Source organism: Henckelia pumila, chromosome 1, assembly GCF_033568475.1.
Source record: "Henckelia pumila isolate YLH828 chromosome 1, ASM3356847v2, whole genome shotgun sequence".
NCBI lineage: Eukaryota > Viridiplantae > Streptophyta > Magnoliopsida > Lamiales > Gesneriaceae > Henckelia > Henckelia pumila.
In genome coordinates, this window is record NC_133120.1 from 156,483,100 (window position 1) to 156,544,047 (window position 60,948).

A 60,948-nucleotide genomic window follows, 5' to 3' on the forward strand; every position below is an offset into this window, starting at 1 on the left:
AAACAAAGATTGTTTACAAAAAGAGACTCTCAAAGCCCTTAGCCACAAGTTGGCTAGCGGGACATCAACTCTTTCAATCTCCCACTTTCCCTAAAGCCAACTAGTCATACTACGTAGTCCCATTGCTTCGCGATGTTTGTCAAATAATGGTCCTGGCAAGGGCTTAGTAAGTGGATCAGCGATATTGTCTGCAGAGGCCACTCTCTCGACAGTGATGTCTCATCTTTCCACGATCTCCCGGATGATGTGGTATTTCCTCAGTATGTGTTTGGATCTTTGATGAGACCTTGGTTCCTTTGCCTGAGCAACGGCACCCGTGTTGTCACAGTACACCGGGACTGGACCAACAGCTTCAGGAATAACGCCCAACTCTTGGAAGAAATTTCTCATCCAAACTGCCTCTTTAGCAGCAGCTGATGCCGCAATGTATTCTGCCTCAGTGGTGGAATCCGCTGTGGTGTCCTGCTTGGAACTCTTCCAAGAGACAGCACCACCATTGAGCATGAACACAAATCCAGAGGTTGACTTCGAGTCATCCACGTCACTTTGGAAGCTAGAGTCGGTATAGCCTTCCAATTTCAGATTTCTTCCTCCATAAACCATGAATACATTCTTAGTTCTTCTCAAGTACTTAAGAATATCCTTCACGGCTTTCCAATGCATTTGACCGGGATTGGCTTGATATCTGATCGTGACACTCAGAGCAAATGCCACATCCGGTCTGGTAGATATCATCCCGTATATGATACTCCCTATGGCTGACGCGTATGGTATGTGTGTCATTTTCTCTATCTCTTTGTCAGTCTTGGGACACATAGACTTGGATAGAGAGACTTCCTGACACATAGGTAGATGTCCTCTCTTGGACTCATCCATTGAAAACCTTTTCAATATAGTGTCGATGTAGGTAGCTTGAGTAAGTCCTATCATTCTCTTAGATCTATCTCTATAGATCTATATCCCTAGAATATAGGACGTCTCACCCAAATCCTTCATCGAGAATCTACCTGACAACCATATCTTTGTTGACTGCAACATCCCTACATCATTCCCAATTAGTAAGATGTCATCAACATAAAGTACTAAGAATGTCACAGCATCCTTAACTACTTTCTTGTACACGCACGGTTCCTTCGGGTTCTTGATGAAACCAAAGTCCTTTATTGTTTCATCAAATTTCTGGCCCACTTATATTACATATGACAATTCATATTGGGCCATAAACAATGCCCATTAATAAAACACAACAACAATAATAAAACCAAATGTAAACAACCTAACATACACCTATAATATTGGTCATGGAAATCGATCATCCTTATCCAATAATTTTAATTCCAAATTAATTCATTGGATAACATGCAATGACAATAAAATTTAAATAGATAAAATCATATTTCATACATAAAATCATATTTTACATATAAAATCTAATTTTATACATAAAATCATATTTTATTATCAATTGTACCAAAATTAATAATTAAAGATTTAATTTATTGGATTAAATTTATAAATTTCCAAAATTCAAAATTTATCCAAAAATTAATTTTCTTAAAAATTTTGGGCTCAAACAATTTTGACCCATTGCCTCGTGGACCAACTGAAACAATTTTCAATCAAGCCAAAAACTGGGCCCGATAACAATTAACGGGCTGAAATTCAAAATTTAAAAAAAATAAAATTTTAATTTTTCTGGGCTGCCCAGGACGATCCCGGGCAGTCCCCGACAATCGGGCCGGGAGCCCAGCCCTTTGCTGGGCCGCTGGGCGCGGCCCAGCTGCGCGCAGGGCAGCGGCCGCCCGCTGCCTTTTCGGGCAGCGGGCAGCCCCCTGGAAACTTAAAATTTTTTTTGTTTTTTTTATCATATCTGTTCTATCTCATCGTAGAAACTTCTGATAGACTTTCTAGTGCAGTCTATCAGAGGGATTAAACTTCTGTTCGTGGACCTGATTGAAGAATTGTTCGTTCATCAGTTCCTGGGATATACAACAAGAGCAGATTAATCTGTTGGTGTCCATAATCTCGCTTCGAGATTTTAAGGTAAAATTTACATTGTTTAAATTTTATGTTATCAATTTTAATCGTAGGAATTTGATACCTATGATATGGAATTGTTCCATATAAAATTTTAAAACTTCCGCTGCAACGGTATCATTTTCTTTTTCGATCCGGAGAACGACTGTGTATCTTGACTTTAAAAGATGCAGAAATGGTTTCTGTGCACATTGGTAAAATTGGTTTATCAATCTGAGTCACGATGAATTTTATATTAATTTCTGAACATGCGGGCTTTGCTTGTCAGGCTTGAACTTATGACTAATGGGCCCTAAGCTGTTAGCAGCGCACATTATAAATAAGTTATTGAAGTGTAGAAATTAGAAAACACAAGGTCATAATTTTGAAAACCTAGAGAGCTTTCTCTCAAGGAATTCGGCCGCCCCCTCTTTCCTCTACTGTGTTTGAAAATCAGTCTGTGAATTTTTGAATTTGCAGTCTGATTTAACAAAATGCACGGATGCAAATACAACAATTAAATAAGCTTCCAATATTTTTATATCTTGGATCTTCATAATTCATCTGGCCCACCATCTTCCAATCTTGATCTTCCACTATCAAATATTTTAAAATAAAATATCCATGGCAAATAGGGATACATCTCATGGGGTGGGAACAGGCCATAAACCAAGTTTACTTTATAATTTGATAATTATTGCAAACCATTCAACACAAAATATCCTAGGGGATCGGTTAACTCATGCCCGGAAATGCAACGAAAATTTAATTTTTTATCAAAATAAGACCAAGAACTTGTGTAGCATTCAAAAATCAAACATCCATAGGGTGTTTAAAGAGTTTTACCTATCAATCTCAAAGATTGATTTATGGCTCCAACCAAGTTATGAATAACTTAGCTCTTGAAATGGTAGACACTATCTACAAGCTTCCAAGATCACACCTTGCTCAAATGGGTTCAAAACTTCAAGAACACACCTTGATCGAAATAGCTCCTCCTTCAAATTACGTCCACGACTAGACAATCTAGATCCAATCTAAATATGCACTAAAATATTTAGAGCATTTTTAATTGAGATGTTTCTTTCCTTTTCTCCCAAAATGAAAGACAAAAAACTTGGATAATATTTTCGTTGTGGTTGACGACCACTATGTGGTTTTAGTGGAGGAATATATATAATCTAATTATCATGGTCAAAGATAAACAATAAAATTAATTCATGCATGGAAAATTGTATCCAATTTTTCAACCTTTCATATTCTCTCTCACATAATATATATATATATATATATATATATATATATATATATATATATATATATATATATGTCAAAATTATATATATACATGTCCCTTGAAAAATCCTTTAGGGAGGGTTGTATATTCTAAATAATTAATGTCAAACTTATATATATACATGTCCCTTGAACTTAATATTTAATTAATTATTAAAACTCAAACACAATTAAGTTTAATCAATTAATTAAATCCAACTTGAACTCATTCAAGCCCACTAGTAAAATAATTATTCAACACTATTTTTATTCTGAGCTCTACTAGACTCAATAGTATTTAATTAATCCAACACTTGAATTAATTTAATTATTTAGAATATACAAAGTCTACTAGTGAAAAATTAATTCAACGCTTGAATTAATTTAATTAAGTTCAAATAATAGTTTTGAAAATCACCATTTTCAAAAACTAATTATTTATTCAAGTCAACTTTTAATCTTGGAACACATTCACAAATTAAAAGTTAGTTTCCCTTTTATTCTTCATTATAAGTCATACTTCTAATTTATTTTACTTATAAACTCCTTTAAAAGTTGTTCAACACATTGAACTAATTTTTAATCTCAACGGGATCTAAAATGCTAGTACTTGTGTGACCCTCAATGGTTCATTGATACAACTAGAAGTGGGTTCACATCTCCATGTGATTCGGGATCAACAAGTCCCTTATATGAGCATACCCTATATAGCTCCATTCTTATTAATCAACTCCTTAATAATAAGAACGTCAAAAAACTCAAGTCTGATAATACCCAACCGGTCATATTAAACGTCTAGCAGCATTGCTTACATGACTCCCTAGGTATCAAATGATAGTTCCTGCAAGAACCAATCAATTATGGTTAGCATACAGTACGGTCTCTTCAACTCATATATCCCGATCGATTCGACAACCATTGGTTTATCGAGAGTTTTCAATGAATCGATAATTATGTGTCATGCCGTAGTTGCATCGAAGGTGTAATTCAAGAAACCCCTTCCTTAATTACCACCTACTCTGATAAGAGATTTCAAGCTACATATGCATGAGAACACATAGGATATCCATACCCGTAGGTAAGCGGTGAATCCCCGGCTACAATGCATCGACTCCTATATGTTTTATCACAACACCCAACATTGCCACCTGATTACCCCAGATGAATCGGTAAACAAGTCAAAGTGAAGCACTAGCATATAGAGTCTCCATGTTGTCCCTGGTCATAAGGACTAATGGTATACAACCATAAACTAGGACTATTCCACTCGATAAGTGAGAACCACTTGAAAAATACTTTAGGGAGGGTTGTTCAGTGCACTCTACAAGGAGCACATATTTGCATGCTTGGACATCATCATGTCCCCTACCAATGAAACATGGTATTCACATTGCAAATACTAGTCTCAAGCTCGAGCGGACTTTATCCTTCTTTGTGGCGGCTGAATCGACTAGGAACGGTTTAGAATATACAGTATTCCAAATATGAGTTTCATGATAGTCATCACATGACCATCTCATATTCTTTCTACTATTTGTATAATCAAGGGCTTTATCTATTCAGCTAGCATGAGTATACAGATAAAGATGTGTCAAATTAAATAATTCAAATATTATTAAAATAAAGATTGTCATACAAGAGTTCTTTCAAGGACCATCGACCAACACATTGGATCGACGGGCACCTACTCTAACACTCTCCATATATGACAAATCCTTATCTAACTGAACCTCCATCAGATTCAACACATGAGACTCATCCGCGACATACTATCTCAGCAAGGATACGTGGAACATATCGTGGATGCTGGAAAGATAGGGCGACAAAGCCAAACAGTAGTATGCATCTCCAACCTTCTCGAGAATCTCAGATGACCCTATGAACCTTGGCGATAACTTGCCCTTCAACCCTATTCTCATCACCTTCCGAAAATTTGAAACTTTCAATAAACGTGCTCATCAGGCTGAAATTGTAGAAGTCTACGCTGCTTGTTGGCATAACTGGCCTGCCAATCTTGGGCAAATATAATTCTTTGTCTGATCAACTCTAATTTTTTGGTGATCTGCTGGACTAACTCTGGTCCCTCAACCCGATGCTCTCCAACCTCATCCCAAAACAACGGTGTGCGACAACGACTCCCATACAAGGCCTCAAAAGGTTCTATGCCAATACTGCAATAGTAGCTGTTATTATACGCAAACTAGATTAAAGGAAAACGATCCTACTAGGGTGGCCCAAAATCCATCACAGAAGCTCTGAGCATGTCCTCAAGGGTACGAATCGTCCGCTTGGACTGACCATCGGTCTCAGGATGATAAGTTGTACTCAAACTTAGAGAATTACCCAAGGCATGCTGAAAACTACCCCAAAACGTGGAGGCAAACCTCGGATCTCTGTGCTGACGATTCTCAACGAAATACCATGCAGACGTACAATATCCTAAACATACAGTCGCGCCATCCGATCAAGTGTGAATTCTCGGTTGTATGGAACAAAGTGTGCAGACTTAGAAAACCGGTACACAACAACCCAAATCGCATCACTGTTTCTGGATGAAAACGGTGAGTGGGTGACAAAGTCCATCGACACGTACTACCACTTCCACTCAAGAATCTCTAAGCTTTGAAGCAACCTTACGGGTCGTCTGAACTCTGCTTTGACTTGCTGACAAACAAGACCTCGCGACACAAAATGGTATATGATGCGCTTCATACCTTTCCACCAGAACCTCGTTCGTAGATCCTTTTACATCTTCATACTTCCTGGGTGTACAGAGAATATACTATGATGAGCCTGCGACAAGATCTCGTCTCTCAACGTGAAGTCATCAGGAACCACCACACTTCCTGAAAGACACAACAAACCATCTTTCTAAAGGTGGAATCCAGATGTATTGTCTCCAAGAGCTAACCAAACTAACATCTGAGTCCTCAGATCTATGCATCGTGCTTCCCTGATGAAGGTGTACAAAGTTGGTTCCGCAAGCACTAACGAAACTCGAATCCCTTGTTTTTCCTTCTTATGGCGGAAAGTAAATCCCAAGGAACAACACTCCTGCACCACTCAAGAAACTGCACTGGCACGAAATGAACTCACATACACTTTGTGACAAAGTACATTTGAAACGACTCGATCCTACTACTACAATTTTTTTTAATACATAAATATTGAAACTTAGAAAATAAACTTACACAAATTATTTTACAATAAATTTCATAATTCTGCATGCAAATAATTATCTTAAAAAAATAAACATAAATCCATGCATAAAAAAATACCACCACTCGAACTCTCATAAAATCTTTAACATAAAATCCATAAATTCATAAATAAATTATAATACTTGTGCGGAAAATATAGTTTTCTTCAAGACCACTGAAAACATAAACTGAGCATAGGTCACGGGCTAGTCAACTGTCGGAATCTCATACGTCCTCACCGCCAGTCGGGGCAATATTCTCTACATCAGTGTCCTCCTGCTCACCTGCACCATTTAAGTCTAGTGAGCCTAGAGGCTCAACACGTTCTATCTCATAATAAAACATGATTAAAATAATGCATCACACAACACATGCACGATACATAATAAATAATATATATACATGCATGTCATAAAATACATAACTCATGATCATCTCATAACATAGCATACATATTCATATCATAATCATCAAGCTTCATAATAAGGGCATATCATCATTTAAAACTCTGAAGATTTATATTCATGTTGTGTGACTGTATAAGTGATTGATCAATCAAAGAACCAACGTACGTGGCGGTGGGATCTCCACCTCTTGGCCCCTTCACCAGGCTGACCCCGGATCCGTAGGCAAATCATCATAACATATGGAAAGGCAATCGGGCCCCAGTATCCCGACTCTCAGTCCCGTACTCTATGGAAAGGGCTCCGGGCCTAGGTATCTCATCCCCAATCCCGTATTTGTCACACATTCATTTAGTCTTCCTTAAAATATTTGTATGCCCAACATCATACATATACATAAAATATCATGAACATCATAAAAATTATTCATGATCTTATTTTTCGTAAAATGTTGTCCGTCAATATATATTTAATTAATTAATATAAATATAAAATAATATTTTGTCATACTTAAAATATTCATGCAATAATTAAATATATATTTACGGACCTTGCATATATATATATATATATATATATATATATATATATATATATATATATATATTTTATGGATTGGTTCAGGTTGCTGACTCCTTGATTTAAGCTCATAAAAATTCTAGACTGGATCAATAACTGAACTAGGCCCATTAACAACTTAATTTGGCCCAATAATTCATCTTAAGTCCATTAACTTACATTTAAACCCAAATAATTTATTCAAACCCATTAAGACATGTATGGCCCAATATCGAAGCTCAAGCCCATTAATCACCTAAACTGGCCCAATGGGCCCAAACGTCCCAAAACTGGCCCAATATCTTTCACGAACTATAGGCCCATAAAATTTAATAGATTTCTTTAAATAATTATTAAGCCCAAAATATTATCCCAAGTAGCACAACTAAATTTCTTAATTCAACTTAGGCCCAATTTAACGCTTAATCTAATAATAAATCCAAAAATAAAAATACCCGAGCCCGGCTAACACGACTGGACCCAGACCCAAACACATGACCAGTGACCCCTCGGACCCGACCCAGACCACCCAGCCCTAGCCCAGCCCGAAATAAACCCAAAATTTCAGAACTTAACCCAAGCAGTTTTATGCTCACGACCAGCTCTGAGCAGCTGTACTAATTCCTTTCGTTCTCCTTGCTCCAGACACCTTTGGCCATGAAACCAATGCCCATACTTAACCAACATCCAGAGGGTTCCAACCCAACAAATTTTACCTCAAACCAAGCCCTGTAGAACGAGACCGAACCATTACAACCCAACCTGTTTTTTTGCTCGCGCGCAGAACACTAATCCCATCTTCAGGCTATTCGGCTGCCAAGCGGCCGGAGGACCACATGGAGGACCTTTCCAAAGGTCTTGGGGTTCTAAGAAACCAAAACCCAGAACCTAAATCGATCTATGGACTGAGAACGATCCCCTACACTGAAACTGCTCAACCTGCGCGCCATGATGCATGTTTCTGTTCCTATTCCGTTTCCATCCTATTCCTTGTTCATTCACTTATCCAACTCAACCATAGGGATCCTAAGACACCTATTAGTCATGATCCAACAAACCTTGAACGATCCAAGCAAGAAAAACGTGAGGAAAAACTTGAAGAGAGCAAGAAAACGAGTCTGCTCAATATAATCATGCAAATTTCATATCTAAGCCATATCAAACATACATGGTTAAATATTTCATGATGAAAGCAGAATAATTGAGCTTAAATGATGAGAAAAGAAGAGAATTCAAACATGCCTTTGTGAATATTTCAATCAAAATACGATACCGATGCGAATAGGTTCTCCGGGACGAACGGAACTTAAAACCTTGCTTGAACCTTCCAAAAGATCGTGTATGGTATGTGTTATGCTGTGAAGAAGAAAGTGTCGGCAGCTAAATGGAAAGGAAGGAAGAAGAAAAGAGATGGTGGATGGAATGATTCATGTGGTCTGATATAAAAGAAAATGAGATGGCCCAAATTAAACATATTGAATGCATGGTAGATAGTTGTCTCCTAGCCTTCACGTGCATGGGTTGTGTATTATTGGGTTCAATCATAGCATTTGTTTAGTGATTTTTTTTAAATGGTCTCCTTAATATTAATATGCTTACTATTCGTCCAAAAAGGTACTTAAATTTTAAAGGTGTACTAAAATCTCTTAAAATGAACTTAGTAGGTGAAAAATAGTTTTTCAATAATATGTACTAATCAAACAACTATTTTCTATAAATTAAGTCTTTAAATTAATTATTTTTCCTAATTATGCATGAAAAATCACGTAGAAATATTTCGGACGTTACAGCATCAGCAGCCGGATTTGAAAAACCTGGATGGTACTTGATCTCACAGTCGTAATCTTTCAACAGATCCATCCATCGGTGTTGCCTCATGTTCAACTCCGTCTGAGTGAACAGATAATTCAAACTCTTGTGATCCAAGAATATCGCAAACCGCTCGTCGTACAGATAATGTCGCCAAACTTTAGAACAAAGACAATGGCTGCAAGCTCTAAATCATGTACGAGATAATTATCCTCGTGCATCTTCAAATGTGTAGAGGCGTAGGCAATCACATGTCCATTCTGAGTCAATACACACCCTAAGCCTTGAAGAGAGGCATCGGTGTAGACTATAAAGCCACCATAACCAGACGGCAAGGCTAACACAAGAGCTGTCGTCAAACGGCGTTGCAACTCGCGAAAACTCAACTCAAAGTCTGTAGACCAGATAAAAAGAACATCTTTTCTCGTCAGCTGAGTCAATAGTCTAGCTATCTGCGAGAAATTCTCGATGAAACGACGGTAGTATCCTGCTAGACCTAAGAAGCTACGAATCTCAGAGGCTGACGCCAGCCCCGACCAATTAAAAATTGCCTCTGTATTGATAGGATCAAATGAAACTCCATCTCTAGAGATCACATGACCAAAGAAGACAACTCGATTAATCAAAAACTCACACTTGCTGAGTTTAGCGTACAACTGTCTTTCTCGCAAAATCTGTAGGACTATCCTGAGATGATGAACGAGCTCGTCAATGCTGTGCGAGTAGATCAAAATGTCATCAATGAACACCACCACAAACTTATACAAGTAGTCACGGAAAACCCTGTTCATCAAAACCATGAAGGCTGCAGGAGCATTCGTCAGTCCAAAAGGAATCACTAAAAACTCATAGTGACCATACCTCATATGAAATGTTGTCTTCTGAATATAATCATCTCTTACCCACAATTGATGATATCCGGAGCTTAGGTCAATCTTGGAGTACACAAAATTCCCCTAAATCTGATCAAACAGATCATCTATGCATGATAGAGGATGCTTGTTCTTGATTGCCACCTGATTATTCTGCCTGTAGTCAATGCAAAGATGCAACGAACCGTCTTTCTTCTTGAAAAACAGAACTGGGCTCCCCAAGGTGAAACACTCGGTTGGATATAACCCTTGTCAAGCAGATCCTATAGTTGCTGCTTCAACTCTCTCATGTTTGATGGTGCCAGAAGATAAGGCGCTCGAGAAATCGATGTTGTCTCTGGTATCAACTTAATCCCAAACTCTAACTCGTGAACATGAGGTAATCCTAGAATCTCGTCAGGAAATAAATCCGGAAACTCACGGACTACTGGTATATCTTGAACATCCGGTACCTCTGAGGATGTGAAATGTCATAGATAAGGTAACCTTCCCCGCAAAACTCTAAAGCACGAGAGGCTCTCAGAGCAGATACAATTGTTGTGAAAAATACTCGCAAGCGTACGAGTGTCAAGCTTTATTAAAGTGATAAATCAAGTATCGTTCCAACAAAGAGTAAATTGAAAATATTCAATACTTGTAATTAAAATAGTCTTAATTTTATTTAGAAAATTAAGCTTTAGAGATTTGCTGATAAATTAAATAAATAATGAAGTTTGTGCGCACACACAATCCTTAAGAGATTATCAATCAAAGAGAAATAATCTAGAGGTTTTGATTTCACCTGGTCTCGACAATATTCATTCCTAATTAATCGATTTTCATGAGTTTCTTTCAATTAATAACCAAGAACACATAGATAATTCTATTTCCCTCTCCCGAGTGTCAAACAGAGTGTATCAACCACATATCAATTTTAATATCCATATTGAGAATCTACTTGTACCGATATGTGTAAAACAATGTTCTTTCTAGGCTCTATTAAAGTTATAAACTCTCTCGAGATAAATAAATAATTAATAGTGTGAATTCTATCGATCCTATTCGAAATCCCCTCTCCCGAGTGCCGGATTCTAAATAAATATGACAAATCAATTTATGGCCAGTAAATTGAAAAGACTTTCAAAACTAGAATCACAAATAATTTAGAAGAATTCAATTCAATAAAATCAAAAATTCATAAACATGTCTTGACCAAGTTCCATCGTCCCTCTAGACTCTAAAAATTTAGTTCATAATCAAAAATAGTTGAAACCAATTCATATTCATGAAACTAGACATCAAATCAATAATATAAATTCAAGAGAAAGAAAACAAATCCAAATATTTGATCTTCCGTGTCCGGACGATCTATCTTCGTCTTTGTTCTTTGATGCTCTTCCAACTTGTGCAGAATTTTCTCTTCCAAAGTCTCCAAAATCTTCTCTCGATCGATCCTTGATGTGTTTCTCTCTATGCGGCGGCTTCTTCCTCAATTATGTGCAAAAGAATTCCTTTTATATGTGCTTCAAATCCAATAAATAAATTCCCTCGAAAGTCCGAAGGTTTCCTTCCCGAAAAACAAAAAAAAAAAAAAAAAACTGAATTTCGCGATAGCGCGCCCGCGCCTGAAGAGAGGGGCGCCCACGCATGTGATTCTGTCTCCTGGATGCTCAAAATTTCTTACCGGCGCGCCCGCGCATGATTCTCTGGTATGAAAATCTGCATCGCGCGACAATTTTCAAAAAATCATATCTCACAATTTAACCGTCGGATTGAGCTGAAATTATGACAAAAACTTCAAAACATCCTAAACTTTATTATGAATAGTGAAGAATGGATTTTGATTCTTGAATAATTCCCAGTAATTTTCTGAAGTTGACACTCCATAATGCATCCTTTCGCTTCTTCTTGCTACTTTTGCGTCAATCCTTGCAACTCACAAAAACAACAACTAATACACATAATATCCACTCGATACATCACAAAAGTCAAGCCAAATTATATATAAATTAAGTGCATAAATTGCACTTATCAAATTCCTCCAAACTTAGACTTTTGCTAGTCCCAAGCAAAACAATAATGAGCAATATAGTCGGCCTCCGAATTTTTACATTTCAAGATTAAATACACATGTAGGCTAATTTTCTCAAGAGTTCTCGTGTGTCTGTGATTTTCCAATCTCATATACCCACCCAACTTTCGCTAAAATCATGCAATACGTAAGCTTCAAAGATTCATTAATCCCGCCCTCAAGTTTCAAGACACTCTCCACCAAGTTCAACTTCTAATTGCATAGATCAACATGACTTTTTCGGTTAACATTAGGCTCAAGTATAATCAGCAGGATATAAGCATCCATATGTATATCAATGTAAACAAGGACTCAGAATTCAAAGCAAAGGGAATTGAATATTTTCAATTTGTGTAGGATGATGAGTAGCTAAAATTTTTTATTTGCATTGCCAGACATTAGTCTTGGTTTTCTTCTACTCCATACATCTCCATCTTTATGCCTTGTATTTGGACTAAAATTTCAATCCAATTTTTTCTCTTTTCAAGGCCTCCCCTCACCTTACTTTCTCCGCCATTACTTTTTTTTGAAATTTTTAGCTACTCAATTTGTTTTGGATTTTTCATGATTTATATGACTAACAAATGAATAATGGCTAAAAAGGTACAACGAATTCAAAAATGCCTAAATCACTTCTGTGCTCTTAAAAATCTACTTCAGTTTCAAGTAAAAATCACAAGAGTTAAGAATCAAATCCTCTAATCCACATCACAAATCCACATAATTTTTCTCTAATTACTAGGAATATCGAAAATCATGGCATTCGTGAATGTAAGTGAGAACTCAAGATTAAATATCGCTAACATGAACTTTTCAACACAAAAAATTAATTTTATCATAGGCCAACACACGTACACATCATTTATTCAACTCAAACTTCAGAATTTTTTAAACACCCCCCAAACTTAAACTGTGGATTGTCCTCAATGTATAAGATTAAATTAAAACAAGGACACGTACCTTGGGCACCGAGCGTCAGTACTCGACACCATCTTAATCACTCAAAGCTCTTCATGCTGGGGTGTCTATTAAACTCTCATTGCTTCACCTTTCTACCTACACAACTCAAAATTATTATTGATGTCTAGTCTCATCATGCACAAAAGATAAATAAGAAAAAAAACAACTAAAAAAATAAAATAAAGCAAATAAAAATAATATCTTGGGTTGCCTCCCAAGAAGCACTTAGTTTATAATCCATAGCCCGACTATATGCTCATTCTAACCCGGTTCCACTTTGTTGGAGGTCATTCCCTTTTCCTTTACCCTCCAAATATATTCTACAACCTGCTTGATCTTTGGTTTCTTTTTCTTCTTTTTTAAATTTGGTGCTTGCTCCTTTGATGATTCAACTGCAATATCATCTCTATGACAGCACTCCCACTTCACAACCGGCTCAATCAAGCACAATTCCTCGATGGGTAGATTAGGTGCTTTCATAAATATGTTGAAAATTACTCTCTCGCCGTACACACTCATCGACAATTCGCCGTTCTTGACATCTATTTTGGCATAAGCAGTAGACAAAAACGGTCTTTCAAAAATCAGTGGAGCACCATGATCCGCTTCTATGTCCAAGATCACAAAATCGCCGAAAATATAAATTTTTCCAATTTTACTAGAACATCTTCAACAATACCCAGTGGATATGTAATGCTCCTATCCGACAACTGCAATGAGATCTTGGTCGATTTCATCTCTCCCAACTCCAAGGCCCTGTAAATAGACAATGGCATTAAATTAATACTGGCTCCTAAATCACATAGTGCAGTAGTAAAATGAGAACCACCAATAGAACAAGAAATAGTAAAACTCCCTGGATCTTTCAGCTTTTGTGGCATTTTCTTTTGAAGCACCGCACTGCACTCTTCAGTTAGATTCACCACCTCGTTCTCTAGCAGCCTCTTTTTTTTGGACATCACCTCCTTGATGAACTTTTCATAGTTAGGCATTTGCTCCAAAGCATCAGCAAAAGGGATGTTGATATGAATTTTCTTGAAAATCTTCACGAACTTGGAGAACTTCTCATCCAAGGCCTTCTTCTTGAACCTCTGCGGATATGGAAGTAGTGGTTTATACATCGGTTTCTCTTCAAGTTCACTCTTTTTCTCAATAGTGTTCTCATCAACCACCTTCTTCTTCTCTACTTCAACTGCAGGTTCTTGGACTCCAACTTCTTTTCCATTCATCAACTCTATGGCTTTGTGGTATTCTATGGGATTCACCTCAGTATTTCTTGGGAACTGACCGCGGTTATTATCTTTCAAAGCATTCGCCAGCTGCCCAATACTAGTTTTCATAGATTGCAGCACAACGCCCATATTGACCATATGTGTCTCCAAGCTGTCATGGCGAGACTCAATCCTCGCCATCCTCTTACCAGATTCCTGCACAAAGATACTAACAACATCCTCCAAAGAAGGCTTACCCTCACCCTTATTTGTAATGAACCCCGGAGGATTCAACACATTATTATTGTTAGCATAAGAAAAAATTTCATGATTCTTCAAACCTGGGTTATAAGTATTTGGAATAGGATTACCTCTGTAGCCTCCATAACCTCTTTGATTAATGTAATGCACTTGTTCAGGATGATGAGATTCGTCCATAGCACCCGGCACACCTGCTGATTCTGCAACATTCACTTTATTCAATGCGGCCACTTGTGTAGTCAGTGCAGATAATTGAGCAGTAATAGATATGAGATGATCCACTGCATACACTCCAACAGGTTTCTTGACTCTCATACGCTAAGATGGCCATTGAAAAATGTTGATCGTCATCTGTTCCAACATATCATAGGCCTGTACAGGGTCTTTAGCAAATATGGTACCTCCAGAAGCAGAGTCCACAGACATCCTTGTGGGCGCATTCAGCACATTATAGAACAACTCGATTTTCTCCCAATCTGCAAAATTGTGGTTAGGACAACGTCTAAGTAAATCTTTGTACCTTTCCCATGCTTCGTAGAGCTGTTCAGAATCCATCTGCCTAAAAGTGCTGATTTCTATCTTCAGTTGGGTGGACTAGGCAGGTGGAAAATATTTTGCCAGGAACTTGACTGTCATCTCTTCCCAAGTAGTGATGCTTCCTAGTGGCAGTGATTGGAGCCAGATCCGTGCCTGATTCCTGAGAGAAAAAGAAAACAAGCATAAACGTATAATATCCTCAGACACACCATTCATTTTTACCGTGTCGGTTATCTCCAAGAAAATCCGCAGGTGTAGATGAGGATCAGCAGTTGCACTCCCATTAAATTGGTTCTGTTGAACCATTTTGATCAACGCCGGCTTCAGTTCAAAATTGTTGGTGTTAATGGTCCATCGAGCGATTCCAGAATAGTGAGCCTGGATCATCGGCCAGAAGTGATCTCTAATTGGCACCACGTGAGGTTGTTGTACTTCTTCTTCAGCCATGTTTCTTAATTCTTCTCTTCTCGCTCTTTTCAAAGCACGTGCAGTTCGTTCAATCTCCGGATCAAAAAGTAAAAAATCCGCACTTTGAGATTGTCGCAAACACTACAATTAAGAATAACAAGAAATCAATCAGTAACTTAAAATAAAATTAAAAAAAACTCTAAATTAAAATCTAGACTAATTGTTAACAAGACTAAAATAAATTCAAAAATTTACTCCCATGCAACGGCGCCAAAAACTTCTTGTGAAAAATACTCGCAAGCGTACGAGTGTCAAGTTTTAATAAAGTGATGAATCAAGTATCGTTCCCACAAGGAGTAAATTGAAAATATTCAATACTTATAATTAAAATAGTTTTAATTTTATTTAGAAAATTAAACTTTCGAGATTTTCTGACAAATTAAATAAATAATGAAGTTTGTAAATCGCCCGCACACACAATCCTTAAGAGATTATCAATCAAAGAGAAATAGTCTAGAGGTTTTGATTTCACCTGGTCTAGACAATATTATTTCCTAATTAATCGATTTTCATGAGTTTCTTTCAATTAATAACCAAGAACACATAGATAATTCTATTTCCCTCTCCCGAGTGTCAAACAGAGTGTATCAACCACAGATCAATTCTAATATCCCTATTGAGAATCAACTTGTAGCGATATGTGTAAAACAATGTTCTTTCTAGGCTCTATTAAAGTTATGAACTCTCCCAAGATAAATAAACAATTAATAGTGTGAATTCTATTGATCCTATTCGAAATCCCCTCTCTCGAGTGCAGGATTCTAAATAAATATGACAAATCAATTTATGTCCAGTAAATTGAAAAAACTTTCAAAACTAGAATCACAAATAATTTAGAAGAATTCAATTCAATAAAATCAAAAATTCATAAACATGTCTTGACCAGGTTCCATCGTCCCTCTAGACTCTAAAAATTTAGTTCATAATCAAAAATAGTTGAAACCAATTCATATTCATGAAACTAGACATCAAATCAATAATATAAATTCAAGAGAAAGAAAACAAATCCAAATATTCGATCTTCCGTGTCCGAACGATCTATCTTCATCTTTGTTCTTTGATGCTCTTCCAACTTGTGCAGAATTTTCTCTTCCAAAGTCTCCAAAATCTTCTCTCGGTCGATCCTTGATGTGTTTCTCTCTATTCGGCGACTTCTCCCTCAATTATGTGCAAAAGAATCCCTTTTATATGTGCTTCAAATCCAATAAATAAATGCCCACGAAAGTCTGAAGGTTTCCTTCCTGAAAAACCAAAAAAATGACTTTCGCGATGGCGCGCCCACGCATGTGATTCTGTCTCCTGGATGCTCAAATTTTCTCAACCGGCGCGCCCGCGCATGCCTCTCTGGTATGAAAATCTACATCGCGCGACAATTTTCAAAAAATCATATCTCACAATCTAACCGTTGGATTGAGCTAAAATTTTGAAAAAAATTTCAAAACATCATAAAATTTATTATGAACAGTTAAGATTGGATTTTGATTCCTAAATAATTCCCAGTAATTTTCTGAAGTTGATACTCCATAATGCATCCTTCCGCTTCTTCTTGCTACTTTTACGTCAATCCTTGCAACTAACAAAAACAACAACTAATACACATAATATCCACTCGATACATCACAAAATTCAAGCCAAATCATATATAAATTAAGTGCATAAATTGCACTTATCAACAATTGACATCAGGGGTTTCACTCCCTCACCATAAAAGTACCACACATCACCATTCTCCGGACTAAACTGGACAAACCTTTTGTAGCAATTCACTGTAGCTCGATAGGTAAGAAAGGGGTAAATCCCTATGATGCAATCAAAATCATCAATAGCTAACACCATTAGATTAGCACACAACTGGTGACCCTCAAACTCAAGAGTACAAACTACCACAAGACGCTTAGCTAAAACTTCCTTACCATCAGAGTCGATACAACTAAGAGAACGTCAAAGGAAATGTAAGGCAATCTAAACTTCTTGAAAAATCATGCAGAGATAAACAAATGCGATGCACCGGTGTCAATCAAAACGTAAGCAGGTATGCCACATAAACAAAAGGTACATAAAATCATGCGCTCAATATCGGCATGGGCCTGCTCCTGGTTGAGTACAAATACTTGCCCTTGAACATGTGGGCGCAAGTTGGACGGACCAAGATATGAAGCCTGAGGACACTGCTGAATAGTAGCTTGAGAAACAATACCCGATCCACCATGGTTAGGGCAATCCTTCTTCATATGGCCCATCTCTCCACATAAGAAACATGCTCCAGAAACACGGTGGCACTCATCAGATGGGTGATTCCTCCCAGAGTGCTCACAACGGCCTTCCTTCTTCTTATTGCCAAAACGGAAAACACCAACAGACCCAGAAGAACATGAGGTGGATCCCTGCTTCTTGAAAGACTGAGCACGCGGACCCAATGAAATAGCAGGTCAAGAAGACTGCAACAGCTTTGCACGGATCACACTGATCTTTTCTTGTCGACAAGAGTTCGCTAAACCCTCATAAGAAGTGTGTCATCACAGACAGTGTCCCGATTGAAGATCTCGTGGTTCAGATCCTGCAAGAAGTGGTCTTACTTCGCCTCAGAACTGGCGCCAATGTGCGGGCAAAACGGTAGAAGATCCATGAACTTCTGCTAATATTCATCAATGGTCATGGTCCTTTGCTTCAGATTAAGCAACTTGATTGCCTATGCCAGGCAAAGGGCTGGTGTAAAGTTCAACTGCGTGAACAGTCTATGAAAATCGGTCCAGAGAACATGACCCTGCTCCTGGAGAAACTGCGCAGACGCGGATCTCCACCACTTGCAAGCATGACCATCCAGGAGAAAATTAGTGGCTCCATATTCTGCTCCTCCGAGCAGTCAAAAGCACGGAAACAACACTCCATGTGCTCTAGCCAATCCTCGACTGCCTCCAAAGTCTTGCCTCCTGCCATAGGCTTAGGCCCATATGAAGAACCGGTGCATCTCAAAATAGCATCTGCCCTCGCGGTGATGGTGGTGTGTACGGGGACGTATCTGAGCATCGTCGTCTCCCAACGACCTACACTACTGCATCTCTCTTCGTATCTATCGGCCATCTGAAAGTATTAGTGCACATCAAAACCCAAAAAGCCAAACCAAATATCCCAAAAATCCTATGCATGCTCGGATACCAACTGTAACGCCCCAGATTCGATGACTATCCTCACTGTATCAAGACGAATTTCCAGCGTGCTTTTTCCTCACTCACACGCTGTAGTGACCCAGCATGGTATCACCTACTAACTGGCATGTGAGACCTCGATTCTAATCATCTAATTAGTAATAATCCGTACTAAAATCAAAGTAAGAATAAAAATGGAAAACAATAAATTTTTTTTTAAAAAAAAAGTGAACAGTGCCTGCTTGATCGGTTAATTCTTACCGATCGAGCGGCCACAATCTAACAAGCCACTGCCCAAAAAAATCGGGACGCCCGCTCGATCGGTGAAGTCTTGCCGATCGAGCGGCCAACAAAAATCAACCTTCTGCCTCTGTACAGGGGTGCTCGCTCGATCGGTGAAAGTCTGCCGATCGAGCGAGACACTCTACCCAGAAAAAGAATTGGTTTTTCTTTCTTTATTTCAATTCAATCTCAACTCAATCGATACGACAACAAGATAAATTATATTCAACATGATATACAAGTATTAAATTCTAAGTTCATACAATCTTCAATATATCAAGCATGCTTCAATCTAGTTTGAACTTATACAACTACAAAAAGGAGTTCGAAAACGAAAACGACTCCTAAACATCAAAGCCTCACTTCTATCATCTCAACCACCTAGTCATGCTGCCTCTGACTCGGTCCTGCCCCACCTGTTTCCAAGTACACATACAAACAAAGACAACATCCGGATAATCCGTTGAGAATACAATTCCCAGTAAAATAGACTATCATGCATATTACTTAAAACACATCAAGATATGTCATGTATCAATTTCCAAATATCTATCGCATCAATATAAATCAAGTAATTCATCCAAGTACTGAATTAAAATGATATGCATGTCTTTAAAACTTCTGGATTATCAGACTCAGATAATCAAATGGAATTCTTATTTCTTTCTTTCTTCGGTTTGGGATCCCGAGGTTAAAATATCCAACAATCACACCGAACTCCCCTCTCGAGGTGGACGAGGCATATTTTAATTCTCTAGACTCCAGAGCATTATAGAGAGTTTATTTGACAAGGTATAAAATCTCCAACCAGGTCACTCACTACAATCTCTAGATCGTCTAATAAAATTAAAATGAATCAAGGCTCAATATGAATGCATATGTCATCTCATGCATTCTAATATCATTTCAATCGTCAGTTCATATAAGCATTCAATCATGCTTTCATTCATCAATTCAAATAATCATTCAAACATGATTTCGTCAATAAAAATGCATATATAATCTCATGCATTCAAATAAACATTCAATCAAGCAAGTATGTGATTTCTTCGGAACACTCGAATACAGTCTAATTTGAGTTAATCGTTCTATTCAATTCTAAGTCGTCTTTTACCTTATTCTCTTTGAAGGTACTTCAATCGAATTCGATCTTCCAACTGACCAAAGCTGCTACCTCGCAACTCTGCTGACTTCAATTCAATCTATCATAAGAAGTCAATAGGATCAATATCGACATCCAAAAGCTCAATCAAACTCGATACGATCAAAATATTGAACGATATCCAAAACTCAAACTGACGTCATAACGGCTATAAACTGATCAAACCGGAAACGCAGACAGCAAGATATCAATTCAATAAACTCATAATCATCTCAATATCATCAAAACAATTCAAATTCTTCAAATCTAAAATCTCCAATTTCGAAATAATCTTCCAAAAATCAAAACAATTCCGAACGACGCTCTTTTTCAAAACTGACAGAGAATAAACGATCAGAACTCTGCCAAGATCAACATACTCCAAACTCAATCGATTCTAACAACATCCGAAAATAGAATTCTAGTTGATCGAAGAAAAGCTTACTATAGAACGAAGCTCTCGCAGCAGTGATCGCTAATCTGCCTTCAGAAATAAATTCAAACGGACGGATCGACAGAATCGGAGAATTCCAAAGCTTGAAGAAACGTTTGGGTGCCTTCCATGGAGTCTAGGCATGAAAGGGGAGGAATAAGAAGACTAAGTCTCCCAAGAAAAGTCAAGGAATATATATTAAAACTCAAATTTGCACTTTAGTCCCTAAAAATTCCAAAAATTGCATTCTAGTCCCTGATCAAAATCGAATCGGCCCTCGACTTCTAAAATCTCTAATTATCTCAAATAAAGTCCATTAAGATAATTTTGGGGCGTTACAATTCTCCCCCTCTAAGAATCGATTTCGTCCTCGAAATCAAACGTGATTCTATCACAAGGTCGAGGCATGAATCAAAGGACTGCAATAAGAATTTACATCTCGGAACTAAGTCCAGAATCTTCTTCCAATCAAACTCTGAATCGTTCGTCTCAATAGCTCGACATCTCAATCAATCAGAGAAGTCAGAAACTCTAGTCGAATAATTCATCAACACTCCGTCCGTCTATCAAAGTCAACTCTTCCTTGTTAGCAAAATCCTTCTAATTCCAGTCACACTTCAAATCATCTTACGCTCTAAACCAAGAGACAAAGGGAATTAATCTCAAAATTCAATTCGATCATCGTCTATTCTCGCACAACTTCTATAATGTGCCTCCAATAACTCGTCAAACTCTGTCGTAGCACGAAATTTCTACAAACATCAAGAATTCCGTCAACTAGTGCTAAGTCGAGCACTACTACTCAAAGCAATTCTTCTAAAGTTCGACTCATCTGATCTGGTTGTCCATCGTTCTGAGGGTATCGAATCAAAAGTATATGAAATCGACAACAAAATTCTCTTCAAAGTCTATGCCGAAAGGACAATGCATCAAGGATCTCAGTCTAAACTGACAGACTTCGGCAATTCATGACATCTGACAACATCTGACAAGATATCAATTCTCTGTTCTTCATCAAAATCATTCTGTACAGAAAACTGTAACGGATCCTATAAGATCAAAAATGAAAAAAAACAAAAAACAAATTACAGACTAAAAATATAAATTTACTATTAATAAGACCAAAAATTGAAACAATATAGGAGTTACAGAACTAAAAATAAAAATTCACGGTAACATGACAAAAAATGAATAAAAAACATCCAAGTTACAAAAATAAAAATATAAATTCACCTTTAACATGAACAAAGATAAAAAAAAAAGCAAATAACAAGACCAAAAATATTTTATCCCGATAAGAACGTGTAAATAGTTATAAAACTAATTTTGATGGTCAAATATATGAAATATGATGATCAATTTAGGGTCAGCTATTTGGAAACTAATTCGAGTAGATAGAAGGTAATACATATTTAGTGTTTTGTTACATGCTATGCGTGTTTGTAAAATATGTTATTAATTTTTTTTTATTTTTAATAATTTTTTTAAATAGTTTCATTTATATTATAAAATATGAATGATATGGTAGTTGATAAATTTTATTTCGACGAGTGTATAAATATAATAGCAGTTTTTAGTTTCAAAAAAATATAATATATATATATATATATAATAGCAATTTTTATTTTGGTATGATTTGGGGATATCGATACTAGGATAATTTTTTAAATTTTTTAAAATATGGATATAATCATAGTTATAAAAATTAACGAGAGTATTATGTAAATTTGGGTAGACAATCTAAAAAATAAGTTGAAAGACCACATGTGGTATCAAATTGATGACACACCAATCTGGTAGGTGGTCCAACACCGTCTAGCTTACTAGAATAGATAAATATATCATATATAAGATAGATGAGTATATTTGAGCATCACTTCATGATGCTTATTTAGATGTAAATTATGTTTTAAAAAATGGGTGAAGGGCATAGTGGGTATTTAAAAAATATATAATAATAATATGAAAAAGTAAAATAATAAAATAAGATACTTTCTGAAAAATTAGGAGTAATCATACTTCAAACAGTTTATTTTTACAAGTTATAAGTTTGACACATTTTTTTTATAAAATGCTCATAATCACTGAAACATCTCCATACGCAACAATTTGTCTTATTATGTGTTATTATGTTATATTATCCTATAAATGATTAGAGAGGAAATGTACATATTTAAATATAAATGTTGCGTACGGCATTTGCAATATAAGATCTCGTGCTTATATGTTGACTTGATGTATGAAGAGTCAAGAAGTCAAGATCTTTGATCGAGCAAATATTACCACGAAAAATCAACGTAAATATATCTATCAATTAAGCTCGAATAAATCGCAAGTGCACGATTCAAGTTATAATAGAATGTACTGAGTACGAGTATCGTCCTCAGGGACTAACGAAAATAATTTGTCTTTTCAATTTTTAACTACACAAAGTATCGAAAAAATGATTTGTGAATTAACTAACATCTAAAATTAAAAACTCAATATAAATAAACTTAAACTTCACAACCAAGCCAACAAATCTCAGAATGAAGAATAACAATTCAAAATGATTTTGTTGGAATTTTGGTTCACTTTTTTCCTAATTGAACTGGACGATTGGAACTTAATTTATTCTTATAAATTTAACAAAAGTTCCTATAACATTGACACTCTCTCTCGAGGTGATGCCAAACTAATCAAATCAGTGAAATAATTAAATCTCTCTAATTATTTATCACGACTGATTGCTTTGCGTTCTATGAATTCTACAACTTTCAACCTGGTGGTCTATGGCTATCAACATGTACTAAATATCATATCTCTATGCATATTTTAAGTCCATGGATTATATCATTCGTCCTAATTATAAACCTATCTCTCGACAGCAATTCATAATTTACGAATCTATGTTAAAGGTAGCTAATCATCAACATAGAAAGAAAAACATGATAAAATCAATTATAAACATAAATCAATTCCCAATACGTCCGGTGATTCAATCACACTACCGTGTTTCGGGATTAGGATCCCCTCGATTCCAACAAAATAATTTTTTAGCTACTAGAATTCATTAAAAAAATTCAATCTCCAAGATGTTCAACATAAAAATTTAGAAGAAGAAGAAAAGGAAAAACTCCCAACGGAGAAGAGAAATCTCAAACGTTCAGCCGCCGGTAGTCTTCTGATATGCGTCCCGTGTAACCCTCAAAAACTAAAGAAATAATTGTATTTATAGTTCCCCAGAATCCTCTCCGAAATAAACTCTCAAAATAAAAAATAAAAAATAAAAACTGCGCGACGCGCCTGAGCGGTAGAAATTGGCCACTCGGGCGCCTCAAAATTCCTTGCGCTACTGTCTCAAAAATACGTGACCGCGCCCGCGCGGTAGAATATGGCCGCTCGGGCGCCTCCTAAAGTCCCAAACTACTGTTTTGCTCAACCGTGTATGCGCCCGCGCGGTAGATAGTGGCCGCCCGCGCGCCCTTCTTCGTTTCCAGAATTTTGCCTTTCTTCTTGTTCTATCTGCATGGCCTCTACTGTGCATCACCTTCCCACCAAGTATCGGCATTTCTTGGTGATTCACTGCCATAAAAATAGATAAACCAGAGGAGTGAATACGAACATAATAAAACAATATAAAGAACAAGAATGGAAAAGAACGGACAAAATGTAAACGAAACAAAAGCAAAACAAACACAAAACAAGCAATAAAAACACATAAAAACGACTCCTATCAACCTCCCCAAACTAACCTTTTGCTCGCCCTCGAGCAAAATAGGTGATAGACTAACATGCAGACACAACAGAACGACGAAACAATGAAGTGAAATTAATCTTCTTAAGCCTCAGAATATTTTTCACAAAATAAACAATCAAATCAATCAACATGCTGACATTTTGAAAATGTAACACCAACTAGCAAACCTTGCAAACTTCAAAATCTCGCAACTCCGTATTTTGGAATACTCTACTCTAAATTCAATTCACACATTCTAGAATCATGAGGACTTTTTCGGGTATATCAGGATCAAGATTTTGAAACATTCAATAATACACACACTCATGACTGGTATAACTCAATGAAAAATAGTGTGTGCATGTTTTTTATCAAGAATCCACATTCATTAACTGTGTCTATCAACAGTCCATAGGCAAAATTCTCACAACCCCTCTCCACTAGTATATTAGGCAACTGTAACTCGGTCAATAGGTCTTATTCGGCTTATAATGTTAGGCTAGGCTAATGGCTCCAAATGAAGGACACGAATTCAAAGAGGGAGTAAATAATGATCATTCTATACAGACTACTCTTTTCGAATTACAAATTTGCACTTCTTCTCATTCATTGATTTCCAGATTTTTCTTTCCTTTCACTTGCCTTTTGCCAACATTCTTCTCTTTCTTTTTCCCCATTTTTTCTCAATATTTTCATATTTTTAAACATATCCCTTCTTTTTTCTTTTCTTCTTGCTACCCCCTTTTGATTTTTTGAACAACACTCAACACACCATTCGTTTCTCAGCTTTTCAGTATGAGCATACACATCAATGATCTACATTCAATTTACTCCCAACAAGGTAGGAATGAGTGTTTAAGCTATGGTTAGTAATTGTAGGTTCTTGAAAAATGTCGAATGGGGGGTTTTCCACACGTTTTCACGCGTGCCATTCGTTTTCTATTAAGCTCAAATAAGGTACTAGGGACAAAATAAATCAAGGGTAGTTTGAAAGGCACAAACGAAATTCAGAAAGAAATGCCTATATCACTCCTAAATCACAGTATGCCCGTATTGCGCCTCGAGGGATGTTCGAACTTGTTCTAGACAAATCTCAATTCACAGTTAACTCATACAGATCTCAATCAGTGCAGAAAAAAGAATCATCAGTAGTAAGCGATGATTACACCAACATAAAATTCAGATTATGCACCTCTCGTGCTCATATAAATGTGAAGGCTCAATTGGGTATCTAAAGGTAATTCACGAAAGATTTCTTTCTAGCCCAAAAATCAAACAAATTGCCTCAATCATATCCAAGTTTGTGTGTTTCAAATACAGATTCAAGTGTACCTCACAGAATGTTTTGAGACCTATTCATCAACTTGGTTATACTAGTTCAAAACGATTTGTCAAACAAAGAAGATAGTCATGGACTTAAGCAAAAACAAACGGTGAACCCAAAATTTTTTTTTTTTTTTTCATCCTTGGCTTTTCTGATTTTCATTCACAACACTTGCAACTACATTACAAACGACTCAAACGAACAAATAAAACACGAAAAACAAAACTGAAAACACAAAAGACACACACCCTCCCCAAACTAAAGACAAACATTGTCCCCAATGCTACTTAACACCACCAAAACTAAAACAAACTAAAAGAAAATAAAAACAAAAAAAACAATAAAAACTCCCCTGGTACTAATCAGACTCCTCCTCATCCATGTCTTCGGGCAGATCCCGAACCGGTGGAGCATATTGGAACTGGAACGGTGGAGGATATGGCGGTGGTGCAGGATAAACGGCCGGGTCCATCCCAGCATTGGCGAGCAGTCCTTGCATCATGGCATGGGTGGATTCATTGTAGGCGGCGTTTACCTCTTGGCAGTGCTCCTGATGTTGCATCCATGCCGATATTTCACTCAATGAATCATGTGTGGTGCGGCGAGCAGGAGGTGGCCGAGTGCAGCCCGTGATGATTGACCAGGGCCAGAGCTAGCCTGGCCAGGAAGTGAAAACTCGCGTACTGAAAGAGTGGGTGCCCGGTGAGCCAACTTGTGGCTAAGGGCTTTGATGACTTTTTGTATAAACAATCTTTTGTTTAATATTATTTACACTTTTATTAATGGCAATGACTTTATCTTTCTTCATATTGTGATATTGTGATATACTATTGTTGTTTTGATAAAGACCTTGAATATACTATAGTGTATGTAAGATGTGGTAGAACATGGAGATGTCTATCATGAAACACATCTTATAGTCACTGTATATTCTAAATTGTTCCTAGTCGATTGAGCCGTCCGATAATAAGGATAAGGATCGCTCGAGCTTGAGACTAGCATTTGTGATGCCGAGTACCACGTTTCATTGGTAAGGAACATGGAGATGTTCGAAGCATGCAAATGGATATTCATATGATGAATGATCGAACTACCCTATCCGGACTTTCCAAGTGGTTATCACTTATCGAGTGGATAAAGTCCGCGGTTTTGGTTGTACACCATTAGTCCTTACTACTTGAGACATCATTGAGACTCTATATGCTAGTACTGTGCTTTGACTCGTTTACCGACTCTATTGGGGTCATCAGGTGTCGGGATTGGGTACAGTTACAACACATATAGGAGTCGATGCTTTGTTGTCAAGGATTCACCACATACTTGCGAGTGTGGATATCCTATGCGATCTGAGGAGATATTAGTGTGACGAATCTTTGACCAGAGTACATGATGTGATTTAAGAAATGGTTTCTTAGTAGCACATGCGATGTCACTATTTGATCTTCAAGATGTATTGCATAGTTATCGAATCTCGAGCGACTCTCGATATACCAATGGTTGTTGATTCGATCGGGATATATGGATGAAGGGACCGTACTGTACGCTAACCAAAATCTACTGGTTCTTGTAGGCACTATCAGTGATACCTAGGGAATCATGGGGCGATGTTGCTAGGCGCTCATACCATGATTCGATGGGCAAGTCGGAAATTGTTGTTCCGAGTCACAAGGAGTTGTGAGCCCACGGCTAGCTGTATCCCTGAACCATTGAGGGTCACACAGTGTAATGGATTTTTAATCCCCGTTGAGATAGTTAAATTTAAAGAGTTAAATTTAATGAACGAAGAAGTTGGACTTCTTATTTAAGAGTAGAGGAGTAAGATTTCCTAAAATGACATAGGGATGACCATTTTTGGAAATCACTAAATTCGGATTCAGAAAAATTTATCTTGACTTTAAAAGGTGCAGAAATGGTTTCTGTGCACATTGGTGAAATCGGTTTATCAATCGGAGTCACGATGAATTTTATATTAATTTCTGAACATGCGGGCTTTGCTTGTCGGGCTTGAACTTATGACTAATGGGCCCTAAGCTGTTAGTGGCCTACATTATAAATAAGTTATTGCAGTACAGAAATTACACACAACAAGGTCACAATTTTCGAAAACCTAAGTATTTTTCTAACAAGAGTGGCCGCCCCCTTCCCTGTCTACTAGAGAAAAATCCAGCCTGTGATTTTGAATTACAGTCTGGTTTAACGGATCAAATTCGTTAATCTCTTCGTAGAAACTTCTGATAGATTTTCTAGTGCAATCTATCAGAGGGATTGAATATCCGTTTGTGGACCTGATTGAAGAACAGTTCGTCCATCAGTTCCAGGGATATACAACAAGAGCAGAGAAATCTGTTGGTGTCCAAAATCTCGATTCGAGATTAAAGGTAAAAATTTTATAATTGTTATTTAATTTTTACACACACAATTTAATCGTAAAAGTTTTGATACCCATTATGAAATCGTTCCATATAAAATTTTTAAACTTCCGCTGCACTAGGTATCAATTCTGATTGATCTGATCGTAGTTCTCCAACAGCGGTATCAGAAACAGGTTGCTCAGATCAAGCGATTAAATTTAATCGATTGTACAAAAAAATTTTTTTAGGCCTCGGTTTTTGAAACAAAATAAATATTTTAAAAATAAAATTTTTTTTTTCGGGCAAAAACCCGGGCAGCGATTAGATCGCTGCCTGGGGCAGGGGCAGCGATCGTCGCTGCCCCGCGCTGCACAGAGCTGCGCAGGGCAGCGCTCGGCGCTGCCCATGGGCAGCGATGTGATCGCTGCCCAGGGCAGCGATCGTCGCTGCCCTAGGGGCAGCCGGGCTGCCCGGCCCGGGAATGTCCCGGGCGGCCCGCGGGAAAAATTATTTTTTAATTTTTAAATTAAATTTTAATATGTTAAAATTCTATTTTTGGTCCGATCGAAAATCGTTTTTGATTGGTCCACGAGGCGCCGGATCGAATTGTTCGAGTCCGGAAATTTTAAAATTGATTTTTGGATAAATTTGAATTTTTGGAAAATTTTAATATTTTATCCTTAAATTGAATTTTGAAATTAATTATTTTTGGTACAATTGATGATAAGATATGATCTTATGGATATATTGATAAAATATGATTTTATGTATAAAATTGGATTTTATAGATAAAATATGATTTTATTTGATAAAAAGATAAAATATGATTTGGTATGTAAAATAAGATTTTATGTATGAAATATGATTTTATCCTTTTAAATTTAAATTGCCATTGCATGTTATCCAATAAATTAATTTTGAATTAAATGTTATTGGATAAGGATGATCGATTGCCATGACCAATTTTGTAGGTGTATGTTAGGAATTTACATTTGTTTTTATTGTTGTTGGTTTTATTAATGGGCCTGGTTTATGTCCCAATATGAATGTCATATGTAATAAAAGTGGGCTTGGTTTATGGCCCGTTCCCACCCCTTAAAAATGTATCCCCTACTTGTCATTGTTATTTATTGTAAATACATTAGATTTAGTGGGAGATCAAGATTTGAAGATGGAGGTGGGCCCAGCAGACAATAAAGACAGAAGAAATGTAAATTGGAAGCAAATGTAATAGGATTGCATTGCATACTGCATATTACCTAGGATTGGACTAAGACTCGTGATTGGCAACCACGGGTCGATTAGAAATGGAATCGATCATCCTATATAATATGTGATATTATAGTTGTATGCATGTTTTAGACATAATTGTGTGAATCCGGCAAGCATACAAAAAATTTTAAAAAATGATGAGACAAATTTTTATAATTAAAAATCCCTCATTTTAAATATGATTTAAAATTGATATCAAGATAAATAAAGGAAATTTAAATTTGTTTAAATGTTCCTACCTTCCATCAACGATCAATGTATGAGATGCTACCCGCGGATACGGTCCGGCTCATATTATTGGGGGGGCCCGTTCGTCGGAAAGCTGTACATTGGATCGACACATGTTGTAAGTTGGGTGGAACTCCCATGGGGTCGGCTCATATTATTGGGGGATCCACATGGCGACCGTCCATCACAACTTAATATTTATGGGTCATCTTGACATGTCACAATAATCGGCGTCATATTATTAGGCCCTTATTGGACATGAGGTAAAAACGTGGAGGTTTCTTTGGAAGCAATTGGGCTCTACCTTTTAAAAATTATGGTTGGCTGATATTATTCGGGACTATAAGTTTGTCAATTGGACTCCATGTTCTCACTAAGGAAAACAGTTTCCCGTTTTCACTAGAGGGTAGTGAAATCGTTAAAATAGTGGGAGTGAGATTCATAAAATAAATTTCGCCTATTTTATGTCTTAGTAAATTGCTTAAACAATCACTGATATTTGTCTGTTTCTTTTCAGTATTTCATACGATGAATTCACGTAATCCACTTTTCTCGATCCTCGAACAAAATAAGTTGACTGGCGCAAACTATACGGAATGGTTCCGTAAGTTGAAGATTGTCTTGACTTCGGAGAAGATGCTCTACGTGTTAGAAAAATCTCCTCCAAAGGAAGCACCAGCTGACGTAAGTCCGGAGGAGTTAGCCAAGCTTGATACATGGTGGGACCATGATATCAAGACCAAATGCTATATGCAAGCCTCGATGTCTGATGAACTCCAGAGGCGATTTGAGGACACCGTGAATGCTGCTGACATTCACGTTCAACTCAAGGAACTTTTTGGGGCTCAATCTAGGGCTGAAAGGTTCGCTACTGTAAAGGAGCTAATGACGTGTCGCATGCGTGAAGGGACTTCGGTCCGTGATCATGGGGTACGAGTGATTTGGCTCATACAGAAGTTGGTAACCCTTGATTTGGTGTTGGAGCATGAACTCAACGTGGACTTACTACTTCTGTCTCTTCCTTCTTCGTTTGACGGATTTGTGGTAAATTTCAATATGAACAAAATAGAGGCCTCCCTTGAAGAGATGGTCAATATGCTTGTGACATATGAATCCACATTAAAGAAGGATAAACCGGCTTTCTTGGTGGGCTCCTCTTCTTTTACTAAGAAGGGGCCAAGTACAAAGGGTAAGAAACGTTCTGCCCCACCCAAGAAAATCGAACCCGAGAAGAAGTACAAGACAAAGGCTTCAAACATGGAAAAATCCAAGGATGTTTGCCATTACTGCAAGAAGCCCGGTCATTGGAAGCGTAACTGCAAGGAATATCTAGAGCAGTTGCGAACTGCGAAGGGTATGTTCTATATTGAAATAAATGTTTCACTTAATACTACTTCTTGGGTATTGGATACCGGATGTGGATCTCACATTTGCAATGATTTGCAGGTGATGACAAGAAGTCGCAGGCTTAGGATGGGTGAGACCCAGCTGAGGCTCGGAAATGGTTCCAGAGTTGAAGCAAAAGCCGTGGGAGATGTTTATTTAATTTTGCAGAACGGTTTTAAGTTACTTTTAAGAGATGTTTTATTTGTTCCGGATTTGATTAAAAACATTATTTCTGTTTCTATGCTTGATAGAGATGGTTATTCTTGCAATTTTGTGAATGGGATTTGCAATATTTACAAGAATGAATGTTTAATTGGAAATGGACAACTTAAAAATGATCTATACAACTTAAAACTAAAAGACGTTCCAATAAATTATGTTGATAAACCGGCAACAACAAACAAAAGGAAAATCGATAGCCAAAAACCCGGCAAACCTTTGGCACGCTAGGCTAGGTCATATTTCCTCAAGGAGGATGAACAAGCTAGTGGGAGAGGGCATGTTTGATATGTCTGATATTAACTCTCTACCTACTTGTGAATCCTGCCTAAAAGGAAAAATGACTTAATCTCCTTTTAAGGGGAAACCTGAACGTAGTCAAAATCTGTTGGATTTGATCCATACAGATGTTTGTGGTCCATTTAGAGTTGGGACTCAATATGGCCACACCTACTTCATTACCTTTACTGATGATTATTCAAGGTATGGGTATTTATATTTAATGAAATATAAGTCTGAAGCATTTGAAAAGTTCAAAGAATTCAAGGCTGAAGTAGAAAACAAGCTAGGTAAAAGTATTAAAGCACTTCGATCGGATCGAGGTGGAGAATACTTGAGTACCGAGTTTTTGGACTATCTAAGAGAGAATGGGATTCTCTCTCAGTGGACTCCTCCTATGACACCACAGCTTAATGGTGTATCGGAGCGTCGTAATCGAACTTTGTTGGACATGGTTCGGTCCATGATGAGCTTCACTGAGCTTCCACCTTCGTTTTGGGGCTATGCGCTTGAAACGGCGGTATTGTTGTTGAACAACGTCCACACTAAAGCAGTGGACAAAACACCATACGAGTTATGGAATGGCAAAGCTCCTAAGTATTCGTACTTGAGGATTTGGGGATGTCCTGCTTACGTGAAGCGGACAGTGGGAGATAAGTTGGATAGTCGATCCAGCTTATGTTATTTTGTAGGGTATCCGAAGAATTCAATCGGATATTATTTCTATTATCCTGCTGAAACAAAGGTGTTTGTTTCAAGGAATGCCACCTTCTTGGAAAAGGAGTTCTTATTGGATAAGAAAGGCGAGATGATGGAACTCGAAGAAATTCGAGAAGAACCCGAAATACAAAATAACAATCCTACACCTCAGGAACCATTGCTGGACACGCCTATAACTAGAATATCCGAGAGGACTTCTAGACCTCCTATTCGATATGGTCTTCTTCTTGAAGGGGATCAAGATGAACCCGATGTTGGATGTGATCCAAGAAACTTCAAGGAAGCAATTTTTGATGCGGATTCAAATTTATGGCTTGAAGCTATGCAGTCGGAAATAGATTCGATGCATACAAACCAAGTTTGGTCTTTAGTAGATCCTCCCGATGGAATTGTTCCAATAGGGTGTAAATGGATCTACAAGAGAAAGCTTGGGCCTGATGGTAAGGTATTGACCTACAAGGCGCGATTGGTGGCAAAAGGTTATACTCAAAGACAAGGAGTTGACTATGATGAAACCTTTTCGCCAGTTGCAATGTTCAAGTCCATAAGAATCCTTATTGACATAGCTGCATGGTATGACTATGAGATATGGCAAATGGATGTGAAGACTGCTTTTCTTAATGGAGACATTAAGGAAGAAATCTATATGAAGCAGCCTGAGGGGTTCACATCTATGGGAAGCGAGCATAAGGTATGCAAGCTTCAGAGATCAATTTATGGTCTAAAACAAGCATCAAGAAGTTGGAACCAGAAATTTGATGAAACAATAAAGGATTTTGGTTTCATCAAGAACCCGGAGGAACCATGCGTGTACAAGAAAGTAGTTAAGGATGCTGTGACATTCTTAGTACTTTATGTTGATGACATCTTACTCATTGGAAATGATGTAGGGATGTTGCAGTCAACAAAGATATGGTTATCAGGTAGATTCTCGATGAAGGATTTGGGTGAGGCATCCTATATTCTTGGGATACAGATCTATAGAGATAGATCTAAGAGAATGATAGGACTCACTCAATCAACCTACATCGACACCATATTGAAACGGTTTTCAATGGATGGGTCCAAGAGAGGACATCTACCCATGTGTCATGGAGTTTCTCTATCCAAGTCTATGTGTCCCAAGACTGATGAAGAGATAGAGAAAATGACACATGTACCATATGCGTCAGCCATAGGTAGTATCATGTATGGGATGATATCTACCAGACCGGACGTAGCATTTGCTCTGAGTGTCACGAGCAGATATCAAGCTAATCCCGGTCAAATGCATGGGAAAGCCGTGAAGGACATTCTTAAGTACTTACGAAGAACTAAGAATATGTTCATGGTATATGGAGGAAGAGAACTAAAATTGGAAGGCTATACCGACTCTAGCTTCCAAAGTGACGTGGATGACTCGAAGTCAACCTCTGGATTTGTGTTCATGCTCAATGACGGTGCTGTCTCTTGGAAGAGTTCCAAGCAGGACACCAGCGGATTCCACCACTGAAGCAGAATACATTGCAGCATCAGCTGCTGCTAAAGAGGCCGTTTGGATGAGGAATTTCGTCCAAGAGTTGGGCGTCATTCCTGAAGTTGTTGGTCCAGTCCCGGTGTACTGTGACAACATGGGTGCCGTTGCTCAGGCAAAGGAACCAAGGTCTCATCAAAGATCCAAACATGTACTGAGGAAATACCACATCATCCGGGAGATTGTGGAAAGAGGAGACATCACTGTCGAAAGAGTGGCCTCTGCAGACAATATCGCTGATCCACTTACTAAGCCCTTGCCAGGACCATTATTTGACAAACATCGCGAAGCAATGGGTCTACGTAGTATGACTAGTTGGCTATAGGGCAAGTGGGAGATTGAAAGAGTGGGTGCCCGGTGAGCCAACTTGTGGCTAAGGGCTTTGATGACTCTTTGTATAAACAATCTTTTGTTTAATATTATTTACACTTTTATTAATGGCAATGACTTTATCTTTCTTCATATTGTGATATTGTGATATACTATTGTTGTTTTGATAAAGACCTTGAATATACTATAGTGTATGTAAGATGTGGTAGAACATGGAGATGTCTATCATGAAACACATCTTATAGTCACTGTATATTCTAAAATGTTCCTAGTCGATTGAGTCGTACGATAATAAGGATAAGGATCGCTCGAGCTTGAGACTAGCATTTGTGATGCCGAGTACCACGTTTCATTGGTAAGGAACATGGAGATGTTCGAAGCATGCAAATGGATATTCATATGATGAATGATCGAACTACCCTATCCGGACTTTCCAAGTGGTTATCACTTATCGAGTGGATAAAGTCCGCGGTTTTGGTTGTACACCATTAGTCCTTACTACTTGAGACATCATTGAGACTCTATATGCTAGTACTGTGCTTTGACTCGTTTACCGACTCTATTGGGGTCATCAGGTGTCGGGATTGGGTACAGTTACAATACATATAGGAGTCGATGCTTTGTTGTCAAGGATTCACCACATACTTGCGAGTGTGGATATCCTATGCGATCTGAGGAGATATTAGTGTGACGAATCTCTGGCCAGAGTACATGATGTGATTTAAGAAATGGTTTCTTAGTAGCACATGCGATGTCACTATTTGATCTTCAAGATGTATTGCATAGTTATCGAATCTCGAGCGACTCTCGATATACCAATGGTTGTTGATTCGATCGGGATATATGGATGAAGGGACCGTACTGTACGCTAACCAAAATCTACTGGTTCTTGTAGGCACTATCAGTGATACCTAGGGAATCATGGGGCGATGTTGCTAGGCGCTCATACCATGATTCGATGGGCAAGTCGGAAATTGTTGTTCCGAGTCACAAGGAGTTGTGAGCCCACGGATAGCTGTATCCCTGAACCATTGAGGGTCACACAGTGTAATGGATTTTTAATCCCCGTTGAGATAGTTAAATTTAAAGAGTTAAATTTAATGAACGAAGAAGTTGGACTTCTTATTTAAGAGTAGAGGAGTAAGATTTCCTAAAATGACATAGGGATGACCATTTTTGGAAATCACTGAATTCGGATTCAGAAAAATTTATCTTGACTTTAAAAGGTGCAGAAATGGTTTCTGTGCACATTGGTGAAATCGGTTTATCAATCGGAGTCACGATGAATTTTATATTAATATCTGAACATGCGGGCTTTGCTTGTCGGGCTTGAACTTATGACTAATGGGCCCTAAGCTGTTAGTGGCCTACATTATAAATAAGTTATTGCAGTACAGAAATTACACACAACAAGGTCACAATTTTCGAAAACCTAAGTATTTTTCTAACAAGAGTGGCCGCCCCCTTCCCTGTCTACTAGAGAAAAATCCAGCCTGTGATTTTGAATTACAGTCTGGTTTAACGGATCAAATTCGTTAATCTCTTCGTAGAAACTTCTGATAGATTTTCTAGTGCAATCTATCAGAGGGATTGAATATCCGTTTGTGGACCTGATTGAAGAACAGTTCGTCCATCAGTTCCAGGGATATACAACAAGAGCAGAGAAATCTGTTGGTGTCGATTCGAGATTAAAGGTAAAAATTTTATAATTGTTATTTAATTTTTACACACACAATTTAATCGTAAAAGTTTTGATACCCATTATGGAATCGTTCCATATAAAATTTTTAAACTTCCGCTGCACTGGGTATCAATTCTGATTGATCTGATCGTAGTTCTCCAACACGTACGCGGAAGGCGTGTTTTGCTTTCAGAATTGTGTTATCCACTGTCTGCATTGGGTGCAACCATTCTTCTGTGTCCTTGTATGGGACACCAGCTTGCACACACAGTAAAGAAACAATGGTCGGAAAGAAAATTGAAATGTTGGACGTGCGAATGGAAGTGTACAACTCTTGGTTGATAATTTGTCCAACATTAATCGGCCATTGTTTGTGCACAGCATAGAGAAGCACCGCCCTGCTCATTGTCACAACATGTGTATGGGACACCGGCATCAACCTGTGGGTCATAAAAGCATACCACAAGGCCGGTTCCAGCCGCAAATTTTTCTCCTTAAAAGATATGAACTTCACCGAAGCCTTCCACACATTAGCTTCATAGCACAACTCATTCGAAATTTCATTATAATCCGGATTGGCCTTAAAAGCCTGAAATTGGCTATCATCTACTTCCGGAGTTTGCAATAACGCATTAATAGCAGCGGGAGTAAAAGAAACCATCTTACCCCGCACGAAGGTAGTGCTATCGGTACGCTCGGCAGCGTTGGCGTAAAATTCACGGACCAAGGGGACTAATGCCGCGACAGGTTGGCGGCAAAACTCGGCCCATCCCCGGCTACGGCGCCAAGGGAGGCGGTGCGGTTTTCAGAAAGATCAATTCCTTACTCCGGAATGGGATTCCTAGCGGCCTTGGCTTCCTCATAACGTGTCTTTACTTCTTCAGAAATAAATTTCCCATCTATTAAGTGGGATGGGTTGGCCCTAGAGGTGGCAATATTCTGTTTCTTTGGCGCCATGTCGAGAGATGTGAGAAATCGAGTGAATTACCTGCGAAATTGAGAAAAGAAGAAGAAATTGAGAGTGAGAGAGATGGCGGTTGTGAAGGAATTAGGGTTAGAGAGAAAGGAAAGAGAGAAAATAAAGAAGGGAAGAAGGAATCGGGTGTTTTAAATTTCTGATTTTGCGCGAGGCGCCCGCGCGGTAGAAAAGTGTCGCGCGGGCGCATACCCTTTTTTTTAAAAAAAAAAATTATGACAGAGGGTTGGGTGCGCGGGCGGCAGAAAACTGCCGCGCGAGCGCACCCCCTTTTTTCCAAAAATTTTTTTAACAGAGAGTTGGGTGCGCGGGCGGCAGAAAACTGCCGCGCGAGCGCACCCCATTTTTCCAAAAAATTTTTAAAACAGAACTCAACTCGAGAAAGACAGGAAATTAACTAAAAATTCTAACACTTGAACTAAAATGAACAAAAACGCGAATAAATAAAAGGGAAAGTAGAATGTAATTCTCAATTTAAAGTCGAGAGCTTGACTTTTCACCCTCTCCAAACTAGTCTTGGTCAGTCAATGTGGTGATGACTGGCGTGGAATCCACATCACCCCCCACATAGTGTTTTAACCTTTGAGCATTGACTGTGAACGACTCGTTGCGGGCATCTTTGATCTCTATGGCCCCTGATGGATACACCCTGGTGATCTTATAGGGCCCAGACCATCTAGACTTCAGTTTCCCGGGAAATAGTCTTAACCGGGAGTTGAACAGCAACACAGCCTCTCCTTCCTTGAATTCCCGTTGACGAATACGCCTATCATGTATTCTCTTTGTCCGTTCCTTGTACGAAACCGCCATGTCATATGCATTGTCGCGGAATTCTTCCAGTTGATTTAGCTCCAACAATCTTTTTTCACCTGCAGCAGCAAATTCATAGTTTAGAGTCTTAATAGCCCAAAATGCTCTATGCTCTAATTCAACAGGTAAATGGCATGCCTTTCCAAATAATAATCTATAAGGGGAAGTGCCGATAGGGGTTTTAAATGCCGTCCTATAGGACCATAAGGCATCATCAATTTCAAGTGCCCAATCCTTCCGATTAGTACTCACACTTTTCTCTAGGATCTGTTTGATCTCTCGATTGGACACTTCCACTTGGCCACTGGTCTGGGGATGATATGGGGTAGATACCTTATGCTTGACACCATATTTCTTTAAAATTTTGTCAAAAAGTTTATTGCAAAAGTGGGTGCCACCATCACTAATGATTGCACGGGGTGTACCAAACCGATTAAAAATATTTTTCTTCAAAAATTTTAGTACAACCTGTGCATCATTTATTGCAAAAGCTTCAGCCTCTACCCATTTTGAAACATAATCGACTGCGACCAAAATGTATTTTTTCGTCAAAGAAGGTGGAAATGGTCCCATAAAGTCGATTCCCCAAACATCGAATATCTCACACTCAATGATATTATTCATAGGCATTTCATTTTGGTTAGAGATATTACCTGTCCGCTGACATCTATCACAAGCTAAAACATACCGGCGCGCATCCTTAAAAAGGTCGGGCCAATAGAACCCACATTCCAGTACTTCGCTGCAGTTTTGATTGGCCCAGTATGGCCACCTACCTCACGATCATGACAATGACTGAGGATGCTTTGCATTTCTCCTTCCGCCACACATCTCCGAATCATTGAGTCAGCACATATTTTAAACAAAAATGGTTCCTCCCAAAAATAGTGCTTGACATCCGATAAAAAAATTTTCTTCTGATGGAACGATAGATTATGTGAGAGTGTGCTTGTGACCAGAAAATTAGCAAAATGTGCATACCATGGTGAACTCTCTATGGCGAAAAGTTTTTCATCAGGGAACCAATCATCTATATCCTTTACTTCATTTTGTGCATCATCAGTAATGCATTCTAATCTAGACAGATGATCAGCTACTACATTTTCAACACCTTTCTTATCCCTGATCTCTAAATCAAATTCTTGCAAAAGCAGGATCCACCTAATCAGTCTAGGTTTCGCATCTTTCTTTGCCAACAGGTGTTTAATAGCAGAGTGATCTGTGTAGACTGTGATTTTTGAAAGCACAAGGTACGAATGAAATTTGTCTAGTGCAAATACTACAGCTAGCAACTCTTTTTCAGTGGTGGCATAATTGAGCTGAGCTTCATTAAGAGTCTTACTAGCGTAGTAGATGGTTCGGAATACCTTGTCTATTCGTTGGCCAAGTACCGCACCAACAGCAGAATCACTAGCATCGCACATTACTTCAAATGGAAGCTCCCAGTTCGGCGATGTCAATACTGGCGCAGTCACCAGTCTTTCTCTCAACACCTCAAAGGCCTGCAAACAATTCGAATCAAAATCAAAAGGGGCATCTTTCATGAGCAAAGAGGACAGAGGTTTGGCAATTTTTGAAAAGTCTTTAATAAATCGCCGATAAAAACCAGCATGTCCGAGGAAGCTTCTAACTCCCTTTACTGTTGTAGGTAGAGGTAGATTTTGAATAACGTGCACCTTAGCCTTGTCCACCTCGATCCCCTGTTCAAAAATTCTGTGACCCAACACTATACCTTCTGTCACCATGAAGTGACACTTCTCCCAGTTAAGCACCAAATTGGTCTCCTCGCATCTCATCAACACAGAATTTAAGTTATGCAGACATGCATCAAAAGATTGACCGAAAATAGAAAAATCATCCATGAAAATTTCTAGAAAATTTTCGACCATATCATGAAAAATAGCAGTCATACATCTCTGAAAAGTAGCAGGAGCGTTACATAATCCGAAAGGCATACGTCTGTAGACAAACGTACCATATGGGCAGGTAAAAGTCGTTTTATCCTGGTTTTCAGGTGCAATCGCTATTTGATTGTATCCTGAGTACCCATCTAAAAAACAGTAAAATTCATACCCAGCCAATCTTTCTAGCATTTGATCAATGAACGGGAGGGGAAAATGATCCTTACGGGTTGCGTCATTTAATTTTCTATAATCTATGCACACACGCCAACCCGTAACTGTCCTAGTAGGTATTAATTCATTATTCTCATTCTTTATGACAGTTATCCCCCCTTTCTTTGGTACACACTGCACTGAACTCACCCACGGACTATCAGAAATAGGATAAATGATACCTGCGTCCAACAGTTTGATCGTTTCAGCTTTCACAACTTCCTGCATCTTTGGGTTTAGTCTCCTCTGTGGTTGGACTAATGGGTTGATGCTCTCTTCCATTAAAATCTTGTGCATGCATATGGATGGATTGATTCCTTTGATATCCGCCACTTTCCAAGCAAACACACTCTTGTGTTTCTTAAGCACCTCCATTAGTTTGTCCTCCATCTCACCTGTCAAAGAAGAAGATATTATGACAGGTAACTTATCGTTCTCACCTAAAAACATGTATTTAAGATGAATGGGTAATGGTTTCAATTCCACAGTAGGTGGTTCCTCAATGCTTGGTTTCTGAAGAACTAAATCCTTTCGGTCACCAAGGTCTTCAAGTCTAAGCTTTCCACCTCTTTTCCATGACTGGTTGTCATTCAAGTATGCGGTCATCTCTTCTACTCCGTCACTGAGGTCGCCCAACTGTTCAGATACAAGTGCAGCCTCTAACGGTTCCTGAAAATTATCCTGCACATAATCAAATAAGAGTGAGTCTACTACATCTAACTGAAAACATTCTTCATTATTCTGAGAAAATTTCAAAGAATTAAAAACGTCAAAAGAAATTTTCTCCTCTCCCACTCTCAACAACAGCTCTCCCTTCTGAACATCTATAAGTGCTTTTCCTGTTGCCAGGAAAGGTCTTCCTAAGATGAGTGGCATGTCCAGATCTTCTTCCATATCTAACACCATGAAGTCCACGGGGAAGATGAATTTGTCCACTTTCACAAGCACGTCCTCGATAATACCCCGTGGATATTTGATGGACCTGTCCACCAGTTGTAAAGACATTCTGGTGGACTTTGGTTCTCCCAAGCTCAATTTCCTGAAAACAGAGTAAGGCATTAAATTTATACTTGCACCCAAATCACACAAAGCCTTATGAAACTGAACATCATTAATTACACAAGGGATAGAGAAACTCCCTGGATCCTTTTTCTTTTGTGGGATTTTGTTCTGCACCAGTGCCGAGCAATTTTCTGTCAGACTTATCATTGCATGCTCCTCCAATTTCCTCTTGTTAGAGAGGATTTCCTTCAAGAATTTCGCATAGCTTGGCATTTGCATCAGTGCATCGGCGAAGGGTATATTGATGTTCAATTTCTTGAACACTTCTAAAAATTTACCAAACTGAGAGTCTAGCTTGGCCTTCTTAAGAGCTGCAGGAAAAGGTGGTGGCACAACGATTTTTGATTGTGAAGTGGGTGGTGGTGTTGAGATAGATGACTTACCTGAAGTTTTTTTTTGTACCCGTTTCGGGCTCTTTCTCGCTTTTTTGTTCAGGCTCGACCGTCTTTCCACTCCTTAATTCAATTGCTTTCACCTGTTCCTTCGGATTCTTATCAGTGTCGCTTGGCAAAGTACCCTGATCTCTGCTGGAAATTGATTTGGCCAATTGACCTATTTGATTCTCCAGATTTTTGATCGATGCATCTTGATTCTGCATACGGGTTTCAGTAGATGATATAAATTTCTGCATCATCTGCTCCAAGCTTGATTTCTCCTCTTGAGGATGCCTGCTGTAATTCTAATTTCCATACGGCTTATTATTCTGTCCACCCCATGAAAAATTCGGATGTTGTCTCCACCCTGGATTGTATGAATTCGAAAATGGGTCATTCCTGGGGCGATTCTGATTTCCCATGTGGCTTGCCATAACTCCCTCTGGTTGAGAGAATGTTTGACAGTCTTTCGTGAAATGCTCTGCACCGCATTTTTCACACCATACTTCTTGCACTCGCATTGCCGAATGTCCTACACTCAGTTCCTCGATCCTTTTGTTCATGACTTCAAGTTGAGCAGCCACAGATGTGAATGCTTCAACTTGATGAATTCCAGTTGATTTTTGGGCCCCACTCCTTTCAGATTGAGGATGATAGCTACTGGTTGCCATTTCCTCGATTAATTCATAACCATCATCCGACGACTTTCGCAGTAGATTCCCACCTGCAGCTGCATCTAACATGGTACGATTTGAATGAGAAAGTCCATAGTAAAAAGTTTGTACCACAAGACCGTCTGGTAATTGGTGGTGTGGACATCTCCTCAGTAGATCCTTGTAGCGTTCCCATGCTTCATAAAATGTTTCCTGTTCACCTTGGGAAAAAGTTGTGATGTCTGCTCTCAGCTTCATTGACTTCGTTGGTGGGAAGTATTTGGTGAGGAAAGCTTTAGCCAGATCATCCCAAGTTATGATGGAACCTGCAGGTAAATTCGTTAGCCATGCTTTCGCCTTGTCTCGTAGTGAAAAAGGGAATAAACGCAAACGAATAGCGTCATCTGAAACTCCCTGTATCTTGAATGTATCACAAATTTCTAAAAAATTTGTGAGATGCACATAGGGTTCATCAATGACACTTCCACCAAATTGAAGCGTGTTCTGAACCATTTGAAGAATCGCCGGCTTTATCTCAAAGTGATTCGCTGCTACAGTTGGCCGGATAATGCTTGGTCGAGCACCTTCAATATTTGGTAAGGCAAGATCCATCATGGATTTGTAAACTGGTGGTTCTTGTTCGTGTTCTCCTTCCATTTCTTGCTGTTGTTGCCTTCTTCTTCTGTGAAAGGTTCTGTCGATTTCTGGATCAAAAGGCAATAGTCCTTCAGGTGAGTGTTGCATGTACTGCAAGAGGATCCTGCAGTTCACAGATGGAAAAGAATGATTAAAATTGTAATAGAGAAAAATCAAATCAAACAAATTAAATTCTATTTAGTCCCCGGCAACGGCGCCAAAAACTTGATCGAGCAAATACTACCACGAAAAATCAACGTAAATATATCTATCAATTAAGCTCGAATAAATTGCAAGTGCACGATTCAAGTTATAATATAATGTACTGAGTACGAGTATCGTCCTCAGGGACTAACGAAAATAATTTGTCTTTTCAATTTTTAACTACACAAAGTATCGAAAAAATGATTTGTGAATTAACTAACATCTAAAATTAAAAACTCAATATAAATAAACTTAAAGTTCACAACCAAGCCAACAAATCTCAGAGTGAAGAATAACAATTCAAAATGATTTTGTTGGAATTTCGGTTCACCTTTTCCCTAATTGAACTGGACGATTGGAACTTAATTTATTCTTATAAATTTAACAGAAGTTCCTATAACATTGACACTCTCTCTCGAGGTGATGCCAAACTAATCAAATCAGTGAAATAATTAAATCTCTCTAATTATTTATCACGACTGATTGCTTTGCGTTCTATGAATTCTACAATTTTCAACCTGGTGGTCTATGGCTATCAACATGTACTAAATACCATATCTCTATGCATATTTTAAGTCCATGGATTATATCATTCGTCCTAATTATAAACCTATCTCTCGACAGCAATTCATAATTTACGAATCTATGTTAAAGGTAGCTAATCATCAACATAGAAAGAAAAACATGATAAAGCAATTATAAACATAAATCAATTCCCAATACGTCCGGTGATTCAATCACACTACCGTGCTTCGGGATTAGGATCCCCTCGATTCCAACAAAATAATTTTTTAGCTACTAGAATTCATTACAAAAATTCAATCTCCAAGATGTTCAACATAAAAATTTAGAAGAAGAAGAAAAGGAAAAACTCCCAACGGAGAAGAGAAATCTCAAACGTTCAGCCGCCGGTAGTCTTCTGATATGCGTCCCGTGTAACCCTCAAAAACTAAAGAAATAATTGTATTTATAGTTCCCCAGAATCCTCTCCGAAATAAACTCTCAAAATAAAAAATAAAAAATAAAAACTGCGCGACGCGCCCGAGCGGTAGAAATTGGCCGCTCGGGCGCCTCGAAATTCCTTGCGCTACTGTCTCAAAAATACGTGACCGCGCCCGCGCGGTAGAATATGGCCGCTCGGGCGCCTCCTAAAGTCCCAACCTACTGTTTTTCTCAACCGTGTATGCGCCCGCGCGGTAGATAGTGGCCGCCCGCGCGCCCTTCTTCATTTCCAGAATTTTGCCTTTCTTCTTGTTCTATCTGCATGGCCTCTACTGTGCATCACCTTCCCACCAAGTATCGGCATTTCTTGGTGATTTCCTGCCATAAAAATAGATAAACCAGAGGAGTGAATATGAACATAATAAAACAATATAAAGAACAAGAATGGAAAAGAACGGACAAAATGTAAACGAAACGAAAGCAAAACAAACACAAAACAAGCAATAAAAACACATAAAAACGACTCCTATCAATCTCCATCACACTATTATTTATATATATATATTTTTAATTTCAGGACTCAATCTTTATTTTTTTTTTATTTTTTTTGGGTGATCAAGACTCTATTTTCAACTTAAAATTGGAAAATATATTACTTTGCATTAATTTAACTCAAATGAAAATTTTAATCAAATTCAATTTTTTATAGTTTCATTTCATTTTTAAAAGCATTTATTTTTGTTATATTTATCGATATTTTTTAATTTTAATATACAACATATACACATTTTGAACGGTGAAGATCGAATTTGGATCTCTCTAGCATCATAACTAAATTTTTTTGTACAATCGCTGCTTCATAAGTTCTCTTGCGGCTCTTCTTTTGCTCCAAAGTCTTGATTTCTTCATTGTACCTACAAATAAACCAGGGAACGTGGAATGAAGACAATATGCATGAATAAGGACTTGAGAACTAGATTTTGGTGGAAAGGGATGAAGCGGAGTGTATATCAATTTGTTTCAAGATGTTTGATTTGTCAACAGGTCAAGGCTGAACACCAACGACCAGGTGGATTACTGCAGAATCTTGAGATTCCCGAATGGAAGTGGGAGCATGTAACTATGGATTTTGTCACCCACTTGCCTATGACTTCGCGTCAGTGTGATGCTATCTGGGTCGTTGTTGACCATTTGACAAAATCAGCACATTTCATTCCTTACAACCGGGAGTATTCTTATGATCGCATGACACACTTATATGTCCAGGAGATAGTGCGATTGCATGGAATTCCAGTGAGCATAGTCAGTGATAGAGACCCGCGATTTACCTCACGTTTCTGGGGTAGTTTTCAGCAGGCATTGGGTACCACTCTGAGTTTAAGTACTGCATATCATCCGAAGACTGACGGGCAGTCAGAACGGACGATTCGTACGTTGGAGGATATGTTACGTTCTTCTGTCATGGACTTTGGTTTATCTTGGTAGGATCAGCTACCTTTGATCAAATTTGCTTACAATAACAGTTATCATCGTAGTATTGATATGGAACCTTTTGAGGCATTGTATGGTCGACGGTATCGTACTCCGTTATTCTGGAATGAAGTAGGAGAACGACAAGTCGAGGGTCCTGAGTTGGTGTAGCAGATTGTAGACAAAGTAGATTTGATCAAGCGGAGAATCAAAACTGCTCAAGATAGACAAGCCAGTTATGCTAATATTCATCGCAGGCCATTGCAGTTTGAGCCTGGTGAATATGTGTTCTTGCGAGTATCACCTTTCAGGAAGGTGATAAGATTCGGTGTGAAAGGAAAGTTGTCACCTCGTTTCATTGGACCTTTCTAGATACTGGAGAAGATCGGAGATGTTGCTTATCGTTTGGCGTTACCGCCATCTCTTTCCAGTATACATAATGTTTTTCATGTGTCGTTACTTCGACAGTATATAGCTGATGAATCACATGTGATTCAGTCTTCTGAAGTTCAGCTAGAGCCAGATCTGTCGTATGTTGAACGACCACTCCGTATTCTAGATAGGAAGGAGAAAGTTCTTCGAAACAAGACTATACCACTTGTGATAGTACAGTGGCAGCGCCGAGGCGTTGAGAAAGCAACTTAGGAAACTGAGAGCCATATGCGAGCAGAATATCCTGAGTTGTTTGCTTTGTACTTTTAATTACCATGTAAAGATGTAATTACCGTTGTTGTAATAAAACATGGTTTTCTGTTTCATATTATTATCTTAATTTGTCTTTAGATTTTATTTCGCGGACGAAATATCTAAAGGTGGGGAGAATGTAGTAACCCAGATTCCATTTTAAGATAATAATATGATAATCATGATTAAGGGTCCAGTCTAAACTACTGAACTGTTGAGCTGCTGAACTGCAGCTAGGGAATATGAGCAGCTAGGGAAACATGAGCAGCTAGGGAATCTGCTGCTAGGGATTATATAGCTAGGGAATATGAGCAGCTAGGGAAACATGAGCAGCTAGGGAATCTGCTGCTAGGGATTATATAGCTAGGGATTCTTTAGCTAGGGAATTCTCTTGCTAGGGATTCTACGGCTAGGGAATTCTGCTGTTAGCCTGTTAGGGAATTTCGTTACTAAGAAAGTTTAAAAAGCTGCTAGGGAATCCCGAACTGCTATTAAGGAATCCCGACCTGCTTCTAGAGAATCCCAAACTGCTATTAGGGAAGCCCGAACCCTCCAGGACAGGCAGGCAGGTGTGTGGATGCTTGCATGAATGACAGTTGGCGCCTAAGTATGAGCTGTCAATAATGGTAGTGACTCAGCTCAAGCATCTGATACGTGGCGTACTTATAGGAGCTCGGACGTCTCGACGTCAGCTCAAGAATCCCGATCACCCCAAATATTTGTCTATAAATAGGAGCTGTGGATTCAGTTATTTTTCACATTACTTCCATCTCACTTCATATCTTTACCCAGAAAAGAGTAGCTCGGGAGCTCGGGAAAGAGTAGCTCGGGAATTTGGGAAGGAATAGCTCGGGAAGGAAGAGCTCAAGGTTGGACCAAGAGGCCAGGTCGGGTCGGGTCGGGTTGGGCTTGAGACCAGGTCGGGTCGGGAGTTGACCTAGGACAGCTAGGGGTTGTCTTTTTTCAGCTTAGTTCAGACTTCGGTGTTAGGTACATACACATTGACTGAGATTGCCAGCGAGTATACATGTTTATATGTTGCATTTATTTGGCATTATTATGTGGCATGATGTATGTTTTACCGTTTTATATATTCATATATCATGTGCACATACACGTTGAGCCTATACCTTGTTATACCTGATTATAGAGCCGCTCAGCTGTATACTCGATAGTCTGTCATTGAGAGTACCGCGACGGCGGGGACATCTATGTCTGACTACTCTGGTGTACTTCACGAGTGTGGTTGCACCCAGAGGTTAATCCGTGCGGTGGCAGCACTCATGTGGCGTCGGTAATGAGCATGACTTTTCAGATGACCCTTTACCAGTCATCATGTTGCATGCATCATATACATATGTTTACTCATGTCTATGTACTGGGCGTTAGCGCTCACGTCCTAGTTGTTATCTTGGACACCCTATTCCACAGGCAGGTCGCAGGATGGACGGAGCCGGTAGTTCGAGGCAGGACTAAGAAGCCGGAGCTTTTTAGGGGATTTTATACAGCAGGATTTGCTTAGCTGTATAATGGTTACTTTTAAGTTCTTCGATATGGTTGTATCACTACAGATTTAAGTCTGGTTATGTTTTCCTAAGCTGTTATGTAAATTATGGATTATGTTTCCGCACGTTTTTACTCTGTTAAGAATTTTGCTGTATTAAGTTTAATGCATGCTATTAGTTGCCAGTTAGTAGGTGATTCCATGCAGGGTCACTACAGTGAGTCAGTGACTGCCCTAATTGTTTCGGCCGCTGCTGCGCCGGAAGGAGGCACCCGTACTGCTCCCCTACCCCAACCCCAACTAGGCCAGTGATTTGAGTTTGGTCAATATTAATTAAATTGGTGAAAAAAAAAAAAAAAACTAACTTGGTCATGATATATATGTATATATGTTTATAAATTTGCAATTTAAGTTGTTTGTATTATCAGATTTCATGACTCTTGGTTATGCTTATCAGTTCATATCGAGAAATGACTGAAAACGTAAAAAAAAAATATAATATGAGTTAATCACATTCCAACATATCATTTTAATTCACAAGGTGACCATATGTAATAACCTTTTATATCACTCTAATTAAGTTTTTGAGTCTTTGACATAAATAAAGCCAATAAAAAATGGTAGTAAATACTTTCTATTTTATCAATTACAATTCCATAATATGACTTTGGTTTCTATTTCTGCTACTTCTCAATTTACTAACAAGTTTTCAAAGTTAATTTTGATTAATTTGCATATAATATGTGTAATTTTTATATTACATGATAAGATATTCAATATTTACTTTAGTTTTAATATAAAATATTTTCATTTATGTCCCAGAATTTATTAAACTCATAATTTGTTTTTGAATTAACTCATGTGTCACAACTTTTCAAATATTTAATGGACAACAAACAATATTTTCAAAAAGTGTTTTAATTAACTAAATTAAATTTTTATTGAGCCCAAAATTTTTAAATTTAAAAAAAATATTGAATTGAAATTATATAAGTTTATAATTCTTCTGAAAAAGCTGCATCTAATAAATTTTAGAATTTCTCTGAAATTTTTATTATTCATGAATGAATTTAATTTTTATAATTTTAAAACTATTATTCTATTTATATTATAACTAGAGAAATTATGGCACAAAAACTAATAAAAAATAAAAAAGATTTAAATAAAATTATAATATAAATAACATTTCTTTATTTATAAAAATATTTTGCTAGAATAAATATTGAATGTATTAGCATTTAATACTTATACGTATTATATGAAAATAACATGTTGCATAAAATATTTTTAATTATAGGAAATTGGAAAAAAAATAAATGAAAGAAATAAAAATCATGTTATGAAATTTTATGAAAAAATACAAAAATATTTAATAGAGGTATTAGTAGGTTCATATGGTACAAAAATTAGTAAGAATGATAAAGGGTATATTGGTCTCCTAATTAATTCAAAATATAATATAGGGTGTGATTAATAAAATTTAAAACATAAATAACACCTTCTCAACAAAAACTATACTTTAAATTACTTTAAAAAAAAACAATTTGCAACTTCGCGTTGAAAATTTCCAAAATATTCCCACACTAAATTACTCTTACACCCCACAACTATTATACGTTTGGGACTATATTAAGTATGCTTCACCCGATACAACATACACCGACACACCCGGTGTTGCATAACCCCTGTTAAACGCTCCAACTTTGAGATAATTTTCAAAAGTCAACACGAGAGAACATGTCAAGTCAAGCAAGCTGCTGCCACATGTAACGCTGTGAAGCAAATTTTGCTCCCACCCCGCGCTGTCCGCTTATCTGTCGGTGATTTCTAAAAAATTTATTAGACTCAAAATTCGTGGAATTGAGCTTTGAAACTTTTTATTCATGTTATACGTAATTATACATACAAGTATAATTTTATTATTCTGAAGAGTACCATTTTCCTAAAATCTATGATATGCAGAGTTGAAAGTATTGTTCGTATTTTGAGGCAGACTGCGTACATGACACCTGAAATCAACCATATATCAAATTCACCGGCACAAATTAATCCATCGGATTTCCAAATCCCTAACATTCGATCGCCCAATTACACTCCGTTCATGTAAATCAGCACCTCCATTTTTTGTTCAGATTAGTTTCATATCCCGTCTGATTCCACTTGACATGGACGCGGTGTCGATCCGACTGCCGTACAAAAACCTGAAGCAGGAGGTGGAGCTAGCGGGCTTCGACGGCGGGGAGCAGCGACGCCGTTCGCAGATCCACGCCTCATCCTTGTCTGATGGCGGAGATTCGCCGCCGGATTCTGATCAGCGTCATCCGCCGCAGAAGCACTGCAGTTTAATGACGCTGATCCTCAGTTGTACGGTCGCCGCCGGTGTACAATTTGGATGGGCTCTTCAGCTATCTCTTCTCACTCCTTATATTCAGGTGTGCACTCAATCTGAAGTATGTTTAATATATTGCTCAATCCTAAGCTTTAATTTTTGTCTTAAAGATTTGAAGAACACTGGAAATGCGTTGGAACTATAGACTACAATTAATTTCAAATTGCCTTTTGATCCAGCTTAAATGTCATGCCCTATTATAAAATATTTGCACCACTGCTTGAAATTTGCTTGTCATGGCTATTAACAGAACATCTGTGGATAGTAAAAGTATAAATGAAATATGTTATTTTATCTTGAATTACACGGTTAATAAGTAAACCTCGTGTAATATAAAGAGCATGCGTGACTAATATGGATGGATAGGCCGGAGTGAAATCATTCATGTTTTCTTATCGAAAAGCATCTGAGATTCCGAAGGCAAGTGATCTTCAATAAGTGGATAGAAAAATACATCAAAACCAAATTTTCCATAATTCCATATAGATATTGAGTTGATCGGTATCAACTATCAACTTAATTGGTTGGATGGACTGTGTATGGACTTCACTGCAGTGCAGTTCATTGCCTAGACTATGTATTGACAGAATTCTTGATGCCAACTTACCAATATTGTGTAGTTACTACCAGAAGATCCAATCAGACCTACTCCACGACATCTTAGAAATGGAATGAATGTGTACGTATCAGTTCGTTGCACAATGATAACATTGACCCCCTCAATATTTAGCAGTACTATCAATACCACCGTCAATGATGTCCAGTACTCGTATCGGAAGATAGAGATCATTACAATTTCTACTTTGTGAGGGTCTGTAATCCTTTTCGTTTTTTGTGCTAATTATTTGATCTCTTTTCGTGATTTTATATTTCTTAATTTGTTCTCTATTTCTGTGTGCCTTCTTTCCTTAACCAAATTTATTTTTCTCCCATGCTACTGCTCAATTCAACGTTATTTCCTTTGTTCCTCCCTTTTCCTCCCAATGTGTTGCACTCATACTCCAACCTATATGAGAAAAGAACTGTGGACAAGAATAACGTGCTCATTTCAAGGACGGTGTTACATCAACCCAATTATGATATACATGCTTGCACAAAGCTTTCTGTGAAGTGTTGGGAATTGTAGTGTTGAAGGAATGTCAAATGAATGCAATGCTTTGTTATATACACACATAAAACCTCTTTTGATTTCAAACTATTGATCCTTTTTACTGTTTGTTTAACTTTTGTATTTTTCTTTTTGTGCAGACGCTGGGTGTAGAACACGCCTTCTCTTCATTTATATGGTTATGTGGTCCCATAACAGGCCTTGTGGTATGTAATAACAAATTTTTGTTTAAAAAATTTGAAGTTCTTGTTTCAGTCGTATATTTTGCTGTTTAAGAACCTTCCAGCTTCCAAGGTTTACAAAATTTTGATTCACACCAGGGCATCTTTTTCTTTACATTTTGGATTTTGGTTTCATATCTTTGTTCATGCTTCTATTTATGGTACATAATGTTGGAAATGTTTTCTAGCTAGATTTTGAAGATTCTTTGTCATATATTTGTAAAAGAGTCTCACAGCATTTTGTTGTTGATTATGTTGATCTTGATTTGGATAATTTTGTGGTTGAATGTCTCGCGCAATAGCATGTGCAAAGCAAGGGTTTATTTGGAGTTCTAATTCAACATTTTCATGGTGTGATATTATTTAATTCAGATCAAAGTAAGAGTTTAGTTCTAAAACTAAGAAACCGGGGAACAAGATGTCAAACTTGACTATGATTGAATAAAATTTTAATTCAGGCTTTAGCTGCATCTGTTACCATCAGTTGCTGGGATGATGTATTTGTTCTGTTTTCCAGGTACAACCTTGTGTTGGCGTATGGAGCGATAAATGCTCTTCAAAATATGGTAGAAGAAGACCCTTTATTTTGATAGGGGCTCTCATGATCTCGATTGCGGTAAGTATAGCAGCTGCTGCTTCCTCTGTTCTCCTTTCGTGGTTGAGATCTATTATTCATAGCAGCTAAGCTACTCTTATAATATAGGTGATAATAATCGGATTTTCTGCAGACATTGGTTATCTTTTAGGGGATACAAAAGAGCATTGCAGGTTTTTTCAACTTAATTATTTCGTTTTTCATTTTATATTCTTGTCTAATGTGAAATGTGCTTTAACCAACTCGTGCAAATGCAGCACATTTAAAGGTACTCGTACAAGAGCTGCTGTAGTCTTCATAATTGGGTTTTGGATGTTGGACCTTGCGAACAACACTGTGCAGGTGAGTTTTTAAAACATCATTCAATACTACACATGGTGTCAAGAGCTAAATAATTTGTTCACATAAAGAACACTTGTTTTTCTCATCATTTCAGGGTCCAGCTCGAGCTCTCTTGGCTGACTTATCAGGTATAATCACCCTGCTTATTGTGTCTCATCCCTACAAAAAAAAAAGGCTGGCTTGTCTTTGATTTATTCCCCTTTCTTCACCGCCCATTTTTCTGGATGGTAAATATGGCAATTGAATACATTAGCCCTCTTGTTCATCTCCGTTTTTTAACTTTTTATTGAATTCTGATTTACTGCAACTTTATTATCTTATGAGTAATCATATGGTCCATAGGACAAGCATGTTTTGTTATGGATAAATAAAAATAGTCATCCATCTTAGGTCCTGATCAAAGAAATTCAGCCAATGCCGTTTTTTGCTCTTGGATGGCTGTTGGAAACATTCTTGGATTTTCCTCTGGGGCTAGTGAAAGTTGGCACAGGTGATGTGTTTTAAAACTATTTATGTTCTATATCTTGTTTGTTGCTAATTTGATATTGTTTTTTCCCATGGTGCATTGGCTGAGTCTGATTTAAATTGTTCAACGATGTAGCATTTTACATTAACTATGTTCTCTTATTTTGCAAACTGTATTAACTGATCTATATGTTTATATGTGTTTCGTTGCAGGTGGTTTCCGTTTTTGACAAGTAGAGCTTGTTGTGAACCATGTGGGAATCTCAAAGCAGCTTTTTTAGTTGCAGTGGTGAGTGGTTGTCATTAGAAAGTGTCTTTGCATAGTTGAGACTACTCATAGCAACAAATTATTTTTGTGCTGTATATGAAATAGCTTTCTAGTAAAGGGATCTGCATTCAGATTCATTGTCATCTCTGATCACTTGCCTACTATATTTTTACAAGTAATCTGGAAAAATTTGGTTAATTGTCCATTTAGTTTTCTGGTGACCTATCTTGTCATAAAATCTTTATATACTTTTGTTGCTGATGAGAATCGTAGCTGAAGTATGTCACTTTTGATGTTTCATCAAGGGCAATTTATGAGTAAACATGATTAAATTTGAGCAATGAGCAAGATATTTTCTCCTTTATAAGCATGTAATATGATGCGAACTGTGGTAGTGTTTTGATTTTGTACTGAGGCAGACTTTCTGCATTTATTATTTTTTCATTTTTTTAATGTGAAAACTACCTTTGCCACTTTCATTTTGCTGTTATACTTTTTAATTTCCAGCTTTTAGATTGCATTTCTGATTTTTGAGTCATGCATAGGTCTTCCTTGCGGTTTGTACGCTTGTGACACTTTACTTTGCAAAGGAAGTTCCATTGATTCCAAGACAATCTCATCGGCTATCAGATTCTGCTCCTCTATTGGATGATCCTCTGCCAAATGGATCTGACTTTTCAAAGTCAGATATTGATACAGAAATGAAGTATAATGTAGTGGAAATCAAGTCTGATAGGCAGCAAGCAATAATTAATAGTGATGGGATTGAACAAAAAAATCAGGAAAATGATGATGATAATTTCATTGACAGCCCTGGAGCAGTACTGGTAAATATACTAACCAGCTTACGTCATTTACCTCCAGATATGAATTCAGTGCTGGTAGTCATGGCATTTACCTGGGTAAGTACTCTCTTGGGATTTATTATCTAGCACTAGTTTCTGCATATTTATAAGAATTATGGCCATGTCTCGTTCTCATCTTTTCATGAATCTTTGGCTAATCTAGTCATCTTTTCCTGTTTCAATCAGTTGTCGTGGTTTCCTTTTTTTCTCTTTGACACCGATTGGATGGGGAGAGAAGTTTTTCACGGTGACCCAAAAGGAGATGTACCCGAAGTTCAAGCATATAATCAAGGTGTCAGAGAAGGTGCATTTGGTCTGCTATTGAACTCGGTAAGAATTCCAAAAATTCCTGAAATTTGCTCGTGATTGTGCTACCACTTGTATCCCTGTTCTCAGCTTCCTTTATTATATTCTTGTAGGTCGTTTTGGGCATTAGCTCCTTCTTCATCGAACCAATGTGCCAGTGGATGGGGGCAAAAGTAGTTTGGGCTAGTAGCAATTTTATGGTGTTTCTCTGCATGGCGGGTACTGCCATCATCAGCGTAGTATCTATGGGACAGAATTCTGGAGGGATCCAACATGTCATTGGGGCAAGTGGAGCTTCCAAAATTGCATCTCTAATTGTTTTTGCTCTTCTTGGTCTTCCTCTTGCTGTAAGTATTTATTTGCTCTACCACTTTTCTAGGTTCCGAAAGTGATATATTAAAAATTAATTTGTACAAGAAAGAAATGCAGTTCCACCTCCAATTTAATGGCATTTAATGCTGAAGCCTTTAAATTTGTGTTGTAGGTCACTTACAGCGTACCTTTCTCTGTCACCGCTGAATTGACTGCTGATTCAGGAGGTGGCCAAGGTACATACAGATTCTGGCTCTGTTTCAAGTTCTTGTCTATTTGAAAAGCTCTATCTTTGATCGAAGATGTATCTTTTTTTCAGGGTTGGCAATTGGGGTTCTAAACCTCGCTATCGTTATACCTCAGGTAGCTACTATTACACTTATCAATTAATCCATGTTCATGCACCCGCACCCTAATTATAAATGCTGGAAACAAGTATAGGTCGACCATTATCACATTTAATGCTTCTGTCAATTCATTATCATATAATTCTCTGGGGGTATGATGGACTCATGGAATTGTTTGTTTCTGTTAGATGATTATATCCCTTGGTGCCGGTCCATGGGATGCTTTATTTGGTGGTGGTAACATTCCTGCATTTGTTTTGGCCTCAATAAGTGCTCTAGTAGCTGGTGTTATTGCACTTCGCAAGCTACCAACTCTTTCAAGCAGTTCTTATAAATCATCCGGATTCCATTTTGGTTGATCAATTTTCGTCGATGCTTCTCCACTTTTCATAAGTTATGCGATGAAATCATTCGAGGACTCAGACATCCAGGTGAATCTAAGCATTCAGGTATCATTCTTATTTCCTACTTCCAGGGATGAAACCAAGTCACATTCTTTCATTATTTTTCCGCGGCAGGGGGTTTTACAACATGTAGTATATAGTAATTACATGTAAACATTACCATACGTAGTTTTGATACCTCAAATTCGAGCGAACATGGTACAAAATCAAGGCTTAGATCTGATGTAGGTAACTTTTTCTTGTAATTCGATTAACAGCAATATTTTTACACTGCAGCCTGTAGGTATGTAATAATGCTAGATTTCTGAATAATATAGTGGTAAATGAAAAAAAAAAAATCATCGTGGTTGTGTTAAAGCTCTCGAACAAAGTCTAGTCCTGCAATTTTTGATGAAGTGTTAGTCGTTTGATATGTACTGAAATCATAAATCTTGAACTTTGGGTAACTTTTTATCCCGACTTGTGTGTATTAATTGGAATAAATTCACAAGAAAATCTAATATAAATTTAAGTCCAAATGAAAACACGAATTAACACTTCAATGGATCGATTATATGTATTCATTTTTCACTCGTCGTTCGAATAAAGGAATCACTAATTCATCAGTTAAATCCTTGATTGTTCCAAGATCATGCTTAATCGGCCCTACGCTACTTATAATATAGGCAAAGGCACTAGAAAAACAAAAAAGATACTAAGAATTAGATTAAATACAAAAAATTATTGTAGCTGATAATAGCGACCGATCCAAGAAATTTGGGAAGTGGGCACGAGATGAGTGAAGAAGATAGGTGAATTGATATACTTTTGACTTTTGAGGGGTAAATTTTGTATTTATTTAAAAAATACATATTAAAAAATATATATGTATACACATTTTAAATTTTCTTAGAAATTACACCGTAGCCTCGAGGGTGGTTGAAAAATCATTATCGTAAGGAAGAAAGAGGAAAAAGGGTGACGTAAAGCATAAAAGGCACATGGGGGCATCAGTTTTTCTTGAGCTGAAATGTTCCAGATAAAGCATGGATGCATGTGGAGGAGAATATTCAACTCTTTTATTTTTTTTTAAAATTTCAATAAACGAAAAAACAGAAACAAAAACATAGCTCGTATTTGGTTTTATTTCCTCGAAATGTATTTGATTTGCTAAAACTTTTACATATAAATTAACTCGTAAGTGATGAAACAGTATTAAATAATAGGGTCATTTAAACATTATTACGTGACATCATATATAAGTCTCGATTAGTCATTTAATGTCGACCAATACTTGTCCACTATATGGTCATTGCCAAATGGGTAATGTTATATGTACACGGATGACTACACGTTGGATTATACATTACACTTGAAATTACATGATTATCCCTGCACTTTATTTGAAAAAAATATTTCAAAAATGCATGTAGGATAATCATGCAATTTCAAGTGTAATGTGTAACCCAACGTGTAACCCTCAGTGTACATGTAGCATTACCCTTGCCAAATATATCAACTCGTGATTCTTGACCTTATACACATTAATCCAATGTCAAAAGTCATAAATACATTATTATGTAGTTATCATAGGTCATCGATCCATACTAGTAAGATACTGCATCATCAACTGGGCATGGGTTAACCTCAACAACATCAACAATGAGTCAAACGGGATACGTCAACCAGGGATGTAGACCTGGCCACGGGCCGGGGCCGGGTCCGGGTCCGGGTCGGCAATAGGCCGACCCTTAACCGGCCCGCCCGTGACCGATTCCGGTCCGGGTCTCGGAACCGCCGGTCCGGATCCGGGTCCGGTTAACCGGCAGTTTCGGTTCCGGATCTACCCTTGTTTTTTAAAAAAAAAAACTTTTTTTTTTTTGTACAATTGAACTTTAAAAAGTCTATCAAATATTTCATTATGTCAATAAAAAAAACTATTATATGTATTAAATAAAAATATATTATATTTCAATTTTTAACATCTTATAATATTACATTTATTCAATAAAAAATATATGACACTTTAACTTTCAACATTGTATATTAAAAACTCTATCTAATTCAATAAAAAAATATTATATTTATTAAATAAAAAATATATTACATTTCAACTTTTCACATCTTATATTAAAAATTATATATATATCAATAAAAAATTTATTATATTTATTCAATAAAAATATATATTATATTTCAACATCTTGTATTAAAAACTATATCTATCTCAATTAAAAACTCTATTTATCTCAATAAAAAATATATTACATTTCAACTTTAAATATCTTGTATAAAAAATATTATTACATTTATTTATATTTAATCACACTCAATTAACAAATCAACACTTGGCCTAGTGGCAAGAATGAGATCCCAAACTCATTTGGTTTTGGGTTCAAATCTCACCCATGTGCGGGTATCAAATATATATTATTTAAATTATTATTATTTAAAATTAAAATAATATTTAAAAAAGATAAACCCGATGGGTCAACCCGGCCAACCCGGAGGGTCGGACCCGCCGGGTTGAACCGACCAACCCGTCGGGTCGGCGGTTTTCCAAAGGGAAAACCGGGACCGGACCGCCTATTCCGGGTTGGACCCGTTGACCTGGTTAACCGGACCGTTGACCACGGGCCGGTTTCGGTCCGGGTCCGGACCCAACCCGGCCCTTGGCCAGGTCTACAGGGATGGAGTCAGGGGTCGGTGGTTGCCCTCGTCCTCCTTAACTTTGTATCATCTTAATACTGTAAATTTATAATCTAATCGTCCTTTTTTTAAATGGTTTACTCGTGTCGCATTCTTCGTCCAATAAAAATTATTTTCGTCACTTAATTAAATTTTCTGACTCCATCCTTAATTGACGTCAATGCTCAGCACAATATATATATATATATATATATATATACCACTAGCCGGCATCAAATGAAATATATACATGATTCACCATCTATATATCTAATGTCGGAGCGATAATTGTAAATCTATCTGAATTAAAATTTTCTAAGTTCTCTCTTTTTATAGGTTAAGCAAGACTTATTTTCAAAAAAATTATGTCTCCCGAGTTACAACCCAAGTATGCTAACATGTGGCTCTGCCCTTGTATATATCATCCCCGAAATTACAAAAATACATAGTATCAGATGAGCTCTCATTACATTTATAGTCAAATTCCAATGGTTCGGAAACATTAGTGTGGTCTCATCCTACTCAAACTAATAAGCGATTCTCAACAGCAATGTAATTAGTACTTGGGAAGAGATTCATTCAAGAAGATGAGATTAAAACATGAAAAATGGTATAGATTGTTTCTTAAATTTCAATAAATCACAAGTATCTATACAAATGAAAAAAAAAATGTCATTATAAATCTTATTTTGTACATATACGATATATACATATTAAAAAAAACACTAATGGGATTCGAGAGAGAAAAATATTACCCCATACATGATCATCAAATACAAACGGTATCGTCCATAACATATGATCACAAAGTATATTATTTGTTAAAAAAAACATACCACAAAATATGTTTTTGTTGTTTTTATGATAGATCATGACAATTCTACCCAATATCATATTCAAAAAGTCATGTTTGTGGAGGCAACAAATCATTAATTATATGTTTCTAATTAATTATGTTATATTATATTATATTTTATATATATATATATATATATATATATATATATATATATTAATTTGAGGTGCACCATACGATGGGAGAACATGCATGGATCCATAGCGTAAGCCTTGCAGCTTCCAACTAATAAAGGAATATGATACTCTTGTATTGGCCTCTACAAAATTAGCTAAACAGGGCCCCACTTAACTCGATTCAAGGCTTGGTGGATCCCACTCAAAAAATATTTATTTTTGAATGGTGCCTCTATTTGAAAAAAAATTATATTTTGGATCCCCTAAAGCCTAATTAAAAGACGTTCTTAGATGAGGCAAAAGGATCATTTTTTAAAGGTGCATCTATTTGAAAAAAAATTATATTTTTGGATCCCCTAAAGCCTAATTAAAAGACCTTCTTCGTATAGGTTCTTCCCAACTCCAATCGCGTGAACACGCAAATATACATATGGAACGGATGTAATATATGTCTGATTTCACGTCCATTTGTTAAGATCTTTTGCCAACATCATGTATTTATATATTATATATGTTTACGTTTTCGAAAACTCATAATTTATGTACGTACCCTTATTTATATGTTTTTTAAAAACCATTATTTATATGTTAATTGAGTATGTTTTGTAATTATACTAAAAGTCAATAGAAATATAATATGGATAAGTATTATATATCTTATTTTTCGGATTAATTAGAATTATATATGTTAAAATTATTAAAATATATTTTTTTTAAAAAAAAGTGCATTGAGGGCGGCGCCCGACCTGGAATTCCAGCTAAGCGGGGACTCCTCGCACCCCACCAATCAGAGTTGGATCTGCAGACGATTGATGGCAATTAATTTGTGAATGCTCGTGTTGTTGCCTATTAAAGAACACCAAAAAAGTGTAAATAATTTATTCAAATTCTCATGTCATATTAATAATTTATTTAATTTGTGTGAAATCAAGTCATGTACTTGTTCAATTAATTAAATCACCATTCTTGTGTAATCCATCTATAATCATTGTTAGTGTGAAACGATGGCTAGCTCGTGATCAATAGCGGAGCCAGGATTATGAATTTACCCGGGCTATAATTTTAAGCCCTCCAATGCATTTTTTCGGATGTTGTTAAAATCGATTGAGTTTTGGTTATGTTGTTCTTGACAGAGTTCTTATCGTTTATTCTCGGTCGGTTTTGAATTAGAGCGACGTTCGGATTTGTTAAGATTTTTGGAAGCTTATTTCAAAAATTGAGTTTTGAGATTTGTTGGGTTTGAGCCTTTGTTGTTGTCTTAGCATTGATAGGAGTTGATATCGATATTGTACTGTTGTCTGTGTTTTCGGTTTGATCAGTTTATAGCCGTTATGCCGCCGGTTTGAGTTTTAGAGATTTTGAACCGTTTAAGTTGTCGAACTTGGCTATTGAATTTTGATCGTCATTGTTTATCTTTTTTTGCCTCCGTACAGATTCGTTTGGAGTTTGTCGAGCCCTGTGTTAGCAGCATTCGATCGTCTAAGAGTTGGACGAAGACCGGTAAAGAGTTTACCTTGAGCCTTGTTGTTGTTTAGGTTGTATAGTTTTTGATACAACCTCTTTTGTAGTGTATCCAGAGTTGGAGCTACTTGCATTGAAAGGTAAATCAATCATTGTCTAAGCGGGATAGCACACTCGAGACAGATGGTTCTTGAGTTTTCCTGAAAGCACATACTTGCATGAATACTTGTTCTAGCATGGGGAACAATTGTATTTTGTTGTTTGAAATCTTGTTATTACTTGATTAATGGTTAATGCATTTGGTTTTCTATATGCATTCATATTGAGCCTAAATCTTTGATTTCAGCGGGCAGAACGGCCCTTTTTATTTAGACATTTTGGGGCTATACTGCGAGTGGTCTGGGTTGTAGAAGTTCACCTATTGTCAGCATACTCCTTATAGTCGCACCAAAGTCTAGGGGTACGAGATACGTGGCACCACCTCGATTGGAAGAGTCGGTGAGTTGTTACGTGATCTCATCCTCGGGATCCCAAAAGCATAGCAGCAGTCCCTTATTTATTAGAATTGATATCCCTATTTTAAAGACATGCATATCATCCGTTTGATTTGATTATGTTGTCTTGAAAACATGTTGTTGATATAGTACTTGTATTACTTGTTATATTGCTTTTACTGGGAATATCATTCTCACCGGAGTTATCCGGCTGTTGCTTTGTTTTGTATGTGTACTTGGCAACAGGTGGGGCAGGATCGAGTCAGCGAAGACCTGGTTAGCATCAAGAGTGAGAGATAGAAGTGGGACTCGGTTTAGAAGTCGAATCAGCATGTCAATCTAGTTTATGATTTGAAGCATGTTAGAACTTGAACTTGTTGTTGTTTGTAGCTTCTATTATTTAAATATTATGGATTGAATGTCGTCGTTGCATGTAATATGTGCCTTGTTATGCATTGAATGTAATGGACTTGAGCTTTGTCATGGTTTCTGCTGTTTTTCTTTGCCATGTGCTGTCATCGCTCGATCGGTAATATTTGACTGATCGAGCGATGGACTTTGTGGCTGTTCTCTGTTTTTGATAAATGGTGGCCGCTCGATCGGTTGAATCTTACCGATCGAGCGGTGCTGGTTTCTATTTCGAGGCAGAAAGTTTGCAACTTCTGGCTCGCTCGATCGG

The 60,948-nt window shown here is 37.5% G+C and overlaps 2 protein-coding genes and 1 non-coding gene across 3 annotated transcripts; 2 read left to right on the forward strand and 1 right to left on the reverse strand.

The window, feature by feature from the left end:
* Positions 1-37,130: 37,130 nt before the first annotated feature.
* Positions 37,131-41,240, reverse strand: LOC140874290 (uncharacterized). Its single transcript, XM_073277562.1, has 5 exons — positions 41,009-41,240; positions 40,721-40,917; positions 39,727-40,645; positions 38,412-39,165; positions 37,131-37,623 (listed from the first exon to the last, which is right to left on the reverse strand). Exons 1-5 carry the CDS (start codon positions 41,238-41,240, stop codon positions 37,131-37,133), a joined length of 2,595 nt encoding a protein of 864 aa, XP_073133663.1.
* Positions 41,241-41,781: 541 nt separating this feature from the next.
* LOC140876890 (small nucleolar RNA R71) lies at positions 41,782-41,888 on the forward strand. The gene has a single exon (XR_012149120.1). It is a non-coding gene; the product is annotated as a small nucleolar RNA R71 (small nucleolar RNA).
* Positions 41,889-48,910: 7,022 nt separating this feature from the next.
* Positions 48,911-55,032, forward strand: LOC140883120 (sucrose transport protein SUC3). The gene is made up of 14 exons (XM_073289459.1): positions 48,911-49,505; positions 50,711-50,776; positions 51,309-51,407; positions 51,495-51,559; positions 51,644-51,728; positions 51,823-51,856; positions 52,119-52,218; positions 52,407-52,482; positions 53,007-53,363; positions 53,493-53,636; positions 53,726-53,959; positions 54,097-54,160; positions 54,244-54,287; positions 54,460-55,032. Exons 1-14 carry the CDS (start codon positions 49,239-49,241, stop codon positions 54,628-54,630), a joined length of 1,806 nt encoding a protein of 601 aa, XP_073145560.1. The 5' UTR covers positions 48,911-49,238; the 3' UTR covers positions 54,631-55,032.
* The last annotated feature ends 5,916 nt before the right edge of the window (positions 55,033-60,948 follow it).

Excerpts from the sequence above, each read along its gene's own strand:
- LOC140883120 (XM_073289459.1), top strand. The coding sequence starts at position 49,239 with ATGGACGCGGTGTCGATCCGACTGCCGTACAAAAACCTGAAGCAGGAG. Across the intron at positions 51,857-52,118 it reads TCTCTTGGCTGACTTATCAG|GTCCTGATCAAAGAAATTCA; the intron begins GTATAATCACCC and ends CATCCATCTTAG. Across the intron at positions 53,960-54,096 it reads TTCTTGGTCTTCCTCTTGCT|GTCACTTACAGCGTACCTTT; the intron begins GTAAGTATTTAT and ends TTTGTGTTGTAG.
- LOC140874290 (XM_073277562.1), bottom strand. The coding sequence starts at position 41,240 with ATGATGCAGAAATTTATATCATCTACTGAAACCCGTATGCAGAATCAA. Across the intron at positions 40,918-41,008 it reads CGAGAAAGAGCCCGAAACGG|CTCTTAAGAAGGCCAAGCTA; the intron begins GTACAAAAAAAA and ends CTTTTCCTGCAG. Across the intron at positions 37,624-38,411 it reads GCCATAGAGAGTTCACCATG|GACGGCATTTAAAACCCCTA; the intron begins GTATGCACATTT and ends ATGGTCCTATAG.